This window comes from Cyprinodon tularosa, unplaced genomic scaffold (genome assembly GCF_016077235.1).
Source record: "Cyprinodon tularosa strain WSP-4 unplaced genomic scaffold, ASM1607723v1 ctg84, whole genome shotgun sequence".
Lineage (NCBI taxonomy): Eukaryota > Metazoa > Chordata > Actinopteri > Cyprinodontiformes > Cyprinodontidae > Cyprinodon > Cyprinodon tularosa.
The window spans coordinates 4318590-4390678 of NW_024039607.1; the positions used below are offsets into that span (position 1 = coordinate 4318590).

At 37.7% G+C, this 72089-nt stretch overlaps 3 protein-coding genes across 3 annotated transcripts; 2 read left to right on the forward strand and 1 right to left on the reverse strand.

The window, feature by feature from the left end:
- Positions 1 to 802: 802 nt before the first annotated feature.
- On the forward strand, positions 803 to 4008 carry LOC119774906 (phenylethanolamine N-methyltransferase). Its single transcript, XM_038272635.1, has 3 exons — positions 803 to 1040; positions 1271 to 1481; positions 2954 to 4008. The coding sequence occupies exons 1-3, from the start codon at positions 866 to 868 to the stop codon at positions 3390 to 3392; spliced, it is 825 nt and encodes a 274-aa protein (XP_038128563.1). The 5' UTR covers positions 803 to 865; the 3' UTR covers positions 3393 to 4008.
- Positions 4009 to 7528: 3520 nt separating this feature from the next.
- Positions 7529 to 30763, reverse strand: LOC119774967 (protein phosphatase 1 regulatory subunit 1B-like). The gene is made up of 5 exons (XM_038272801.1): positions 30386 to 30763; positions 11416 to 11499; positions 9210 to 9285; positions 8255 to 8365; positions 7529 to 8171 (listed from the first exon to the last, which is right to left on the reverse strand). The coding sequence occupies exons 1-5, from the start codon at positions 30554 to 30556 to the stop codon at positions 8029 to 8031; spliced, it is 585 nt and encodes a 194-aa protein (XP_038128729.1). The 5' UTR covers positions 30557 to 30763; the 3' UTR covers positions 7529 to 8028.
- A 12703-nt stretch (positions 30764 to 43466) lies between these two features.
- On the forward strand, positions 43467 to 48330 carry LOC119774877 (neurogenic differentiation factor 2-like). The gene is made up of 2 exons (XM_038272594.1): positions 43467 to 43693; positions 46980 to 48330. Exon 2 carries the CDS (start codon positions 46993 to 46995, stop codon positions 48070 to 48072), a length of 1080 nt encoding a protein of 359 aa, XP_038128522.1. The 5' UTR covers positions 43467 to 43693; positions 46980 to 46992; the 3' UTR covers positions 48073 to 48330.
- The last annotated feature ends 23759 nt before the right edge of the window (positions 48331 to 72089 follow it).

The following is a 72089-nucleotide window of genomic DNA, read 5'->3' on the forward strand; positions in this document are numbered from 1 at the left end:
TTGTTAAAGTAACACTTAAGTCAGGGGCGGGCAATTCCAGTTCCTGGGGGCCGGCATCCTTTTAGATCCATACTTGATCCAATACAGATCAAACGGCTAAGTTAGCTGCTCAGTATGCAGTCACTTCCTTCAGAGTCTTTTCAGCCATCTAATGAACCAAAGGCACATATTAAAGTTGCAGGATACCAGCCCTCAGGAATTGGAATTGCCCACCCCTGACTAAATTAGATTTAGTCAGTTGAATTTTAAGTTTAAATTTAACAGCAATCAGAGTGCATTTGGTCCTAGTCTTAATTAGAGTTAAATTAACTCTTTCCATAGTGTATATGTTGCTCCAGCTGGTGCTTTGATAACTCCGAAAGAGTCAATAAACTTTGATGCATTTCTAACTCTGCAGAATTTACTGTGTATCCTCTCTTTTTTTTTTTTGCTTTAAAGGATACACACTGTTTGGTGGTGACAAATGTACTATGGAGAACATATACTTCCCTTTACACACATTACTATGATATAGAATGTCTCACTAAGAAAGAGAAGAAGCATATGTCTCAAAAATGTATCTTTTAGACTTCAATGAAGGACCTGAAAGGCTATGAGAGTAATGCATTAATGGGTACAGTGTTGGAGGAAAGCCCTTGATGGTATCAGTTCTGCAGGACAGAAAACAGAGCAAGTGAGCAAATGCTATCAGACAACATGAGCCAAAAGAAAAACAGGATCGCTATCTCTGAAAGAGTTGCCCAAAGCACATATGGACACATAATAGCATAGATGCACTGACTCACACAGGTATATAAGTCAACTTTCGAGCGGCAGCAGCACACCTGAACACCGACTAACTGCAGCTAAGGAGCTAAGACAGAAGATGATGGAGGAAAAGGGAAAAGAGAATGGCATTGCAGCCATGGCAGCCTGTTACCAGAAATTCGATCCTGCTGCATATCTGCAATACAACTACACTCCACCACGGGCAGATTTTTCTAGAAAAGACAGCATTGTGCCTTGGAAACTGGCCTGTCTACACAGAGCTTTTACTGAAGGTAATATGTGTATCATAAGGTAATTTCCATTATAAAGATGGGTTACCAGCATACCCATAGCATTTTATAGTGTATTATAGCAGAATTATAAAAACATTTTGTCTTACTTTTTCTTGGCATTAGAAGTTGGGTAAATTTGACCTAAAATTATGTCACTTTTTTACAGCAGAAGCAGAAGATTTCTCTCCTGTTAGTTCTCTGATTTTTTTCCTCCCCCATATTTCTACCAGGGGATGTGAGTGGTGAGCTCCTCGTGGACATCGGCTCAGGCCCCACCCTCTACCAGGTGATGAGTGGCTGTGAAGTTTTTAACAAACTGATCCTGACAGATTTCTTGGAGATCAACCGACAGGAGCTGAGGCGCTGGCTCCGCGACGAGGGAGGATGCACCCTAGACTGGACCCCTTACTTAGAGCACGCATGCAAGCTGGAGGGCCGACGGTATGAAAAACACTACTACAAACAACTGGGACTTGATTAAAGAAATTATACCTGTTCAGCCTTTATGCATTTCAGATATTTTACAATACTGTGTATATTTGCCAGGAGCCGGATTTGACCTGCCATGGCAAATTCTCCAGCCCTCAAGACCCCAAAGGCATATGTTTGATTAAAATGTACAAGGTGGTTTAAACTGCTTAACATATGGGTTTAAAGTTATAATACTAGAACACAGTGAAAAAATAATGCATTAATTTCTTACACCTACTTAAGCATATTTAGTTACATTAACACCATTATTTGATGTTAGTACGTCATAAGACATGAAACAAACTAAATATGCTTAAGAAGATGGAAAAAAGGATGCAATGCCCTCTTTGTTAATTAAATTATGAAGTTCCATCTATACAACTGCAATTGGCCCTTTTAAAAAACTTCTAAACACTAAGTGACCCAATATAAATATTAGTTTGACACTCCTGCCTTAAAGCCTATATGTGACAAACTGAAACAAAATAGGGCATAATAGTGAACTGAAGGGATAGATAGATAAATAAAACTAAGAAAGTGTGCCATGCACATCTGTTCTATCAGTGCAACCACTCTCTGTCGAAGTCTCCTTCTTGGTTTATTAAGCTGAATTAATTGTGTAATTAAAACTCAACTATAAATCTAAAGTGTGGTGGAAGGCTAACACTCCTTGGTGATGCATAGTGTTGGCTGCATCATGGCACTAAGCTTTCTTAAGCAGAGCAAATGAAAGGTAAGCTAGTAAGAGAAGATGGGTTAAAGTTATCGAGGAAACCTAGAAGAAAACCTGCAAGAGGCAATAAAAGACTTAAGCCTGGGGTGGATGTTCATGTTTCAGCAGAAATAATACCATAAGAGGAATAGTGGAGTCCCAAGATGTCCAAATCTGGTAGAAACAAACTGTAACTACAGTACATCCTATTGCCTTAGTCTCTGTGCAAATCCAGTGTTTTTTAATCCATGTAATTTTTTTTTTTTTTTGCCATTTTAGAAACGTTAATTTCTTTGAGTCAAACTAATAAAACAAATCAAATTAGAAAACTTAGGGAGGAAGTTTCAACTTGACAAAATATGGCAAAAGAAAATCATCCTCACAGTGGGCTGCTTCCACCTCTAAGTATGAGGAGGACCAAGTTTAGATGCAGTGATGTGATACTTTTTGATGTTTAACACAGGTCTCAAATAACAGTGCTAAAGAGCCACTTTCCTAGAACTTCCATATCGAGCCACAGACCTATGCACCTGAATAAATGGCTAAATAACTTTCTAGTACGGAGTCAACTTGCAGAGAATCCTTCTAATAATTCCTCAAACTTAATTTCCAAAATCACATTGGGAGATATTATCCATATATAACATATACATTCATTATATATAAAAATACTTAAGCAGGATACTGGATGTTTTGCATGACTCTTTATTCCCCTGTGCTGTTTTTCCAGGCCCTCAGCTTGGCCAGAAAAAGCAAGCCGGATGCGTCGTGTCATCACAGATATCCTCCCTGTTGATGTGCACTGCTCTCAGCCCATCGCCGCTGAAAGCCTTCCTGTAGCTGGGGCCGACTGTCTGGTGTCCTGCTTCTGTCTAGAAAGCGTTAGCCCCGACCTCCCTACCTTCACCAGGGCATTGGGTCATATTGGGAAGCTGCTACGTCCTGGTGGCCACCTTATGCTAATTGGTGCCCTTGGAGAGAGTTATTATTTTGGTGGTCCTGGGGTAAGAATCCCTGTGGTACCCCTAAATGAAGCCCAGGTCTTAGATAGCTTAAAGGAAAGTGGTTATACCCTGATCAGGCTTGAAGTGTACACTCTGCCTCAAGATATGCAGGTTGGAGTTGATGATGTGACGGGGGTGTTTTTTGCAAAGGCAAAGAAGGATTAATTAAGGTAATTGCATGAATGCAGCTACACTGTCATGATATTAGTTATCGGGCAAGTATAGATGATTTGGAAGATATTTTATATTTACTTTTGCTGGCATGAAAGTCTAAATTTAATCTTAAATCATTGTCACAATTTTACCATTATATCAGAAGGAAGAAAATCCTCAACAGTCAAAGAAAAGAAATGTTTTTGTTGTATTTTTCTAAACCAGAAGATAATGAGAATCAATTTAGCTATTAAAGAAGGAATAAAAGAATTAAATAAGCTAAATATTTTTTATGCCTCTCACTGAGGATCAATGGTTAAAGACTGACCCCTGCTGGTGAAATATTACTACTTCATTTTTAAAATTGTAAACCTTGACAGGAAGCTCACCCCACAAAGATTTGAATGAAGCCATTTAGACGTGCTGTGTCATTTATTAACAATGCTCTATAGGCTAAAGTTTCTTCTATCTGTCTGTACCAATGTTACCCTTGTTAAAATGAAAAAGTCAGTTCTGTTTTTCACATAAATATGTTGCCTGTGTATTTAGATATAGAGAAAGCTTACATTTACATTAAAAGCCTTTAAAATATATATTAAAATCAATGCAAAAATAAAGGTGATATGTAATACTTCTCTTTGTGAGGAAATTCATTTGCATCTCTAACATGTACTGATGTTTAATTAAATATATTGACTATCAGCTGTTGCTTTATGGTCACTTTAATCATAATCAAGTAGATTACTAAGTGTGTTCGTCTGAGTCTTTCTGAAGGATAGTGTGTTTATATATCATCAGTCACTATATAACAATCCTAAAGTTCTGGAAACATATAAAAGGCAGCTGGACTTCAAATCACTTCTCTGTGATATGTTTTAGGCCCCATTGGTAACTCTTTCAGAAATGTTCATTTCCAGAAAACACTTGGGATAGACATAAAATCTTTGGCCTATGTTTTAAAAAACTAAACCTTTATATACCATGAAACTTTAAAAAGCCATAAATTGTCAAATATAATCGGACACAGATTTAATATCAGAAATGGAGTCATATACATTAATCTGGGTTTAATGAACAGATCTGTCAGGATAATTATTTAATAAATTACTTTATTTCTGACCATAATTCTCACTCTTGTACTGTGCCTGTCCCTATTAGGGGTTCAATTCACTTCAGTTTTACATATATATATATATATATATATATATATATATATATATATATATATATATATATATATATATATATATATATATATATATATATATATATATATATATATGTCGTGAATTCGCATAAATGCAGAATGGGGCAGAACTACAGTGCTTCGATTATTGGACCTTAGCGCAGCATCTGACACTCTTGTTCACTCAATTCAATTAGAGTGCCTCTGAAACTGGGTTGGACTTTCTTTTGGAGCACTGACCTGGTTTTAATTCCACTTTTTTGCCTCAGTAGGTAACTTCAAATCAGAGGCTATAAAAATAACCTGTGGTGATCTCCCAAGGGTCCATCTTAGAGCCCCTTCTATTCAACATCTACAAGCCCCCTCTAAGTCAGAAGTTAATAAATAGAAGTTATAATAACTATGACTTTGAATCCATTCAAGTGCTCATGACTCATAGAAGAGATCATTGCATGGATGTCCCAAAATTTTCTTTTCTTCAGTTGAATCGAAACAAAACTAATGGTTTTTGGACCAAAAGAAAAGCTTTCAAAAGTAAGCACGAACAAAAAAAATAAAATAAAGACCAAAATCTGGGTGGTCTCAGACCTGAACCTTCAAAGAAACATAACAACAGAAAAAAGTCAGTCTTCTGTCACCTATGTTAGTTATTGCATCCATCTTTCGTATAAGTGTTTACTGCTGTCTGCACTGGTTTGCATAAAAGTCCATTTGAGTGCTAAAGTTGATCCAGAATGCTTTAACAGTTGTTTAGTTCTAGCAGGGTTTACTTCTTATGTTTCTCTAATTAGGAATTTACACCCAGAAAACTGTAAAAGCGCTGAAAACCCTCAGCTGCTTTAAATCATGATTAAAAATGTCTTTTGACTGTTCTATTTGAACATTATTTTATTACGTTTTTAGTCAAACTTTCCTTTTTAATAAATAATTTTGTCTTTTTTATATAACCCTTAAATATTCACTTTTATTCTCTATTTATACTGCCTCTATGCCACATCAATGTACTTTTTTTTATGCACGGCACTGTGTATTGTCTTTCCACTGAAAAGTGCTATACAAAATTATTCTTGCTTTTCCTTACATTGGACTTGCCTTGCTTATTATAGTTTATTTATCGTTACTTATTTGCCTCATGGGTTTCAATTTTCAGTCATACACTGGAATATATTTCGGGATCATTAGGCAAGGTATTCACAGGGCTGTACTTTTTCCCTGTTTATTTGATACTTCTACTCCAACATGCCTTTGCATATCCTCAGTCATCCAGGTCATGGCAACCATAAAACAGGCAAGTTTTTCTGTAAATATTTCCACACCTATTAAGGAGTCTTACTCAGTTAGTTGTGGTAGGCCATTTGAATCATGATAAGTTTACTTGCATAACCTCTTAGAAATGATTTGCTCGACTGAGTTACAGATTCTTAGAAGTTAAAAATGCGATCCTCGCCCTCTATTCAGTGATTGGCGTTTTTTTCTTTTAACAACAAAGAAAATCTTTAGGATTAAGAAATATCTATTTTTTCTTCTAATTTTGTCACATTTAATGCCCCACAAATTCATATTATTAGCTATTTTTTCAAGCAATTTTATATTATTAAGTCCTTCATTTATTTCTGTATGTATTTTTAATTATGACAGTTATGTGGTTCCTGTTACAGATGGCAATGAATTAATCTCTTTCCTATAAATTCTGCATACTGTACAATACCTCATATGACAATTTGAAAACATTTTTTGAAAATTTCTGCAAATGTATTAATCATATAAAACACAAAGTTCCATACAAATTCCCATTTTCATATCATATAATTTTCATTCGTATTCACAGCTTTTACCCAATACTGTGTAGATCCAGTTTTGGCAGCAAATACAGCCTCAAGTCTTTGATCCCACAAGCTCAGCTCACCTACAATACCTTAAGACAGTTTGCTCTGTTCTTCTTTGCAGTACATCTCAATCCCCATTAGGTAGGATTAGAAACAATTAGGCAAAGCCATTCATATCTTTCCTGATTACACAATTGGATGAAATCATTACTCAGTCTTGACCACTCCTGGACATTCCTGGTTATAACCTAAATAAACTGAACAGAATTATTGTCTGCAATTAAATTTAATACAAGAAATATTTCTTACCTAGCATTTTTGGATTTCTTTATTCAAGAAATAAAAGATTTTATCAGAGAGTTTCACAGAAACAGTTTACTGTTGTTTTTTTAAACAAAGAATAAATGCATCAGATTATTTACATACAAACTAATAAGTGACTACCAACTCTTTACAGGTTATTAGTTTAATCATGTAGGATTTCCATCACATACCAGCTGTAAAAATATGCTTTCCAGACCAAATCACATTTATTCTAATCACCGTGTTAAAACAACTAAAAAAAGAAATGTTGTAGTACTGTAGATAAACGTTGCAGCATTAGCATGACTAGTTGAATAAGTCTTCATAATGATTATTCTAGCATCTGTTTTCTACCTCTTTCTTTCATCAACTTTGTGTACAAACATACATCAAGGCTTTTCAGCTCCTGAGTAAAATTTTGGATAACTGATATCTGTGACCATAACTAGAGTATGTCTATCAATTATTATTTTTATTTGATATAAATGTTTATATCTTAACGGCACTTCAGGGTTGTTTTGGAACAATATGTTTGATTTCTTTTACATAAGTAGACATTTGCTTTTCACAATCCTCAGACTGTCTTGAACTTTCATTTATCTTTTTATGTGTATACATTGGATAGGGCTGGTTCCAATACAATTTCATCTAGCCTTCTTTATGGGATAATATAACCCAAAAAAAGCATTTACTCTGTCTTGTACAGCGGATGTTCAAGTTTTAGTTTGTTCCTTTGTATCTAATATAAGTTCTAGGGAGTCAATAATGTTTTAACAGACAGCTTTTTCTTTGTCAGGGTTAGAACAGATACAGATTTCTTAAAGTTAAAGTCTTTCACTTTAACTGTTCTCAATTTTGCAAGAAATAAAACTACAGTATGAATGTTGCCTGAGCGATGATCACCAACATCTAAAATAAAACTGTTTCTTTTTTTTTTTATCACAAGTAAATATGTTGTTTCTATCTACAATCTTTAGCACGGAAAGTAAAAAAGAAAACACAGATTGTCGTGTATTAAAAATATAATATGGCCACCCTGTTCTGATGTTTTAATTTTTTTTCTTATGTAATTCATTAATAACTGATCCATGCTAATGCTTTCTTGGCTGGCTAGGACATGTTTTCCTTTGCACGTATTAGGTTAAATTTTACCTTACATCTGCTCATTTATATTCTTCCTTAATGACTGTGTTTTTCCTCACCTTCTTTTTCCACATTCAGCTTTATAGCTGCACGCATGAGCACAGACATGAATACCTAAAAAATAAACCTATCCATATGGAAAAAAGGTCTGTGCAGGTGGTGAACATTTAGAGTTCTCTGTACACTCTCTTCAACAGTTCTGTCTTCCTTTGTCGTTCTCGCTTTTTTCCTCCTCCAGTTCTTTGGTGGCATCTTTGGAGAGATCAGCTCTTGTGGCTAAACATCCCAGCAGGTCACAATGATCTGAGAGTGGTTTGCTTTCCTCTCCTGAATCTGGTGTAAAAGAAGTTTCCACAGTAAATCAAATTCTTTTCAGTCAAAGTTTCAATGTTAGAGGAAAATTCTGCAACACTCACTTATGACTGAAGGTATCTGCTGCTTCTCATCATCCCTGTGTTGCTCGTCTTCAGAAGAGGGCTCTTCCCTATCAAGAGATTTCAGGTGTGCCTCTGCCATCATCTGGACAGCTAGAAATGCAAATCAATAAAAGCTATTTTACAGCTAAACATGAACTTACTTCTTTAACACACAATAGAAGAATGGGAGCATAGGTGGTCTATAGTAAAATGTTGACTTAAACTAATTGCACAGAGATAAAACAAATATGGAATAAAAATTAGGACCTTGATGATCTTATCTTATTTGAATGTTTCAATAACAGACAGATCAGATCATTAAGGGATTGAATCTAGTTCAGCCTTGAAGGAAAAAGGCTTGACCAATGACACAGTCTGGATAACTGTCCAACTTGGGGATTAGTACATACAGTAATCACTGTAATAAAAAAGAAAACACAAAATTATGTTGGAGGCACATCAATGTTTTGTTTTTTTCCCTATTATCTCTGGCCAAATTATTAACCAGAGGAGCAAAGAACCACTTCCAGCACTGCAGGTTACAGGCATCAATGTGTATCTTTCAGATGATTTAAAACTAGCGGGCTCTCCTGTGTCAGTGAAGAAGTTCCTAATAACAGACATGTTTTTTTCTTGCATCAATATCAGTGTTATGCATCTTTGTGTTTGCACAAGAGAGCATGCTGCAGCTGCAGGCCCTAATCCAGGATGATCCAGAATGGGCTCACAGCTGTTTCCACTCCTAATCTGACATAGCACACTGCTTCACACTCTTATAAATGACACAGAAACTATCATATCAGGCTGTTTTTGGAAACAAATGTCTGAACTCTGGCAGCTGGGAGCCATGTTGCATTAGACTTCAATTAAACATCACAATCTTTTTTAGTTGTTGCATTATATGTTATAAAAATGAGAACTTCTTTGCACTGTGATTTAAAAAAGATGCATTTACCTTTGAGTGAGGGTGGCTGGTAGGTTGCCATTTGAACCAGTTTGGCTTTCATGGCTCCATTTTCACCCAGAACCCACTGCAGAAATAAAGCATGTGTATGACTGTTTGAAAAAGACCATATGTTTTATGATTACATCAGTGGAGCATGCCAAAGAGAGAGCCAAGATATTAGTATTGTTTCCCGAAAAAATATATATAATGCAGAATTGACTTTAAGATTTGTAACATTTGTAATGTATTTTAGAAAATAACGGATAGCAATTAGTTTTTTATTTCAAAGTTAAAAAAAAGAACCTTTTCTAGTTTTATGAAGATCAGTCAACACACTGTGGTTTTCCAAAATATCAGTTGAGCTTTTATTGTTAATCATTTCATTTTCTTTTTTTGTCTATTTATCTTTTGAAATATTTGGTTAATAGAAATTAAAATTGAAAAAAAAAATTGCTTATTTATTTAACAGAAGAGCTGAACTGCTTTTTTATGCATTATAAAAGCCTGCCATCAAAACCATTAGTCTGCTCTCCTTTCACGTTTCAATAAACAGTGTTTTGCAGTTGGACAGCCATTTCTTGGTAGTTTTGAAGTTCTACCATTTCACTTTATATTTTCAGATGATCAACTGCACAACGCTGGTTTCTGAATTATATCTGTGACCCTTCTGCTTTCCTCATTGGCTTCCATGGTGCCGTTTTCTCATCAATGTTCTCTAAGAAAGCAATTTCCGTAAAAGTTTAAAAAACAATCCACTGGACTTGGTTTCCAAGATTTGAAGACATTTCGCTTCCCCTCCAGGAAGCTTTCTCAATTCAAATGTCTGGATCCGCAGTGAGTTTGTGTCTTTATATAGACAAGGCCTTGTATTGCTTGGAAACATGCCAATTGAAAGCAACGAGCGGGTCGTTTGGTTCCATTGTTGGCCTGTAATATCTAAAACCTGTCTATGATTCTTAAGGTCAGTCGTTAAGGAGGTATTGTTCACCGGCTGAAGAGAGCGGCTGAGAAATCAGAATCAGAATCAGAAATTTTGATTCTGAATCAAAGCTTGTTGGAGGGGAAGCGAAACGTTTTCAGATCTTTGGGACCAAGTCTAGTGGATAGATTTTTAAACTTTTACGGAATGACTATGACCTGGATGACTGAGAATCTTCATCAACTAAGAAAACAACGAGCCAATTAACCTAGCAGTCATGTGTTTGGGATGTGGGAAGAAGTGGGAGTGCCTGGAGAGAACCCATGCATGCTCATGAACATGCAAACTCCATGCAGAAAGACCCCAGGCTGGGAATCGAACCCGGAACCTTCTTGCGGCAAGGCAGTAGTGCTACCCACTGCATTACACTACTGAGCAGACCATGTTAATTTCACTGTTTTTTATATTGGACATAGGCATTAATTGTTCTTTACTGAATACCATTTCAGCCTGCATAAAGAAGAAATGTCCTAAATAGAATCTATGTCAGAAAGGGTCTATTTTAGGCCTTTATTTTCAGATGATGAACTGAACAATGCTGGTTTCTGAACTATATCTGTGACCCTTCTGCTTTCCTCATTGGCTTCCATGGTCCGTTTTCTCATCAATGTTCTCTAAGAAAACAATGAGGAGTTAACAAACTCCTGATTGATGCAAACAATTTCACCCTGAAGTGAAAATGTTTGTACCTAATTCCCTTAAAGGCGTTCAGAGTACAGGAGCTGAATACAAATAAAATCCCCCTTTTATCTTTTACCTTGCAATTATGAGCAATTTTTTTTTTTGGTCTTACATATGAAATTCCAATAAAACTATTTAATCGTTTCTTTAGTTTTAGTGGGACAAAATGCAAAAATGAAATGCTTTGTAACTAATTTCCCTTATGTTAGATTCTAAGCAAAATTTAGAAAAAACAATTTATGTGTTAATTAAGTTATGGCTAACATTTTAGAATTAATTTGCATAAAAATTGCAAATATTCAAAGGCCAACCTTTAACACTGATTCCTATTAAAAGTCTTGCTATTTTTTTACACCATGACAACAGAAGACTAAAGTTTAAGACAAATATCCCCAATTTACACACCTTCTCCAGAATAACTAATTATTTGCAATGTGTTGTGGTGAAATATTAAAGACTAACAACAATAAAAAACCTACAACTCCTCATCATCAAAGAAGATGAAAGTTTTATAGGAAACTTTTCTGGTTTGATTGGTAGCGTTCTCTTTTATACCTGATGTGAGCTGCTGTCTTCCTCTGGTGATGGGGGGTCTGACAGTTTGAAGAGAGTGGCAGGTGTTGGCCTCCGGCGTCGAATCTTTGCAGAAACAAAAAGAGAATTCTCTTTTTTTTATTTGGTTCTATCTAACTATGGTGTGTAAAGCTGTGTGCATTTGCATTTTTCATGAGTTTGCACTGAGCAAATCTCCAAACACCAAATACAAGTTCAAGACCTGACTGATCATCACTAACGCTAACTGTCAGAGTTGTTGAACAACAGCTTTTCCCAATGGTTTTGTTTTTCTTATGATAAAAACTACATATGACATCATTTAAGAGAAAGCAATAGACTATTATTCTGTTGTCACAAAATAAGGTTTCAATTTGTTGAGATGAGATGTTTGTGCTTTCATCTGTATAAGCTATTGTACAAGTTCTATATAGAATAACCTTCCACTCTCTGACACTAAAGCAGGGATGCACAATATACTGTATTGGCATCAATATCGGTATTGGTTGATCATTTCATTTTAAGTATAACAAGTAAAACTGTGCCTAATTTAAAGCTGACAGTGCTTTTTTTGCTTCAGAAGGTGGATGGAATGGTATGGATAATGTGTCATGATTTTACTGAAGTTCAGACCCAAATGCTGAAGACCAAACAGGGAGACCAGGAGAAAAGGTTTAACAGGTTTTATTGAAGAGATAATGCAGAGAGAAGTGTTGCTCTGAACACTGCTCAACCGGAACTGAAAAGTGAGGGGAAGACACAGCGATTAGTTCAGGCTCAGTGGGAAATTTGATTCGTGAACTTGGAGAAGAGGATCTGGTTGCTGACTCACATTTCCAGAGAAGTTGTTGAATCTTTGACTCCAGTCTGTATGCTGTTGTTCCAGTGTTTGTCTGATTCGGTGGAGGGCGGAACAGGGTTTACCCAGAATGCGGTTGTTTGTAGGTGAACGGAGAAGCTGACTGCCACTCAGATTTCCTGCGGTACTTGAACGGGTCGTAGTGGAGATGAATCCCTTTCTCAGTGTGAAGCTCAAACGATCTCTTGGGGAAAGTGGGTCCAAACCTCCTGTTTGTAACCCCAGCTCAGCTTGAAGCTCTGTTGATCCTTCCAGGGAGAGAAGGTCCGAAAAATCCAGTTTGCAGGATGACTTCCTGCCGAGAGGCAAAGACAAAAACAATGTTAAAACTCAGGTTGACAAGAACTCAGTTTGACTCAGCAAAACTCAGCTTGGCTAGAGTACCCAAAACTGGCAAACACTCTGGCGTCGAGGTAGTGGCAGTCAGCAGCTTAAGAACACTCCGTTAACGAGGAAACCATCAGCAGGTGTGTAAGGAGGCGGACCAGAACCAGGCGCCTCCTGGTGGAGGAAGGGAGACAAACACAGAAACACAAACACACAGACAGGAGTCCTGACATAATGTAATATTTGTTTGTTCATGTGGCAGTGATTGTGATGCAGCTCAGGATTATGGGTGTCATCTAAAAATGTATAAATATTGCTACCACCAACGCGGTTCATAGCCCGTTCTGGTTCCCAAGCGTGTTTTCGTGTTTTCCATAGCACAAACCCTTTTTCAACTCTATTCTACCGTATTCTTCAGCATGAAATGATGCATTACTTGGAGGTGGCTGCAGAGGTATTATAAAGCTGGTTTCCATAATGTTTTCAACCAACTGAATAATTACAGCTCTTATAGTGCTGTTTAAATGCCCCAGACATTCTTTTAACATTTTGAATTTTTCTCCATTTTATCTATCTTTTCAAGAGATGCACACAACTACTTCCTATGTCAAAAACAGTGTGACTTATAATACTAAGAGTTTTGTGAGGAATAAAGTATAAAATAGATATCCTGCATGTAACTCCAGGAGTGGTGTTCTTTTCTCTTTCTTTGAAATTTGTTTGAAAAAAAACTTTTATGCAGGAAATCTATTTTAGTTGGAGTGGTTCTGAAGCAACAGTTCAGTTAGTTAAAATCAATTTTTAAGTCATTTAAGTTAAGTAAGTAGGCCTTTAGTATGACCACTCCTAAATTCCACAAGAAGGTCAAATCTCTCCACCAAACTTCTCTGTCCAAGTCCCTGTTACATGTTAATGCATTACATTCAGTTTTAAACATTTTTACAGTTCAAATATATTTTCCTATTATTTTTTCCCTATCCAATGAAATATTACAAATTATTTAATAAATACTTATTTTTAACTTAACTTATCTCAAGTATGTTATATTGTCAGTGCAGTTGAAAAATAAGGATAGAATACAGTGGTGGGCTGTGAGGACCTTCAAAGCCTTCTCTGCTGGCCTAAAATCGATCAGAAACACTAACATACATTCTCAACCTAAATTTTAATTTTCTTCTTTCCAGCTCTATTATTTTATTCAAAACAATTAATTCTCTTAATGTTGTAACGTTTCTCTTGATTACTGAGCTGCTTTCATTAGATTTATTTAGTCTCTGACATCCTTTCTCTGCCATCCACTCCACATCTCCCATACCTTTTGGCTCTTTGGCCATTCTTTGCCTCCCATTCTACATTTAGAAATTCTAGGAACCACTGCAGATTCAGAGTGAAGTGAGTGTTTAGAACACCAGAAACAATCACATTTCTAATATAAGATGGAGCTTGGTTGTTTAGGGCTTTATAGGTGAGAAGGAGGATTTTGAATTCTAGTCTTGTCATGATTCCTGGCATGAGTGCTGGTTTGATTCAGGATCCAACACACCTGTCAGCTCTGCCCTGTTTCCACTCAGCCTCCACAGGTTTTCCCTCTTACCTAACTGTATAACCAGCTCTCAGACCAGTGACTAGTGTCAGATTATTGCGAGTATTCCTGTTAACCTGCCTGACCCCTATTGGACCTGTCTTAGTGTCTTTTGGATCTCTGACCTGTATTAGTGTTGCAGTTGCTGATTCTGGTGAATCTCTCCCAACCAGCGCCAGTTTCATTCCAATAAACTGTTTAAACGTCCCTTGCATCGGTCTAATCTGGGTCTTCCATTATCTGGTCATTATAATTCTGGATTTAACAGGAAGTCATTAAAATGAAGCTAAAAATGAAAGAAATATGTACTCATTTAAAAGTTTTTATCAGAACTATAGCTGCAAAAGGAAGAAATATAAAAATCTTTGAATGCAAGTGAATTTTATTAAAGACGTTAAGCTTTGGTCTCAGATAAGGAGAAGCATGAGAACCAAACAGGAAGTGAAGCCTCTGCTATGGAAGGATTTTCTTCTCTTGTGTCAATTTCCAGATGATGTTGCACAGTTTTCAATGGCCTGAAGCTTTTTCTACAACTCCTGCACATGTAGGGACTCTGGCGTGGATATGTAGATGGGTTCTCAGAGAAGATCTACAAAGCTTTTCCCACACTGATGGCAAACGAAAGGCTTTTCGTCGGTGTGAATGTATAGATGGTGATTCAAAGTTCCTTTCGTACAGAATTGCTTCCCACAGTGAAGGCAGAGGAAAGTCTTTTCGCCGTTGTGGGTGGACAGATGCTGATCCAAATGTCCACTCCGCCTGAATTGCTTCCCACACAGATGGCAGAGGAAAGGCTTTTCACCAGTGTGGATAAGCAGGTGTCTTTTCAGACAGTAAGATCTCTTAAAACCCTTTCCACAGTGGTCAGAGCGATGTACTGATTTCTCAGAGATATTCAGCTGATCCAGGTCTCTGTTTTCCATATGCTGCTGACCTTCACAAAACTGTTCATCCACATTACTGATATCCATCTGTAAGAGAACAAAAACCAAAAATCCATCAATTATTTGGCACCACTGAATATAGTGTAAACCCCTTTTGATGCCTAATGTGGACCAAAATTATGGTTCTTCACAAGAAAATCTTCAACTCAGAATGACTTACTGGAGCTTGAGACATTGCTTGGATGTGTATGTCAGTGTTTTCTCTTTCTTTTTTGACTATCCTGCTTAAAGAAGAAAAGTTTAGTTATTGATTAGCTTTTACATGACAAAGTCCACACATTATCTTCAAATTATAACCGTACCACTACACAAAAAGCAGTCAAATAAGTTATTACACAAATAAACATATCATGAAAACCAACAGTTAGTTGCTATGTGCTAATGTTTTTAATTGATTTAATTTCCTCTACCTTGTGGTTCCCTAATTAAATCTTTATAGCATCAGTCTCAAAAGAGAGAGTTTTCTTACCTTTAATGCTGTGAAGTTGACTGCTCGCCTGCTATCCGTCTTTCTACGAATAAGAGATCTAAACTTTTAAAAAAAGCTTCTTTTTATTTTACTGTAACCAAGGGTTAAAAACATTCTAAAAAGTCCATATTTATTCAAAAGAAAATAAAAATAGATGGCAAGGCATTACCTCATACATTCAAGCACTGGTATCGGTTATACCTGTGCTTGTTGCATTTTATATTTGAATAGTATAGGTCGTTTCTTCTGTTAAAATGTGAAAGTGGTGATATTGACACCCATCATTGCAAATTTATATCCAAATGTATCTATACATATATATATATTGTACATATATATATATATATATATATATATATATATATATATATATATATATATATATATATATATATATATACATATACATATACATGTATATATATATATATATATATATATATATATATATATATATATATATATATATATATATATATATATATATATATATATACATATATATGTATATTTATATATATATATATATATTTTTTTTTTTTAAAGAGGTGGACTCGCCATGAGACGCCACACTCAAGAAACTTCATTTTCTAATTTCTTTTACCTGGAAATGTTTCCTTAAACTCACATGGCTTTCTCTGCCTGGTCTCATTATCTTTAACTCACAAGACTACTTACAACCATCCAATCATTGTTTTATATCACTCCCTGATTTCCTTTATAGACTTAGGCTTACTAGGACTCAGGACACTTAATTTAGTTGTTCTAAACCCAAAATGCAGATTTGATTAAACAGGTTCTGCTTACGTTTTTGTTGGCTAGCCTGTGTCCTTTGTCCGTTGGTCCGAGTCCGATGTCCAATCGGTCCTGACGCCCCGAATCCCGGACGAGCCCCCAAATTGTTGAAAAACAACTTCATGGTTTTTCCCCGGGTCCGTTAATTCGAGTGCAGGTAACTTAGAGACTTAAGATAACTTGAGACTTAGAGACTTGAGGTAACTTGAGATGGAGTGTTATAAAAAATTCTGGGCAACAAAGCTTCGATTCGCCTTTGCAAAGGGAGAGGAGCATCAGCAGCACGCATCTGCAAACAGCAACTCTGACCCCCCCTGCAACACTGGCTCTTTTTATTATCTTCATAGGGGAACATCTTACAGTTTCACACAGACAATCCCACAGAATGATCATAATCTCTACATTCCTATCACCATGTATGGAGTTGCTTCCTGCCTTTCGCTCCCCGGTAATCAGTTTTTTCTGTGTGTGTTGGAGCAAGGTCATTGTCAGCCTTCCCATCTGCAGATTTCATCCTCCCCTCTGCTAGCATTGGCCTAACACCTGGGAATACTAAATTTTTTGCCCATCCTTAGATTATACATGGCATATACTTCTTCAATATGAACAATAGATTTTGCTGCAGCTTTAATTTAGCTCTTTACTTCTTTTAGCATAAACATGTATGTGTATATATATATATATATATATATATATATATTTAAGAAATGGGCATAGATAAATTTTTTTTACATCTAGATTAATCTCACTGTAATGTTGGAATTAAACGAGATTAAAATGGGTAATTTCTATTCTGCCAAAGGGATTCATTAATCATAATCAGAATTACTTTATTTACTTTAACAATCCCTTGCGGGAAATAACATAAAAAAATTAATTAAATAAGGATAAGAATAAAATAAGATTAGGGTAAGAATAAAATATGATAAGGATGATATGTGTGTGCTACCTAAATAATAAGTGAAAGTAAGTCTTTGAACAGGTTCTCTAGTCAGATGGTGCTTTAGACCAGGGGCTCATTTCCTGTTTCCAAAATGCATCACATAATACCACTGAACATTTTCATAAATCGTCCCACTTTACCCACATTCAACAAAGTAATCATCAAGAAGCAAAAATAATTTTGCTGTAATCATTCGTGGTGTCGTGGTAAAATGAAATTTAAAATTCCATAACATTGCCTACCTAAAGTGAAGGTGTGAAGTTCCCAGCTTGCATCGATGAGGTGTGCAGTAACACCGAGGTAGTTATTATTGACAGATATCCAGTGGTCAGTACTAAACACGTCGCTTCGACCAACTTCTCATCTTTCGTGGCTTTCTCTGCGGCGTGCTGGGCATGTATGAGCACCTGGGGCCACCTGGAGAACGAGCTCGAGCCCATCATCTTCAACCACGCTGACGGGCTATCTTAAAAATAAATTTAACCTTAAGCAGACATGGCGGCTTTATAGCTGCATCCATGTTATCACGTCGCGTTCAAAGTGTTAACAATAGGCCTACACACAAGACTGATTTGTTCACGCCACCAGATAGGCATCTGCGCTATGTATATATGGAGATCAAGGGATAAAAAGTAGATAAAGTTGAGGGGTGCCCACTGAAGGCCTAGTTACCATATGCACCGCCCACCACTGATAGAATATAGGTATGATACATGAGGGCAACATTCATGCTCCAGCAACTCCTACCTCTGCTGCCCTTTGTTTGAATTTATCAACACTCAGCTGATGATTTGTTTAAATCAAATAAAAGGCTTAAATTCAAAAATAGATGAGACTATAATTAAAGAGGATTAGTAAGCTAGGATTAAAAAGTTGTTCTATAAAAAAATATTCAGGAAATCACTTAAGGTCTGAAGCCTCATTTAAGCATCTTTTTAAGAACCTATTCTAAAGCTTTGCTGCAATTTTTGCCATAAGGTTAAAGTCCAGCAGCATATGAGAAACCAGTGGGTAAAATTGTTACCGAAAGCTTTTGTTTTCTTTTTCACAGGAAGTAGTGAAATTATTTGTATCATGGTTTTAGTTCTGTTTAAGGTTTCATTAGTTTTATTTCTATTTTGTGTTATTCTAGTTGGTTTTGCTTGTATTTGAGTTCTTATGTATTTCTTGTTTGTAAACTTCTTTTGGCTATGTTCAAACTACAGGCCTTAATACTCAATTCCGTTTTTTTTTTGTGAAATATGATTTTTATTTGCATTGCCGTTACATTTCCAAATATATGCGACTTGTATGTGATCTGTGTGAACTGCAGTCATACAACGCAAGTGTCCCACATGCGTAGCGGGGGACGCAATGACGTCCAAGGCCAGCGTGCTCTATGTTTTGGTAAACATGGATGGTAGTGCCGGCGTGCATGTAGCGGTCTTTTCCAACCATAAAAACTCAATCTTTTCACATGGTTAAACATAAATACTGCTCTCTGCATCATCATCTGCCATAGTTGTTGTTTTTCATTTATTGCATAGCAAGACGCAGAATAGTGACCTTTGTCGGGTATTAATGACATTCAGGTCGGATGAATACGATCTGGCTGTTCACACACAGGTCGCATTTGAAAAGATCAGATTCGAGCAGTGCTACCCACTACACTACTGAGCAGCCCATGTTAATTTCACTGTGTCTCAATTGTTATAAATATCAGACTTAGGCATTCATTGTTCTTTACTAAATACCATTTCAGCCTGCATCATGCAGAAATACCTTATATACAATCTATGTCAGAAAGGCTTAATTTAGGGTTTTCTTGAATCCTTAGGTCACCAAAACTCAGGCCTTAGGTCACCAAAACTCAGGCCCCCCGAAATAAGTAAAAAAAAAATATGATTTGTGGTCAGGAAACCTCCCAGCACTAAAGGTCCATATACCCCAGTACAAAAAAGGATGTGGAAGGAAAATCCAATATATTATGATATGAGAGTTTATGATAATCACCCATTTTAAGGCCCAGAAGTGAATAGGATTCTGGGAATCGTGGTTTTTGTTCTGTTTAAAATTTCTTTTTTAGTTTTCATTTGTTTTATTTCTATTTTGTGTCACTCTAGTTGTTTTTGGCTTGCATTTCAGTTCTTATGTATTTCTTGTTTACCCTCTGTTGCCCCCTTGTGTCAGTTTTCTTCCCCTAGCTCCCTTCTAGGTATTTCCATCCACACCTGTTCCTCGTCTGCTGATTAGCCTGGTCTTTGTTCAGTCTCCCATTTAAACTCCTCCTCTTTAGTTACTGTTTGCTGGTTCCTCTTCGCTTCTTGATCCTCTTATGCAGAGGTGGGCAATTCCAGTTTCTGGGGGCCGATATCCTGCAACTTTTACAGCCATCCTTGGTTTCAACACACCTGAATCAAATGGCTGAATTATCTTTGTATTCAGTCAGTTCCTTCAGAGTCCTCTCAATCATCTAATTATTTGATTCAGGTATGTTTAACCAAAGGCACATCTAAAGGTTGCAGGATACCGACCCTCAGGAACGGGAATTGCCCACCCCTGCTCTTATGTGTATTCCCAGATGTCTTCTAATTGTTGGTTTTCTGTATTTTTGCCTCAGTTTCCACCTTTTAAATGATTAAATCTGCAACAAACCAATTCATCTTCCATATCTGCATTTGCGTCCCTCAAACTTCCACCCAACCTGACACTATAGAAGGATTTACTTTAAAAATATCTTACCTTTACAAACATTTATCTATTTATTTAGATACTGTCCATAAAAAAAGACTGTCAGGTTGAGTTCTCTAAATCTACCTTAGGTGTATATGCAGATGGTTGTATATTTCCCTGTAATGGACTGACAATCTGAACAAAAGGCCGACGTATAGAAAATGGACAAATGTTCTTTACATCAAAGAAAAAGGTGAAATAAAAATCATTTTAATGACTTTAAAAACTTTGTGCAATGACTGATTAACTTTCTACACTATATCTGCTGCGTATCTTATGCCATTTTCAGTAGGCAGTTGTGTTCATAGAAATGAAAGCTCTATAAATCAGTGATGGTAACTCCACTGAACACCAGTTTCAGCTGATAGACTGATGTATAAAAATATTTTTGTGGTTCATGTATTTGATAAACTAAATAGACTCTCATCTACACTGAAGATCCTGTTAGTATTAGGAGGTCTGATATAATATTTGTTAAAAAGTGGTTGACTCTAACTGATCTTGCCCTTAATTCAGATCTCTGTTATCCTCATTTAATCTTTTTCATTTTAATCTGCAGCGTCATTCTTTGGCTGTTTCTTTTGTAATGTGTTTAAAGCCCTGTGCACACAACAACAACTCATTAAAAAGTTTATAGTAAGAAAGGTAGTAAATAAAGGTTTATTTATATAGCACCTTCACTATCACTGGGGTCACAAAGTACTTTACAAACATGCAGAAAACATAAAAAAAAAAAAAAAAAAAAAAAAAAAAAAAACATCATATTAATAATCGTAATAAAATAGCCAACTAACTGGAGTTGATAAAAGCTCCTCAAGAGGGATACGTTTTGAGTTTGCACTTAAAGGCATCCACTAAATCAAGGGAACATAAAAAAAATCATAGCTCTTCCACAGCTTTGGAGCAATCACCTGTAAGGAGAAATATCTAGTCTTGAAATGGCTATAAGGACCCATGAAAAAATTTATTTTCTAAATACCTTAGATTTTTAAATCAGAGAAATATGAGTCCTTTTGTTTCTGTTTGTCAGCACCAACACATCTTAGGTCATCTGCAGACCTTTTGTTTAGACAAGACAAAAATACTGTTTGAATAGTCTAAATGAGAAGACACAAAAGCAATAGTGATCTCTGTGCAAAACGTACTGGTAGAAACGCAAAAAACTGTTTCATTTTCCGCACCCGCAATGAGCTTTCAATATTTGTCCTGCACCACACTGCTTTGCGTTGGGTCCCGCAGGACTTCCACGGGAATGCAGGGCTCTAATGCATACAAACACGCTCTGCTTAAAGAGACACTAATACTACAATGTGCACATTTTTTTCAACCATTGCACGCAGCTACAGCTCACGATGTATGTTCTCACACTGTGCGGCCCGACACTCTGATGCAATATACCTGCTCACACTGTACGTCTAAAAACCATGTTGGACTCAGCTCCGCAGTGAGATGGCGCTACTCAGACTCGTCTATCCGGAAGCCAAATAAGGCTACGTTCACACTGCAGGTCTTGATGCTCAATTCCGATTTTTTTGCGAAATCCGATTTTTTTTTTTTTTTTACGTTGCAGTTCATATTTCCAAATACATGCAACTTGTTTGTGATCTGTGTGATGGTAGTGCCGGCGCACATCTAGCGGTCTTTTCCAACCATAAAAACTCAATCTTTTCAATATGGTTAAACACAAAACATAAATACTGCTCTCTGCATCATCATCTGCCATGGTTGTTGTTTTTTGCCGCTTCTGCATAGCAAGACGCATAATAGTGACCTTTGTCGGTTATTAATGACGTTCAAACACAGGTCGCATATGAAAAGATCAGATTCATATCGGATTCAGGACCACATAGCCAAATGACCTGGGTCGCATTGGAAAAAATCGGCCTAGCCTAAGTAGAATTGGAATATGAAGCTCACTTGAATGAAACGTGCTTCCTTGGCAATTTGTGCAATTTTGTGCTGAAAGCCCTAAAAAGAAAAGGCAACAACGTATTTGGACAAAGACATGGCTGATCAAATGTGGCTACTATGATCTGTTAATTTTACAGAGAGCACTCCATTTCACTCGCAGCCCCGCCATGCTTCTGTGTTTTTATCTGAGAGGTAGAAGAAGGAGAGTCCTTGTTTGCGCATGCACCCTGAGCGATTTTCCCACAACAGCCGACTAAAAATCAAACATGTTTGATTTTCTCCCGACCTCACAATTCCCTATCGGGAGGTGGTCGTGAGTGGCTGATCGCCCCTCGTTACCCCCTGTACATTACACAAGGCACGATCAGGCTGAAAGTCTGCCCAAGAAGGGCAAAAAAATCGCACAGTGTAAGCACGGCTTAAATAAACTTTCAAAATAAGAGGGACATCAAAGCTTAATTGGAAAGCTTTGAAATTATATTCAACTTTTCCCTCTGATGATTCAAAATTATAAAACCCACACTCTACTTCTTAAACCTATAGGCATCTGATATGCTCCCCCATTGGTTTCAATGAATGCAGGGATGGGTTAGACCTCCCCATATGGCGAGGGGATGTGGGGGTGAAGTGGCATCCTGGGATCAGACATTACTTGGGATGGTGTGGCTCTGGGATTTGCTCTGGTCTTGGATCAGGTGTGGCATGCCATAAGCCCTGGTGTAGGTGTGCACCTGGGCTACATTGCTACTCTACTCCATTTGGTGTCGCCCAATCCTGGCCCACCGATCCCAGCCCCAGCTCAAGCTCCCTGCCCCCTTCCCATAATGGGGGTCTGGGAATCTCCTCCTGGTTCTGTTCCCCTAGGGATATTGGCCCCTAGAACCAGGAGGATAGTGTATGTATGAGGGGTGTTAGAATATGTTAAGTGTCTACCCCCCTGTGTGCATCTCCATTGAGTACTTGTATGATTTTTAAGGGTGGGATTGTGTGAAATTGACTGGATGAATGTGAATATGTCTTTCTCTTCTTGTCAGATTGAATGTTTGCCCTCCCCCTACCAACTAGAACATTGTAGGCCCCAAGTATGAGCTGTCCCCCCCTTCTCATGCTCCCCGCCAATGAGAGGAGCCTGCTGGCTCACTGATGGTTCTTTAAGTACGGGTTGAGTGCTGGGCGGCTTTTCTGCTCTTGGGTTAGTTCGGTGCACGGTGTGTTGCGTTGCGCGCTGTTGGCATCTGTCTTGGTGGGGTGGGGCCGCGCTTTTGGCCTGGGGGCGTTTTGGGGGGGTACCGCGGCGCTCGCGGCCGGTTCGCAGCGGATGCGCGTGGGCCCCGGCTGTGGGCGCGGCCGCCTGTGTGTTTTTCGTGGGTGGTGCGGTCGCGTTGGGTGTTGCGGCTAGTCGCCGGGGCTCGGTGCCGGGGGGTGGGGCGTGTTTTGGTGCTCTGTGGGGCCGGGGCGTGTAGGTCGGTGCCGTGGAGGACCGGTTTTCGGTGCCCAGCCCTACTTCAGGCTGGCCGGCTGCGGCGGAGCCCGTGGACTCGTCTCCGCGGCTCCCCGGGGTGCCGGCATGGCGGTGGCTGGGGGGCTTTTTGGGGGCTGTCTCTCCTCCTCCCTTGGTTGGGGTCCGATTTCCGGGGCTGGCCCCTCATTTGTGCCTTCGCTCTTGGGGTCTCTTTGGGCGCCTGGGGCTTTGGGTCTCCCGGCGCTGGACTCAGTGCTCTGGGGGGTGTGCCTCTCCAGCTCTCCACAACCACTATTGAGCATTTTTTTCTATGGATAAACTTTACATGCACAAGTGCACCCTCACAAACAATTACAGGTGCTTGGCTCCAGGTACTCAGAGATTCATTTCCATACAGAAAGCCCACATCCGTATCTTCAGGTAACACAGAGTACATGTCAGACTTAATAATATTACTTTAGTGATAGTTTCAAGGTGTTGATTTATTGTATATCTCGCACCATGTCTTTCGGTTATGCTGTTCTTTTTTAATCTCGTTACAGGCAATGTAAATGTTAAAGCTCAGAACCCAGGTTGTCTGCGTGTAGGGCTGCAACTAACGATTATTTTAAAAATCGATGAATCGGCCGATTATTTTTTCGATTAATCGATGAATCGGACAAAAAAAAATTTTTATATTAACCTCTTTATTCCAAAATAAACATTTTAGACAGAACAAACAAGCCCACAAGTACAGGTTGCTCATTAACTGTACTGGTGCAATATGAAAAATAAATGTTTGTGTAAAAACTACGCAAACTTACATGAGAAATGTAGCTGTACATCCACAAAATATAGGCTACTTTGTTTCATAAAGCGCAAAAAGAGACAGGCATTTTTGTTTTTTAAAGCCCCTAAGGGGTTCAAACAATAGGTCCCCCCATTTCAACAAATGAGTTTTTTTAGACTAGAAGAGTTCTGCCTTTTAAGACAGGAAAGTATAGCAGTTAAAGTTGCTGCTTGAGAAAATACTGAACCATAGAGATAAAAATAGCCCTGTGATTCAAATTATAAATTGTATTTGGAATAAAAATGACACATCCTCCAAAGACAGATATTTACATGGGAATGTGGCAGATAATTAATTGACATATTACTGATCTTGCTGGATTTTGTTCTGCTTTACTTCCATAAATTGCAGGATCTTCTTTTCTTTATCTTTGCCAGAAGATTTAAACTTTAAAAGCCTTGCCCTCATAATTTGCAAGTTAATTTATTTATAAAGAAAATATAAACGCTGCTTAAACAAATTTAAATGAAATTAAAAGTAAAATAAGTAGCCAACCTTATCACTGTCTGTAACCTACTAACAAGGTAAGGAAAGCATCAGATGAGCTACCTGAGAAACTAACGTTACGTTTCCCCACTTTAAAATGAAACAAACATGGTTACTCATCCTGCTGATCAGCTCTCTTCACTGCCATTGAAGGCTCCAACGTGTTTTCTTTTCAGGTGCTGCGTCATAACAGTGGTGCTTCCGTGCCATGTTCATTTGTTTTTACAAAAGTTGCATGTTACGACTTTTTTCACTTTACAAAGCGCCGGCTATTTTAATTATTGTGATCAATTTGCGCCGTCAATCCCGGCGCATACGCGCTTCATTTGCAGTCTGGACGCTGAGGGTTAACTCCTCACTAAAATCCTGCGGCTCTGACTGAGAGGGATTCCTGTGGGAGAGGGAAAAAGGCGTTGGGATGGGGGAGGCGCCCCAAGGCAGGCAAAAGCCGCCAGTGACACCGTAAAAAGTCGCCAGATTTGTCGCTAGTCGCTTTTTTGAAAAATAGTCGCTGGAGGGGTCTGAAAAGTCGCTGAGTTGGCAACACTGCAACTGCGGCGCTGACTCGCTCCGCCATATTTTTTTTTCTTCCCCCGGTTGACGGCGGCGGCGGATGACGCATTAATCACGCGACACAACTAATCGATGATTAAATTCGTTGCCAACGCTTTTAAAAGTCGATTTTTATCGATTTTATCGATTCGTTGTTGCAGCCCTATCTGCGTGTGTGTCGCAGTTAAATCAGACATGCCACTCCCTCCCTTCCGCAGACACTCTGGTGCACCTAAACAAAATTGTAGGTAACCGCAGACTGTGCCGTCGATAGTGTCACAGGAAGGAGAGAAAAGAGGCCTCTGATTGGTCAATTCTACATCCACTCTATTTGGTAGTTAATGGCAGAAACTCTGGCTGTAGTGCCATCCATAACACCTGGCCCACCTTTGACACTATCCCAGACACCGTACAGTATGCTAGTTTGTAGTTCTCTGTGAAGGTCTGTTGATTTGCCCCCAAAGCCAAACCATGCAGCACCATGGCCAGTCTTTTGATATCACTCACAAGTGAACTGTGTGTCGTCTGCCGTTGGATGAGGGGTTGCAAACGGTGAACAACCTCATCAAGCTGACACACGGACACCAACAATCCTAGCTAGTCCATGATCTTGCTTTGTGGCGTGGAATAACATAGCGCAGACCATGCTTCAAATTTGAGCATAAATAAAAAAATCTCGGTCATACCTGCGACAAGCTAACTGTGACACACTGCTGCAAGAGTATACACAGCCCTTCAGGGGTTTGGCTCTGTGTGCTCTTCTCTGCTAACCTGACTCCACCAGATGGATTTGCTCTGCATATCCATCTGGAAACTTTTGGTTGAAGTAATTTTGGGAAGGGGCGAAAATACTGGTTAGCTAATTGGCCTATGTTGGTGATAGACGGGCCAAATAAACCAATCAGATCGACGAAGCATATGACGTACTAACAGCCAGGCTACTCCTGCCGAAACCAGTCGGGAGAAGAGCAAAAACATATTTTCCTCTGAGAAAAGCCTCCAGAGCAGTGTTTTGCTCTTCTTTCAGTGAAGAAATACTCTGTAATTCCGATAAAACTTGCTCGATAGCCACGCTAACGCTAGTTTCATCGGCTGAAGCCGCCATGTTCTTTAGACTGAACTGTCGCGCTTCTTGCGTCACACCTCAACCCGCCCCAAAGCCAACGCTGATTGGACGTTCGTTTGGTGAACGGCTCCAAATTTTCTTCTACGGAGAGTCTCCAGACTGATTAGCGATTGAAATCTTGAAAGCTCGCGAGATCAGGATGGTCTCACGAGGCTACTTATCTGCCGTTATCTGGTGAGTGTGGCCACCTCTATGTCTACCCTCATTGTGTGCCAGTGATCTGGGGTGCCTCTCGATATCTGGGGCAGGATCGCCTCTTTATTGATCCTGGGCCCTTCAGCGTGAGTCTGGGACTGCCTACACCTGGTAATAAACATATTTTCCTTCTGAGAAGCTTTGTAAATCCTTTATACACGAGCATGCCCATGCATACCTACCACAGGAGTTTGGTTCCAGGTGCTCATGGATACCAACTAATACTATATACTAAGAGGCAGCTAGAGATATATACCACCCTGAATAATACTGTGTAATCACAATAGGTTTTGCCTTCGACACACATGGATATCTAAGGGATACCTGCTGCTCTTGAAGCCTTTTCTTGATGTTTACTTTTTTTGTCTGTTGTTTATCTCTTTTCTTTCCCTCTTGTCGCATACAGGTGTGGAAGCAGACTTCTAAGAATTACTGTATCTTCTGTGTTGTCTATTTTTACTGTTTTGTTATATTTATTTTTTGTCTCTATGTCTTTCTTTCTCCCCTTAGTTCTTACAGCCTTTTTCTTCCTCACCTCCCTTTCCATCTCTATGTCTATTGCTTTTAAAGGAAAATTCAGGTCACTAAGGAATAATAACTAGGTCATTATCTATACCTAAAACAAATACGTTTGCGGTTATTTAATTAAGTGAGTAAAAGAATTGTTATTTCACCTTTCCGATGCATGATCCTCCACAGACGGGTTACTGCGGTCCTGGTTGTTGGATTGCCAACTTAAAGAGGGAGGATTTGCCATCCAACTTCTGGCCAGAAAAAAAAGCATGTACTATATAGCCAACATTTCAAAAGAGAATGTTTTCAAGATGAATTGGATAGTAGGGCATTGTGAAAACACCAGATAAAGCACTGGGACTTGCTCAACTGCAGACACCACATCGTGACGTCACAAACCGGTAAATGGCAGTAGTGTTCTTTAACAAACATGGATGTCTCCAGTAAAGCACATTTATATGAAATTACTCTTAATTAAAAACACTTCTATTGAACAGTTTGTAATAATTTTATATTTAAAGTACTTTCAGAGGTTTGAATTCTGAATATGACCAGACCTTTCCTTTAAATTTTACTCCAGGAATAATTTTCAATAAAGTTTCATATACAAGTACTAAGTAGAACTTTATAGCAACAGTCATAATGGTCTGCTTGTGAAAGCAAATCTGTTGGGCTAACCTCTGGCTCAGGGACATATATTCCCAGAGCTTTATTAGCAAAACAAGACTCTCATACACACATACAATAAGACTGATCAACAACTTCTTCAGAGTTACCATTGGCCTCTTGACAGCTCCTCTTTCTAAAGGTATAATTACCCACGTTACTAGATTCAAATACGTTTTTTTATTTCAAGGACAACCCCTTGAGATGTATCATCTCATTTTAAGAGGGCTGTTGTGTCTCGATATTTTCATTTTCAGATGACTGATTAAAAATTACTCTCTGAAGTGTTTAAACCTTGGGATATATTTTTTCCCCCCAGCATTTTATTGTCATTACACTGTCATGAGTAAAGAGCAACGAAATTAACTCTCTGCATTTAACCCATCCCCTTGGGGATGGGATGGGCTACCATTGTGCTTTGATGAGGAGCAGTATGGCGGTTAAGGGTCTTTCTCAGAGTGGCAGTCTGTGGGGCTCGAACTCAGAACCTCAGGATTCAAAGCACAATGCCCCAGCCACTAGGCCACCAGTCCCCCTTTATTTAATTACAAAACCCTATTAAAATTCTCCATAACTTTTTACCTGGTCTTCATGTTTTTGCTGGTTCATCGATATCCTCTAACAAACCTCAGATGGAACAATAACACATACTGACATTAAATTAAAGTTAAGTCAACCTGTCTTTACTAGGTAGGGGACTTCTGGTGGTCATTTGTTGAACTAGACTTTATTATTTATTTAGGCATCATCTTTTTACTTCAGAAGTAAGAAATACTCTTTGATGGTCTAACAGACAGTATGTTTTTAATATGCATTCATGGTTCTGTTCTTAAGGTCAAAACATGTGACAAAGTTCCAGGCCTAAAAATACTTAAAGTCACTTTAATTGGAGACTGATAGAGCAAATGAGGACATGCCTCTTTGACTAGAAGGAGCAAATAATATAGCTCGACACTTGGGACTAATAAGCTGAAAACAGCAGGTGTTCAAGAAGTATTTGACTGACTAGTGATAATTTATCCGTTTATGTATACATTCCAAGAAAGAATACGCTTACAAACGGATTTTTTTTTTTTTTGTAAACATTTGTTTGATCCACTTGGGAAAATTCAGATCTTTGACATGACACCGTTGCTACAAGCAGAATAGAAGATAAGGTAGAATCTGTAGTAAAGAGGAAATAAAAAAATATTGCAGGAAACAGTTTGCAACCATTAGTAAAATAATTAACAACAATCTGCACACAAAAATACAGTTTCTCACATGGGCTTGTATGTTTTACCTGGATTTAATAAAAAATGATTCAGCCTTAGGCTAAAGCTTCATTTTACATAACAAGCACACCACCACCTCCTCCCTTTACATGAGTTACATGAGTATTGTGAGTAATGTGACCTTCTTTCATTTCACATATGTGGTTATACGGCTTCTGTTATGCTTAGACAAATCTCATTCCCAGCATTACAGATGGCAGCTTTATCCCCCACTTCCTCCTCATCCTCCACCCCTTTGAAGGGCAGACAACCCACATTACTTTTAAAGGCTCCAAAAAACTGTAAGGCTGCAAGGCTCACCTTAATCCCGGAGCTGCTGCCCACAGAGTAATGTGGAGTGAAAGACAGAGTTTGGTAAAGTCTTGCTACGAAGTTACGTAAATGCATTTTAACCTTGGCGGCAAGAAGGGGAGGACTGTCTTATTCAGTGAGAGGATGGATGGATGGATGGATGGATGGATGGATGGATGGATGGATGGATGGATGGATGGATGGATGGATGGATGGATGGATGGATGGATGGATGGATGGATGGATGGATGGATGGATGGATGGATGGATGGATGGATGGATGGATGGATACTGTGATTGTCTTTATCAGCTACAAGAAATGATAAAAACTTGCATAGATAACTGCTTAGTATCTCTGTTCTCAAAACTATTAAAATGGCAGGCTTTGTGATGTAATAAATCAGACAATAAGAAACAATATAACAACTCTTTTTCAATACAATGTGGCTTTTATCCTGCATTTCTTGGCTAAAAAGGCTCATCTTAGTCTAAAGTTTGTTAAATTATAGTCTGTATAGAGTCTGTATAACATCTTGAGGTCACCATATTTGGCCACTGACTGCAAAGCTTCTCCATTCTCTAGTCCATTTTCCTCTAGAAGTGTTTTTTTTTTTTTATCAGGTTTTGTCCTTGCCTTTGACTCTAAACAAAACCACCTCCTTCCTGATCAGTCTGGTTTCTCCCCTCAGACCAACCTGAAACTTCAGCTAACTTCTTGCAGTTCATTTCTTCCAGATTCTGGGTGCCTTTTGTAAATAAAACGTGAAAACTAACCGGTTCTCTGTGTGATTCTGCATATGTGTAAAAAAAAAAACAACAACTAACAACTTACAAATCAACTTGACAGACTGTAGCTCAAACAAAAATGAATTAATTATGTCATGCCCAGCCCACATGGGTTAAGACACAAGAAGATCCTAAGGAGCAAATCGCTGGAGTGTTGAAAAATAAGCTTCAATAACAAGTCAACCTTTATAGCCATTTAAATGCCTCTACGGGAATGCATTTCTCTGCAAACAGAGCGCTGTGGGGCTCACCATCTCCACCTGCAGCGGATCCAGTTGCAGAGGCAAAGAGGAGGGTACTGAAAAGTGAATCTTCTTCTGCGCGCCCCTGTCCTGCGCTCTCTCCATCATCTCTGGCTCTGTGGGTAGCAGAGGCTCCATCACTTCTAGGCTGTCTCTTCCCGCAGCCCTAAGCAATGACATCCGGTTTGATCCAGGTGATCGCGGCAATGTCGGTTCAGTTAGATGTTAATTATCCGATAGTCAGTTTGAAGCAGGTGTGAATAAATGGAAACATCTAACTGAGTCTCTGTTTCTCTCTTCGGAGGTTTTACAGCTTCCTCTCACTCTCTCATGCGTTTACCGCCCTCCCCTCAGTGAGTATCTGACCGTATGCCAGCCCCTATGTGATTACTGACCTGTTCCACTTAACGAGCAGAAACCGAGCTTTATGATGCTTTCAGTTGCAGTAGGAAATTTGTCATTTCAAAGTGGCCGAGCTAGAAATTGTGTTGCATGTGAGTTCAAAGTGGCCTCAATATTCTTATTTAGAGCCCCCCAATTTCTGCCAATAAAAAGTAAAAAGTATTTTTTTTATATCATTCACACATCTACTTTAAACGTGTTGCAGATTTTGCGGTGCAGCTTGTTGTCATGTTCTTAAATGCATTTTCTAGTGTTACTTAAAGTGACAAAATAAAGGAGCTTGCAGTTTATTCACAGTATAAGTTTCATTTGGTTAATAATTTTTGGTTACAAGAACAAAATGGCGAAAAAATAGTATATATAGAATATAGAAAATGACAGACATGAAAACTCAACTCAGTTCCACTTATTTATGTATAAAAATACCATGATTATCAAAATCCAGTCCGCGTTTTTAAACCAACACAAATATTTTAATTATTTCAGGTTTGCTTCCCAAACCCATAGGTCCACAAAAAAAAAAAAAAAAAAAAAAAAACATTGCATTTTATTTTTCAAAAGATTAGCCACCCAAGAAAAGACCAACCACATTTAGAGAGGATGCAGAACAGCTCATCTATGGTGGATTCATAGAGGAAAAACCTCAGGGATGTTCTTCTTTAATTATTACTTATCATATCCATTTATCTTTATTTTGGTCAATTGAATATGTTTATAAACTTAATTCCCATCACATATTCCAAAGGAAACATTCAGAGAAGTGCCATCTTCTGTCATGGTGAATATTTATAATATCTAAAGCCTCCTAGAAAAACCTGAATTGTTTAGCAGTTTTGTCAATTTTAAGAAAAACTAATAAAATAATGAATGAAGCATGTTAATCCTTAGCCTATTACCAAATATTCATACATAGTGTAGTTTGCATCGGTTTCAATTGCACTGGTTCCTGTATCAGTGCCAGTAATCCAGTAATAGTTTATTAGTTCCCCATTGTTTAATTTACTTGAACTGTAGAGAATAATTAATGAGCAAAGTTGTGAAATTCTTAGTTTAAAGTATATTTAAGATGCAAGTATTTTAGTAGGGCCCATTCTGCTTTACTTAAATTCTCTAAAAATTACCAGAATGTAGAAAATAATATATTGTGAGAAAAATGTTCCACATAACTACAGACCACTGATTGTTACCCAGTAACATTTACTGTACTATAAAAATCCCACATTTTGCCACTTTGTTTCAGTTAAATCTCCTGAAAACCTCCAACCTATAGCCGCACCTGTCCTCATCTAACCCTGACAGGGTTGCATGTCCAAACTTTTTCAAAATCTCACCCCAAGGTTTGGTGAAAAGTGGGCAGCCCTGTAACTATACAGTGGGGCAAAAAAGTATTTAGTCAGCCACCAATAGTGCAAGTTCTCCCACTTAAAAAGATGAGAGAGGCCAGTAAATTTCATCATAGATATACCTCAACTATGAGAGAAAAAATGAGAAAAAAAAATCCAGAAAATCACATTGTCTGATTTTTAAAGAATTTATTTGCAAAATATGGTGGAAAATAAGTATTTGGTCAATAACAAAAGTTCATCTCAATACTTTGTTATATACCCTTTGTTGGCAATGACAGAGATCAAACGTTTTCTGTAAGTATTCACAAGGTTTTCACACACTGTTGCTGGCATTTTGGCCCATTCCTCCATGCAGATCTCCTCTAGAGCAGTGATGTTCTGGAGCTGTCGCTGGGCAACACGGACTTTCAACTCTCTCCAAAGATTTTCTATGGGGTTGAGATCTGGAGACTGGCTAGGCCACTCCAGGACCTTGAAATGCTTCTTACGAAGCCACTCCTTCATTACCCGGGCGGTGTGTTTGGGATCATTGTCATGCTGAAAGACCGAGCCACGTTTCATCTTTAATGCCCTTGCTGATGGAAGGAGGTTTTCACTCAAAATTTGACGATACATGGCCCCATTCATTCTTTCCTTCACACGGATCAGTCGTCCTGGTCCCTTAGCAGAAAAACAGCCCCAAAGCATGATGTTTCCACCCCCATGCTTCACTGTAGGTATGGTGTTCTTTGGATGCAACTCAGCATTCTCTCTCCTCCAAATAGGACGAGTAGAGTTTTTACCAAAAAGTTATATTTTGGTTTCATCTGACCATATAACAGGGGCGCAGATAGGTTTTTGAAACTGTGGGGGACAGTTACTATAGGGCTTGGTCATCGTGACGTAAGCACTTCGCGTCGCCGCCATGTTGAATGCGTCTTTTACAGCAGCTCAGACTACTGCCTATGACTACCGCGTACTGTACTCCCTCTCAGCCGTGTTTTAATTTGATTAATTTCACCTTAACTTGATTTCAACCATGGTAAACCGTTGCTGTATTGTGGGCTGTAACAGCTCAACACATGATCGCCATGGAAACATAGAAAATGGGTTAACTTTCCACCGCTTTCCTGACTGGAGGCGTAACCATGGAGACCAAGCGTCAGAGATAAAGAGTCGTCGGGTAGCTTGGATCGCGGCTGTAAGACGACCGAACATAACTTTCCACAGTATTCCGATGTCAATGAGAGTGTGTTCCCTGCATTTTCATTCTGGTAAGTTAAAGATGCACGGTTTTATTTTATAGCCTACAGTGTTTCTTTCCTTCAAAGTTGGGATCTTTTACGGGAAAATAATAAAAACGGCAGCGGGAAAAGGCTCAAATACGCGAGAAACCCGGAGGGTTGGCAGTTAACGTTACTAAATACACCTTTGAAACACATAGCAGCTAGTTAAAAGTACATTACATGCGTGAGTGGTTGTTAGCCTTAGCGGTTAGCAGTTGCTAAACTAGCAGGTTCCAGAGCCCCTCTGATCACAGCTTACCTTCGTACGGATTACTGTGTTCCCACTGTTTGCTGGCTTTATGATCTGCAGCTCCTGAACCCATCCATTCATGAACTGCACATGAGACTCCAGGGACTTGTAGCTTGGGAACTGTTTTGAAGTATAGGCGCTCACTCATCGGTGCTCCACTCATTGTTTGGAACTTTATATGGATCCAAATGATTAATAATGCTGATTTTGTCAACATACCGGTCCATGGCTTCTCTATTTAATGTGTCCCGGTAAATTCCAGATCCTTTTCGGGATTTTAACATCTTTTTTCTCTCTACTTCTGTCTCTTCTTTCAACAACAACGTTGTGTCAGAGCTATGCTTACGTTTGCGTAGCAGTCAATATGGCTGCGACGTCCCACAATGCAACGTGGATCCTGAGCCCTATTACTGGCTATTACTCAGCTATGACAACCCATCAATCTTAATTGCCCATCATTGCAAGAAAATAACATGTATTGGTACCAAGTACTCACCAAACATGCCACATGACGTGTGAAAAAAAAAAGGTTTTATTTAAACATGGACTGACTTTAAGTGCAGGCTGTAAACACACAGAAACACGAACAGCAAAGCCTACATATATACAAAAACAAATTTGTAAATAAGTACTTTACATGGCTTTTCAATAAATGGCCTCAAATGAAGAAAGTTGTGTGTCTACTTTGTCAAGAACTCTGTAGAACTCCACTTTGTGGTACTCCACAGCAGATTCTGGCCTGTGTGCAGGTGCTGGCCCAGAATATCTCTTTGGGGGCCTATGTGTTCGAGACAGCTTCTCAGCCATATCCACTGCTTCCTTAAAGACTGCCTCAAAGTGGGCTGGCTTTCTTTTGTCCCGTAATCTCTCTTGGACAACTGAGACTGCAGAGACCATGCCCTCCAATGTCTGGGTGCTTTTTTGGAGCGATGTATTCAGCACTTCCAGTTCGCTCATTACATCTAAGGCCAGTGAGCCCCAGTAGCCCCAATTTCAGTAAAATCTCAGGCTTTTAAATGTTGTAAAATCACCCATAAGTTTTAGGTGTTTTAGTCCTTTATAATTAAATTTATACATTCAAAAAACATAAGGAAGTTATTATCAACGTCTCACTCTACTTTACAGCTTTGTATTAACATTGCTTTAATGTGTGTTATTGTGTACAGCTGGGGATGTTAAGGGCCATGTTAATTATAGATTAAATAATTTACTGTTCTGTAGTTTAAGCAATTGTCATATTTGTAACATCACTAGTCTTTCCTGTGACATGCACCTTTTATTTATTTATATATACACACACACACATTATATATATATATATATATATATATATATATACATTAGGGCTGCAACAACGAATCGATAAAATCGATAAAAATCGACTTTTAAAAGCGTTGGCAACGAATTTAATCATCGATTAGTTGTGTCGCGCGATTAATGCATCATCCGCCGCCGCCGTCATCCCGGGGAAGAAAAAAAAATATGGCGGAGCGAGTCAGCGCCGCAGTTGCAGTGTTGCCAACTCAGCGACTTTTCAGACCCCTCCAGCGACTATTTTTTTAAAAAGCGACTAGCGACAAATCTGGCGACTTTTTACGGTGTCACTGGCGGCTTTTGGAGACTCTTACGTGAAAGCATGTATCGTTCCTACTCTTGTCCTCCAGCGGCAGCTGCTGCCGTGGAGCGCCTCCCCCATCCCAACGCCTTTCTCCCTCTCCCACAAGAATCCCTCTCAGCGCTGCAGTCCGAGCCGCAGGATTTTAGTGAGGAGTTTACCCTCAGCGTCCAGACTGCAAATGAAGCGCGCATGCCCCGGGATTGACGGCGCAAATTGATCACAATAATTAAAATAGCCTTTGTAAAGTGAAAAAAGTCGTAACATGCAACTTTTGTAAAGACAAATAAACATGGCACGGAAGCACCACTGTTATGACGCAGCACCTGAAAAGAAAACATGTTGGAGCCTTCGATGGCAGTGAAGAGAGCTGATCAGCAGGATGAGTAACCATGTTTGTTTCATTTTAAAGTGGGGAAACGTAACGTTAGTTTCTCAGGTAGCTCATCTGATGCTTTCCTTAGCTTGTTAGTAGGTTACAGACAGTGATAAGGTTGGCTACTTATTTTACTTTTAATTTCATTTGAATTAGCTTAAGCAGCGTTTATATTTTCTTTATAAATAAATTAACTTGCAAATTATGAGGGCAAGGCTTTTAAAGTTTAAATCTTCTGGCAAAGATAAAGTAAAGAAGATCCTGCAATTTATGGAAGTAAAGCAGAATAAAATCCAGCAAGATCAGTAATATGTCAATTAATTATCTGCCACATTCCCATGTAAATATCTGTCTTTGGAGGATGTGTTTTTTTAGCACCCCTACTTCTCTCATTTTTATTCCAAATACAATTTATAATTTGAATCACAGGGCTATTTTTATCTCTATGGTTCAGTATTTTCTCAAGTAGCAACTTTAACTGCTATACTTTCCTGTCTTAAAAGGCAGAACTCTTCTAGTCTAAAAAAACCTCATTTGTTGAAATGGGGGGGGGGCCTATTGTTTGAACCCCTTAGGGGCTTTAAAAAACAAAAATGTCTCTTTTTGCGCTTTATGAAACAAAGTAGCCTATATTTTGTGGATGTACAGCTACATTTCTCATGTAAGTTTGCGTAGTTTTAAAACAAACATTTAATTTTTCATATAGCACCAGTACAGTTAATGAGCAACCTGTACTTGTGTGCTTGTTTGTTCTGTCTAAAATGTTTATTTTGGAATAAAGAGGTTAATATAAAAAAAATATTTTGTGTCCGATTCATCGATTAATCGAAAAAATAATCGGCCGATTCATCGATTTTCAAAATAATCGTTAGTTGCAGCCCTAATATACATATATATATATATATATATATATATATATATATATATATATATATATATATATATATATATATATATATATGAGAGAGAGATTCTTTCCTCCGAGTTACAGTGACATAGACAAACTTGAAGATACATGACATCCTCAAATTTCTATTCTATTAAAATTTCTGTATCTGTATAATGGGTCTGTTCTATATGTTGTCTTCTCAATTCAGAAGGCCCCATGCCTGTCTTTGCCTAGGGCCCACAATTTCCAAAATCCGCCCCTGTGTAGTGGAATTTGTCTAGCTTTGAAGTTCGTTTTTCTCATGATTCAACCTGTAACAACCTAAACCATTTGGCTTGGCATAAATACGGATTCAAGTAGCCTACTGTAGCCTACACATTTCTGAAAGACCCCCAACAACTCCAGAAAAAGTCGGAACAGTCGATTTAATTATAAATAAATAAATGCCAGTCGATTCCCCATGCCTCCCGCCTTATGACATTGGCACCTCTCTTCACGCTATTCTCACTGACCGTCTCCACTCTTTTTTCCACGGCGACATCGAACAGACAACCAAAAAAATGCAAGGTGATATGATACCGCAATGAACAGTTTACTTACAGTTGGTGCTTTTCGAAAAAAGGATGCAATTGTTTTCTGTTTTTTCGGTTTGGCTGGCCTCATGTTGATGTCCGGACTCTGGAATTGGGAACTGTCCCGCCACTACTGTCTGTCTGAGTAACCATGGAAACAAGGCTCGAGACGTAAATGCCAGAGACAGGATAACTTTTAGATTTGAATCTCTACGACGCAGGCAGCCTGCAGTTAAACAAAACGATTGCCCGTCTATGATCTGACTGTTTTATGTTGTTGTTGCAAAGCAGTAAATTAGAAAAAGCTTTTTGATTTTCTGTGAGTTTCGCCATATGTTTTTTTTTTTTTTTTTATAAAAGTGGGGGGGACGGATTGAGGGTCATTCGAATCTGTGTACGTCAGAACACCCCTGACGTACACGCTATCTGCGCCCTTGCCATATAATATTCTCCCAGTCATCGTCTGGATAATCCAAATGCTCTCTAGCAAACTTGAGACGGGCCTTGACATGTACTGGCTTAAGCAGGGGGACACGTCTGGCACTGCAGGATTTGAGTCCCTGGCGGCGTAGTGTGTTACTGATGGTAGCCTTTGTAACTTTTGCCCCAGCTCTCTGAAGGTCATTCACTAGGTCCCCCCGTGTGGTTCTGGGATTTTTACTCACCGTTCTTGTGATCATTTTGACCCCACAGGGTGAGATCTTGCATAGAGCCCCAGATCGAGGAAGATTATCAGTGGTCTTGTATGTTTTCCATTTTCTAATAATTGATCCCACAGTTGATTTCTTCACACCAAGCTGTTTACCTATTGCAGATTCAGACTTCCCAGCCTGGTGCAGGTCTATAATTTTGTTTCGGGTGTCCTTTGACAGCTCTCTAGTTTTGGCCATGGTGGAGTTTAGAGTGTGACTGTTTGAGGTTGTGGAAAGGTGTCTTTTATACTGATAACGGGTTCAAACAGGTGCCATTAATGAAGGTAACGAGTGGAGGACAGAGGAGCCTCTTACAGAAAAAGTTACAGGTCTGTGTGAGCCAGAAATCTTGCTTGTTTGTAACTGACCAAATACTTATTTTCCACCATATTTTGCAAATAAATTCTTTAAAAATCAGACAATGTGATTTTCAGGATTTTTTTTTTTTCATTTTGTCTCTCATAGTTGAGGTATATCTATGATGAAAATTACCGGCCTCTCTCATCTTTTTGAGTGGGAGAACATGCACTATTGGTGGCTGACTAAATACTTTTTTGCCCCACTGTATATGGTCTCCTCCATCCTCTTGACCTGAAAACCATCTTATCTTCTTAACTATGGTTCTTTCCCAAACAAAGCCACCAAGGAACTAGTCTACCATTATCTTAATGAATATAGAAAGTTTTTTTAGAAAAGTGTTAGATAAACAAAGCACATAATGAAGACCAAGAAGCACAGCAAAAAGGTCACAGAGAAAAGTTGTTGAGGCGCTTAAAGCAGAATTAGGGTATAGAAAAAAATCTACGCTTTGGACATCTCTCAGAGCACATTATCTGATAATAGAAGGGGTATGGCACAAATGAAGACCAATTAAAGCATGGCCGTCCACCTGAGATGACAGCCAGGGTAATAATCAGCAAAGAAGCCATAAAACCTGCCTTTTATGTATGAGTCAAATTTTTTTAAAGAAACTTATAAGTCACATTTTAATGATGGATAGATGGATTGTTAAATTTTTTTCACTAACTCCCCATTTATTGCAGGAAATGTACCTTTTTTTGTGATTCTATAAACATTTGATAATAAACAGAGCGCTGACTTGCTGGGTTCTGGGCATAAACTGGAACATCAACAGAGCGCAAGGATGGAATCCTGTAAATAACTATGTTTTTCGTGGTAATTCCTTTATGATTTTTAATATTTAAGACCAAAATATAAACATGTGTATTTTTATTCATTTGTAGTTCTGATAGACCACCACAAGAGGACGCAAGCGGATAACGCTCTTTTCGTTTTGAACACACATAGCTACTCATGGTTTATTACAGATTATCACCAAAATGTGATAAGAGTCGACAATAAAATCGCTAACTGTATTTAGAAAAGGACACATCATATAATAATAAATCCACTGGTGCTTTAGATGGTTATTATAAGCAACAAAGCACAAGGTTTTGCTTTTTTGAATGAATCTTGCAGCCAAAGTGTAGTAGCTCCTTTTAACCAGCAGATGTCACTCATATCTAAATAATAGACACCTAACTTGACACCTAAACAAGCATGTTTGAAACCTCAAAATTGACTTCAAAGTCTTAATATCCATGCTCTAATTACGTCTGATATTTACATTTTATATCGAAAAGATCTTAATGACATCTTGCTTCCTAATTCAAAGTAGGGTAAGCTAAGGTTAGAGTTGCTATAGCCTATTGCATAAACCCCAATATATCAGTTTTATACATTACATGATATTGTTATTAGTAAGAGATTTAAATGTAATTTGGGGCCGGAGAAATCATCTTCTTTACAACAGAAATAAACCATTTTTTTATTTTAATATATTTTAAAAGGGAGATAATATTTACATTTTACAGCATTATGTCATTACCGGTAGTATGACCCTGTGAGTGGAACAAACTCAGTAAAAATGCCACATTAGTTTTCAAACAAAGGACCAAGAAAAAGAACAATGCTAATTTATTTCTTGTAAATGTCTCAGCCTAATTTCTCTATAGAAAAGGGGGTTGCAGCATTCTTTTACAGTAATAGTTTTTATAATAGTAATTTTAGTTCACCTATAAATATCTGTGTGTGTATATCCTACATTACTCTTTGTTTTGCTGGAATGATTAGAAAACATTGATGGTGTCTTGCAAAAGTAGGATGTATTGTTGCGAATTTAATATTAAGGAACAACAGCATGCTGCCCATAAAGCAAATATAAATAAAATGTAACCTTTGTAAATTACTTAATCTGTAAAATAATTGGATAACAGTATAGAAACAACTGTTAAATCCCACTTTGGTTTATAAGACAACATTACAGAGCAAACAACATCAGAAAAGCCAAGTAATGGAGCAGAAAAATCAGGGAGAAAGTTGAGAAGAGGTCTAAAAAATGGAACAAAATCCTATGCACCAGAAATCTCACAAAAAGACATTAAAATCTAAATGGTAATAAAATGATAATATGTGCTGCTCAAAAAGACATTCCAATAAAATGAAAACAATGTGGAACAACTACAACCCTATGAAGATATGGTAGAGATTTTGACTTCACAGTTCAGGGGGAATCATCAAGTATTTAGTTGTGCACTTGACAGGAGAAGGATAAGAAGAGTGTTGAAAAAAAATTAAAGAAATCCTATTTTAAGTCAGGAGATGCGGGGACACAGATACATTAAGAAAATAGTGCTGTTTTTTTGAAACAGGAAAAACTGCACATCCTCTTGAACACTGGGTGGTGACCATAATGTCAATATAATAGGACACATAATCTCTGCAGGAACCAGGACGTTAGCTATAGATGATGGGAAGAAAACACCAGGCAACATGGTAGAGGCTATACAAGATCTGAGACAAGGGCAGAGATCCACTTTTCCACAACACAGCAACTATTAATATTCAATTTGGTTCTACTAAAAATACTTTGGTAATCCCAAATGGAAATAAATGTTGTTGTAAATCATATATATTTCTTCAGGGAGATGTTGTAGATGTTGAAAACTATACAGTGACTATACAAGGCTATTTCAGTGGTTTAGTTTAAAGCTTGTCCATTTAAAATCGTAATCATCTTCACTTTCTCACCTTAATTAGGTTCCCTTTTTGTTTGTTTCCTCTAATTGAACATATTTAATTTTAAAGAGGCTATGTGCTCTTTTGCATGTTTGTTCTGTATGCATTTGCAATTATCTCCCAGAATTAGTCTGTTATTAAATATTTTCATGTCTGACTGCTTTTGTTATGTTTCTCTTTATCTTTACAGTTGAATAACTCACGATTAGCTTATTTTCATTAGTTAGTAAAAGAAAAGAAAAACCGTAATGTTTCAACTATAGAAAAACTATGAATGCAGCTTGTTCCTTAAAGATAATGTTTGCATGAGCTAAAAAGATATGTAAATGAATTACATTTGTGCAAACTGTGCTGATTCTCCATGTGTGTGAAACCTGGTCCATGTTTTCTTTGGCTAAATTTTAATGAGAGGATTGGGAACAACAGCACTTTAACATTTATCTCTTTTAGTAAAAAAAGAGGTAGAACTCGCTCCCTAGTATGCAAACTCTGCATCAATAATACGATGGAGATTATAAGCCCGCTCCCCCTTGTTTTCGTGCTTATTATTCATTCCCTTTCTTATTCTTTGACTTCTGCTCCCTCTCTGCAATCTGTGCCTCTGCCACCTTTGGCACTGTCCGCCCACATGGCACCTGTGCCAAGCCTGGCAGCACAAACGGGACGCTCTGCTTAGCTCAGTTCAATTGACTCGTTTAGGCAATTGCACCCTGACTCTGATCTCAGTTGCAGCCCAGATATTTATTTATCCGTAGCCTTTGACTGGCCATTGTAGAGTTTTCTTAGCTTTGAAGATCATGATCATTTGTGCACGTAATGAACACCGTTTCTTCTCTGTATGAACGGAAGGACAGGAAAACAGAAATAGTTCATTGAATATTGAATATCCATTATCACCACAAATACTTGGTAAGATGTAAAGTTAATTTGTTAAAATGGTCATTATATTTTAAAGTCCTTTACAATTGTTTTATTCATTATTCAATGCTTCTTTTACTGTAAATTTAAAATACCATTTTGCTTATTAAATCAACTCTAATATGTGATTAGTTAAACCAATGCAGCAAATCTACTTACAAGTTACTATTTTAGCGAGGGCAAATTCAGCCCCGTCCTCTTAATTTGATGTAAAAGGGGAAAGATAGAATCAATCAAAGGTTCAGCATGCAAAATACATATATTATATATTTGTTTTATGTAACAAATAAAAAAGTGATAGTTGTATAACATAAAAAAAACGTTCTTTTTTTATTAATACTGGCATATTAAGAATATATATATCTATATATATATATATATATATATATATATATATATATATATATATATATATATATATATATATATATATATATATATATATATATATATATATATATATATCCTGATCTTGGTGCTGATGACTGGCTTGATTACTTATTTCATTCACCTGTCTATCTCCGCCCAGTTCTTTTTGCTGCTCATCTGATCCACCAGCCCCAGCCTCTATTTAACCAGCCTCCAGCCAATCATCAGTGCCAGATTATTTGAGCCTTTGGTGAGACTTCTCTCCCTGCAGAAGTTCCTGACTTAGACGCCCTCGCTGTTCATTGCAAAAATGTTTTTGAGAAACCTGTCTGTCTGCCTCCATAACTGGCTCCTCTTGTTTTGAGCCTTGACATATAGGATATAGTTAATCCTATATTAACATAACTGAATTTAAAATATATATATATAATATATACATTTCCGTCTCTTTTATCAGAAAGGGCGTTGCCCCAACTCACCTTATTGGCCAGCTGTGATTTAATTTAACTGTATCTTTACTGAGCGATTAAACTTTTTTTTCCCCTCCAATTTAGATACACATTGGCACTTAGGGAGTACTTTAATGATTTGCTGTGTTTTTCTAAATTGTGGCATCCATACTACTCCATACATTTTTTTTAAGGTAAAAGCATTTATTAATGAAGTGCTTTTTAACGTATGCATGGTTGCAATTTTCATGACATAGTGATGCAGTTTCTATTGTCTTATTATTAGATTTGGCACTCCTGGACCTCTATAGATTTTGAAATAACTATTTTGGGTTATTTTTTTAGTTTTCTTTGTAAACTAAAATTGCTCAGGCATTCTCTTTATACTGCAGTCAGTCAGAACAGTATTTTTACCTCTGCTACTGTGCATATTATTAGTCCATGGTGAGACTAACACTGTCTAATCATCATGGTCTTTGTTTCACAGTACTCAGATATGATTTTTTTTTTTTTTTTTTTTTTTTTTTTTTTTTTTTTTTTTTTAGCTTACTATAATTATTTCTATTAAGGGGATTGTTTTCCTAAATCCCTACATGAGATTAACCCATTTCCCTCCAAAAGATAGAGGCTATAAGAAGCATTTTTATTTATGCCATCTTTCTCTTATTCCATTTTTTCCCTTTTAGCTCTGTGACAGATGGCGAGTCCTTCTCCCCTGGGGGAGTGGGGGAGTGGAAAGGGAGGGGGGGGGGGGGGGGGCTCAGTGAATGCGGCCGCATGTCAATCACCGGCTCTCATGTGATGGCTCCTGCCAATGACGTGCCAGCCATATGGGCCTGGCATCAGAACTGGTATGTAACCCACCCGGTCCCGCCTCTGAGGTGGCACACGTCTCCCTCTCCTCACTGTCTGTGCAGCAGATCCAGACAGAGAAGCAGCAGCAGCAGAGGATCCACACAGAAACTGAGTGGCAGGACACATCCACGCATCATCTCCTCAATATCCACGCAGGGCTTGCGGACGTGATGCCCACCCGGAGAGAGATGGTCTAAAAAAAAAAAAACACTTTGCCCGGTCACTGAGCTCCACCACGGAGGTAAGTTAACTTCTCATGCTCTGCCTTGCCTTTGTGATTATTACTCCTGCAGCTACGGAGAATATTAATGTATAATGATCATTTAAATGCCTAAAACGCCCTTTATATTCTTTTTTACTAAGAAATCACACAAAACTCGCTTTAAACCCTCTCATTGTTCATTTTGCATGTGCCCATTCTTCCATGTTTAATTGAAAATAATAAGTTGATGGTTTAAATAAATCAACCTAATCACACACATATATATATATATATCAACTAGAATTTTATTTATTTTAGAAAAGGGGTATAATTTATTTGTGATTGCACGCGCATGTGTGTGTTTGTGTTCGTGCACAGCGCTCATCTGAGCCACTGTGGGGGTTGAAATCTCCACAGAGATACACGGGCTAATTGACAAGGTATTGGTTGGCATTAATTACATTTTGCTTACAAGATTAGAGTGGCAACAAAAATCACCCTTAGACTCCAGGCGCACAGCTGAGCTTATGGATGGAATAGTCAATCTTTAAAAAAATATAAAGATTAAAATGCATTTTCAGTTCATATCTTTCCTTCTGAACCAGACTGGTTTATTGCCATTATGTATGGCGATCCAGATCTAGTAGCCTCTGGACTGTGGATGAATTTCTCCACACATGCTGTGCGTAATGATGGAATAAATTCACTGAAATATAAGTCTTTTTAACTGATAAATGAAATGATCTTGCATAGAAAAAAATTTACGATTTTGAACAATCTGTTTAACCTGATAGAAGAAAAAATATATATTTTATATCTAATTTGAGGCCTGGTCGTGTTGGTATGTTTGGTGCATGCTTAACTACAGTTCATAGCCTCCTGGGAATAAACGCGCGCTGCCCAAAGCGCAGGTTTAGGCCGCGGAGCATCTGCCTCTGATTGTTCATGCAATAAAATTATAGCATTTTATCGAATTTGTATGGAGACTTTCAAAGGCCAGCGGGGTAGATATGAAAAAATAGCTAATAAGAGGAGAATAAAAGGCCATCTGGTCAGATTATATTTCCGATTTCTTTAACAAAATTAGGAATTGGGTTGGATTAAACATTACTATTAATATACATATCGTTATATTAAGTTGTCTTTTCCATTACACTTACATGTTTGACAAGAAAACATGTCCTGCTATTTTACCTTATCATTATAACGTTATTAGAATAGACTGAGACGAATAGACTATTCGAACACTATAAGATTATACTGGAGATATAATTCATACAAACTCAAAGCACTCAACATCCATTGATTCCTATATTTTCTAGCTTTCTTCAGAGTGTCCAATCCTTCTCATCCAAACAGTTTATCAAAATATGATCTCTGGTCGAAAATAGAAATAGAGCCATCTCTGTGGGACCATGATGATCAACTGCATGTCAAGTCGAAACCTCATTTGAGACGTTTTGCACTGAAGACTTAATATATAATCTATGATGAATCAACATCCAATAGAAAAGTTATTAGTTTTGCTGATCCAGGTAAATAATACCTGCCCAATGGAGAGTCACTAAGAGTTTATTTTGCTCTGGGGTCTTAATAGTTTGTATCTTAGAAGAATCTAGCTCTAAATAGGGATAAATAGATAACATGTGCTGCTAATTTCATCACTGCCATGAGAAGCTGGGATAGGCATGACCCCTACAGGTCTGTCTGTCTGTCTGTCTAACCTCTAAACAACCCATTTTAAACATATAGACTCATACCAGTCCCCATCAGTTTAACTTTTCTCTTTTTAACATGTATTTCCTTTCATTTATCCTTATTTGTTATGATAAATGATGAAGGAAATGATCACAGATTAAATGAAATGAAACAGATTTCACGTATGACATAGCCGATCCTAAGATCCTTAGAGACCCTGTGCCAAATTTAATCTTAGGCCCCCGTTTCTTAAACTCATACCCCACCATCTACCACAACGGCAATAACAAGTCTGTTGTGTCGTTCCAAGCTTGCATGTTTCTTTCTGATACAATAGTTCTTTACATTTTAATAGTAATGTGATACAATATAGTTATAATTTAATAATTATTGCACAGGGTATTGAATAAGCATTAAACACAGTGTGAAGACATTAGCAAAAACATAAGCAGCAGCTACTGACATTGAAGTGCAACTGATAACATAACAGTTAATTATGTATATATATATATATATATATATATATATATATATATATATATATATATATATATATATATATATATATATATATATATATTTGTTTGTTTCTTTTACAATTGGTCCATTTTTCAATTCATAGAAAGTAATGATGGAATAAAATGACTGATGAAAAATGCAATAAAATTAAAAATTGAGGGGAAAAGGCTAACTAATAAATATCCTATCAACAAAATTGAAGGTATGGGGACCCATGATGGCCTGTTGGGTTGGCTCTAAACAGTTTGCATTGCCTGGCTATGGCTGAAATCTCTGACTGAAGACCTATTTTCAATATTGTTTGCTCTGATCCTAATAAGGGCCATTTTACTCCCATGAAGAATGACATTTTAGACTCAAATAAATGAGCTAGCTACTACTGGTAGATATCTTTCAATCAATTAATATAACCAGAATTCCTCACAGTAGGCCATCAGTATAACCCTTCATCAGAGCTTCCTAGATACAGATTGGCATATTGTCAAAACACATGATCAATGGTTCCATTTCATTCCCAGAGCTGAAAATTTAGGCCTACCAGTTCTTCAAATGGCTACCTATTGAAAAAAAAAAAAAAAAAAAAAAATATATATATATATATATATATATATATATATATATATATATATATGAGTAAAGCATGCTTGTTTACAGAAAAAGGAGGGATAAAGAGACGGAATTAGCTCAAACAGGCTTAAGAATTTATTGACCTGGTGCCTACAGGGAATTATTCTTATTGGTTGCAAATGGATGTATGTAATCAAGCATTGTTGCTATGAAACGACTAGATTTGTTTACTGAAAAGTTTGCTTCCAAACGGCTATATCTACAAACATATGAAATGGGTAAGGGGTGAAACGAAAAGGAAAATACATTTATTTTATGTTGCTTCCAGAAAGAGGATAATTTAACTTTATAAAGAGGTATATTATGGATTTAATTAGACACTAGAGTTCGTGAAAAAAAATAACCTTAGCCTAAAGAAAATTCTATTTCAATGCACTAGTTGCTTTTTTCTGTTAAGATAGGACAAAGCAGAAGAGAATGGAAATGTAGACTATATTTGATCCTGATCGTCCAGCTGAAGCCTTATGTCTGCTTCTTGCAGGTTGCCTGCTACGATGTTGAGCCGTCTGTTCAGCGAGGTGCTGCCGGACGTCCAGCGGTTGGCGGCGGAGTGGGTGGAGGACACCGAGAGAGACGGATGCAAAGTGAAGGAGGAAAGAGAGCCGTGCCATCTCGGAGAGGACGACTTGGACGAGCCCCAGGAAGGCAGCAGCCGAGCAGAGTCCGAGATGGCTGGAGACGACGACGATGACGATGACGACGGTGAGGAGGAAGAAGAGTGCGGGGACGAGAACGGCGGGGATAAACCCAAGAAGCGCGGCCCAAAGAAGCGCAAAATGACCGCGGCGCGTGTGGAGCGCTCCAAGATGCGCCGCATGAAGGCCAACGCGCGGGAGCGCACGCGCATGCACGACCTTAACTCAGCGCTGGACAACCTGCGCAAGGTGGTTCCCTGCTACTCCAAAACCCAGAAACTCTCCAAAATAGAGACTCTGAGGCTGGCCAAGAATTATATTCTAGCCCTCGGTGAGATTTTACGCAACGGGAAACGTCCAGATGTGGTGACCTACGTGCAGATGTTGTGTAAAGGCTTATCCCAGCCTACCACCAATCTGGTGGCGGGATGTCTGCAGCTCAACACCAGGAACTTCCTAACCGAGCAGTGCGCAGACGGAGCTCGCTTCCACATGCCAAACTCTCCGTTCTCAGTCCACCCCTACTCCTACCGCTGCTCCCGCCTCTCTAGTCCTCACTACCAGCCCGGAGCCGGGTCCCTCAACATGCGGGCCCATTCCTACAGCGCCTCCGGGTACGAGTCTGTGTATATGCCGGGCGGGACGTCCCCAGACTACAACAGCCCGGACTATGAGGGCCAGCACAGCCCACCGGTGTGCCTGAACGGCGGCCTGTCCGGGAAGCAGCATGAGACCTCAGACACAGACAGGAGCTATCATTACTCTATGCATTACACCGGACTGACCACATCCAGGCCCAGCCATAGCCTACATTTTGGAGCATCGGGAGCGCGCAGTGGAGGCGCGCACTCAGAAAACATCCCACCTTTTCACGACGTCCACCTGCACCACGACAGGGCGCCACCTTATGAGGACCTGAACGCTTTTTTCCACAACTAAGCTTCAAAAAAAGGGATAAAACTGCAGACTTACCGACTTTACAGATACAATCCTAAAGCGTTTATTATTAAAACAACAGTCGGAGCTCCTGAATGAATATCTTCTGTATGTTACCTCTATACTGTTGTACATCCTATCAAAAAGTGTGTTCAGTAAAATTATTCCTATATGCAGAATGAGTGCAACTTAAAATGTAAAAGTCAACTAGGAACATGTTGTGACCAAACAACAGACATAATAAAAGAAAGTGTTTTATAATTGTCTGAGTTGGGCCAACTTATTTTGATGTAAACAAGGAAAAAGAATTAAGAAATAAAAAACTAAAAAGAAAAATAAATGATGGAAATGTTATTTTCCTCATAAAAAAAAGGTTGTCTTTGTTTTAATTCGCATGATTCATGAAGAGCATCTCAAAGATAAAGCTGTCCATTATATCAACAAATTACTTTTTTTTTTTACTTGAACTATATTCTTATATCAAGGCTATTTAGAAAACATTGCTGGATCCAAAGCTATGTAAAAAAAAGTATATTAATGCAATAAAGTTCACTATATATTTGATCAACCTGTTGCTACATTGGTTTCAGGTTTAAACATGTCAATCCATTGACCTAAAATAAATACGGGGAATTTAGATGACCCAGTTTTGATGATTTAAATTAAATTTGATAAATATCTTACCTGTTGCAAAACGCCATCCTGGAGCCCCAAGCGAAATTAGCCACACATTTTAGTGTGGTTCATTTTACTTTGTAAAACAGTTCATGCACAAAATCTCACGAAACAGAGAATTATTTAAGAAAATTTTAGAAAATAATTTATTAATTAAATGTATCCTACAATTTACACAGTTTCAGACTCAAATGTGCCAAATGCCCCAGATTAGTTTTTAAGAACAAAATCATTTTGTAGAAACTATATTAGAGCTTAGAAATATATAATATTTATGCACTGAAGTTATATATTTCTGGTGCATCCTTTCTTATTTTTTTACTAAGTTAAATTCAGCTCGTTCCTTTAGAGCTATCAGGCCTTGTGCAGAATATTTCTATGATCCAAGTATGCGTGATCTCTGGTCAATGTTTCTCTGGTCTGAGCCCAGCCACACACTGGTTCGATTCTCAGGTGAGTGCTATGATTAGGTTATGTCCAGATGCAAAAAATAAATTGCAAACCTTTTTAAAGATCCAAATAAAAATATCTGAGATTTTATACAAAGTCAAAACAGCAAATTGATCCGATTTCGTATTTTGTTTTTGAAAAATAAAAAGTAGGCCTTCAGCGTTTAATTAGTTAATCCATATTAAACCTACACTTCTTTCAAATCACTTTTTGGATATTCTGAGTTTATGTATATTAGAGTCGTGGGTTTTGGACCAGAGCCCCGGGCCTCATGTGTTGTCACTGACATCCAGGGGTAATCAGCGCAGTTGATGACCCATCCACCCTGAAACTGGCCAGAAAATGTTAAAACGTATCCGTGAAAACTACAGAAAACAAACGTATAAAGTATAAATCGATATAAATATGTATACACGTTGAGAGAGAGATGTTTTTTTGTTTGTTTGTTTTGTGATTTTATTTAAGCTTGAACAGAGACACTAAATAAATAAAAGGAGCCGTTCTGATGCAGAATCCGGACAGTGGGCCATCTTCAACCCCAGAAAAAGGCCCAACGCAGAGAGGACTCTTATTATAACTGATTTAATCAGACATAGATAGGAATTCAAAACATACTGCGACATTTAAGTAAAGCTAAAAAGAGTGCACGGCTATTGTTGAAATTGAAATTTTAGAAGAAAACGCGTAGAGCAACACAAAACCCCCCCAAAAATTTACTTTATGCCAATTTACAATGTGCAGTTTTGCCTATATATATATATATATATATATATATATATATATATATATATATATATATATATATATATATATATATATATATATATATATATATATATATATATATATATATATATATATATATATATATATATATATTATTAAACCAATTCAAAATATTAAGCGGCTGTTTTATTCAAATCTGCGTAAAATATTATATTATGGTTTGGTTGGTGTGTTTTCTGTTTGTTTGTTTTCAGAATTTCACAACGTAAATTATTTAACAATGGAATTAAAATATACTGCTTTTCATCAGACAACCTATATAAGATGATTTCATTTTATTTATTTATTAATTTTTTTACAGGATTGATGCGCTTTTTGAACACTAGTAGCCGAAGGAGTGAAAATAGATTTTCTTTTTAGTTGTATTTAGACTTTTATACTATTATCAGAACTATTATTAAATCTTTTAAAGATGGTCTCTTGACTCTTTGTCCATTTTTAATTAAAGTATTGTCCTGAGAGTGCATGAGGCTATCAAGTTGTCGCGTTTAATGTATTATTTTTATTACTATCTGCTCCTTCTCAATTAGATTTTTTCCTTTTCCCTGTGAAGTGCGGCGGCGGGTGGCACCAACAATTTGATGGCGGAAGGAAGTGCCAAGTCGCTAAATGTCTGCAGAGCACCAGTAAAGCCAGAGACCAATGGAAAGCCCACCATCGCGGACGACCCGGTGCCAGCTGCGCCACGTGGCAGCCAGGCGGCCCCTGCCAAAGGCCCTTGTGGGAGGGACCCGGTGTTTCTTTCCTAATTCACTCAGCATCTGTTCATTATTCTCCACTGTTATAGGTGGCACAGTGTCCACGCGTGGCCCCTATATAAAACAGTGAGACCTTTTTGCAGGTTTGCGGTCACGCACTTGCTGCTGACCGCAAAATTGGGATGGAGGACTTTCATGCACCACATTTCTAATTCTACTTAGACTACTATTACTACTAATTATAATGATAGTGGAAATAATAATACAATGTATAATAATAACAAGTAAAGTTAAATATAGTATTTTTATATTAATTTCATTATTATTATTTGAAATACTTTCCTCAGTTAAATCCAATGATAAAATTACCCGATTGTGTGACTTTGAGGTCTGGCAGCATGTGGTTGCTCTAAATATCTGTGACAAATAGGCTTAACTGACACGACTAAAAATGCATAAAATCAATTAATTTGGATCGCAGTCATTGTGAAGCTGTTTATATAAATGTTTATAATAATGCCATGCAATTACTGTAATTAAATAATCCACCCTGGGTCAGTTTCACTGTTTTAAAAGTGATCAGCCGATTCAGTGGAAACCCCATAAGCTCATCCAGGCAGACCCACTGTGCTTACACCTCCATCTGGACAGCTTTATCCCCATTTATTCAATTAGACAAACATTTATCGGATTAATTATTTGTGGATTATGAAAAAATTTCAGTGAGAAAAAGATTTTTTTTTGAAATCATTGAAAGTAGGCTAAAGCAGATAAGCCTTTTAAAAATGTTTAATTATGTGAACAGATAAAGGTGAAAATCCCTCAGAAGGAATCTCCTGGGGGGCAGTATTTGTGCATGCATGATGTATGTAAGACATGCTCTGTTTGTCACTTCTTCCTCACTGGTTGAACTGTTCACTTATCTGATTTTGTAAGGCGGCATGCAGAGCTAAATTTGAGAGTGACCTCCACTGCTGTGGGCATTCTGTGCCTCTACATCACCACTCACCCTCCCTGCCAGACTGAGCACCACGCCCCAGATCTATGGAATGGGATGTAGTTGAAGCTGGCAAGGAGTGAAATTCCACTGCATCTTCAGGAACAATGAAAGCATACAATACAGAGACATTTGCGACACAACCTTTAACACACCATCACTGAGTTTATGTGTGCATTATCAATGTTTTGTATTTTCCTTTCTGCTTTTCCTTTTTCCCCTTTTTTTTTGCAAAGATTTTAATGATTTGCTTACATTTTTACTTTTATTTGGGTAGTTTTTGTTTTTTTTGTCACTTATCTTTTTTTGTATGTTGCATTTAACAATAGGGACCAAATGTGGTGCAAGGAAAAGAACATTGAGACTGAATGATAATGATTTTTTTATTTTATTTTTTTTTCTGTAGGATTTAAGCGATATACCAACTTTGTTCAACAATGATTGCCTTTATAAGAACGAGTGAATGTGGGAGCATCATAACTCACAGCATGAGGTTATGTGGTCAAAATCACATTTTAACATTTGCACACTTGGGTTGTGTAATTGAAAAAGCAAAAAGAAAATGTATTTCTGCAGCGTGGAGCTTGTGTCGCGCATTGTAGGGTATAGAGGTTGTTGTTACTCTGCACAGATGGTGGCAGAGTTTTTTTTATTTATTTATTTTAAGGAGTGGCGGAGGGGTGAGGAAACAAGGAGGGGAGTAAGCCACAAAAAAAGTGAAAGGAAAGGCACGGAGGAGGGTTGCATCTCTGATGCTGCCATGCCACGGTCACACGGGCAGCAGTAATTGGCCTCCATATTGAGGGGTTTTGTGGTGCTGCAGGGTGGGCAAACTCCCAGCTGGACCTGTCAGATGGTATTCAATCCAGCTCATTGCCCTCACTCCTCTGTTCCTCTCTCTTCTCTACCCTTCCCTGGCGTGTTCACTTCTTTTTGTTCCTCTCCTCCCTATGGCCTTTATTCACCCATCTTTACCGTCTCTGCCTCATCCCACTTGCAAACTTTACTCTCACAGTTCCTTTTTTTTAAAATCACACATTCGTCACATCCACACATATCCACTCCCAGCATATCAATTAAAAAAAAAATCATCACTTTCTCTTCTTCAGCTTTTTCTCACTAATGGCACATGGTCACTTCAGTCTAACACATTTAGTATCTTAAAGTACATCACACTATCGCAGAGCTCCTCCATCTCTGGTCACCCACGTGTAAAAACACGCACACCTACACAATCACTGAGTGTTTTTCATCACCTCAGGAGGACGTCACAGCTGACTTACTCTAACCTTGATCATACTTATACAACAATGTGACACATTCATGAGTAATACGAGTATATAAACTCAGAAATTTACAAATGCCGTTTTGAGACTTTCCACTTTTTAAGCCCAATTTCTTTCATTGGGACTGGGGATGGTGATCCTTGCAACTTAGACACAAGTTGCATCAAAAAGTCGTGCTCTAAAGGACGAAGAGGGGACATGGACTCTATATTGAGTTTTCAAGCCTCCTGGACATCCTTTAGCTCATGTAAGCTGACAAGTTAAATTCCTTTTACAATGCAAATTATTAACAATGTCCCCTCTAAACAACTGCTGTCCTTAAAAGATTAATGCTTATCATGGTGATTTTGTGCAAAGTAGCCTATATATGGGTTCTCTATATTAGTTCCTGAGTCACACTGATGATATCTTAGATTTACGTGTTAAAAATACCTTCACATTGTTTCCTGTCTTGCCACTTATTAGCCATTTTAAAAAGTACATAATTCTAAATATAAGAAAAATTAAGGACTGTTGTATAAAATCAAGTTATGTCATAAATTAAACTTATACATGTGATTTGTAGTGAGTTCAATAACATTTGGCAGAGAATGATGTGGTAAGGTTTATTAACAGTTTCAACCATCCTTTATCTTATTCTATTAAGGAAGATTACAAAGAGTGAGATTATGTCATTTCTGTGTCATAGCTGAATTGCAGCTATGACACAGAATCTGCTTGACATCTGAGAGTTGCTAACCTCACATACATTTTTAGCAAATAAAAAGAAATCTAGAGTTAGTGTGTAAAATATTTGCACTGATATGTTATTAAAAGGCTTAACAATTGAAAGTAACAATGTCATATACCTGTAGCTTCACAGCATACAATGTCTCTAAAACTCCTGAAACAGAAAAGTGTGACAGAGGATATAAAGACTTATCATACAGTATGATAACTCAGAGAGGTTATGGTATTGTTATATACATTATATTGGATTCGCTGTAATGTTTCTCCATAGCACCAAACAAACTAGCAGCAGCTTCCAGGATAATCTGTTTAAAGATATTTTTAAGTGTGTTTAATAATAGCAAAGAGTATTTGAGGACCATCACTTATTAATGGTTGATATCATGTTCTTGTTTTAGCTTTATCAATAATGACCTCAAAGAATTCTTTGAAGTTGAAAAATATTTCATAAATTGGAAGAAAATCCAACTTGATTTTAAGATGAAAGAATAAAAAATCTGCATTTGATCTCTCATTCTCTTGCTATAAAACAAAAAGATTTTTGTGTGTGTGTTTTAAAAAAAAATAAAAGTGTAAAACCCATTATAATTGGAGTTAAACAAGTTCTACTAATTTTCTATTAATGTGTGATGCTTTGTTCATTTAAATTTCAAATTTTGTACAGGGATTTTTAGGGTAATTTAATTTAATCCAAACTTTTATGTGAGGTTTTTTTTTTATCTTGTTTTAAATGCTGATGACTGTAGGTTGGACAATAGCATTTTTAAAACCTTATTAAAATTTTATTTAAATTTATTGACCTCATATATATTATAAAAAAAATTATACATGGTATTGTGAGCTGGATGTTAAAAACAATCAAGCTTATTATATGTAGCATAAATACAGCTGTTCTTTCATGACCCCAGTTTTTTTTTTTCTTTTTTAAACCAACTAAACAATCGTGACTTTTAATGAATTAATTGTTTCTCGAGTTCCTTTCCGAATGAATCTATTAGATACTGCCAAGAACTACAAATTAATTAAAATTTGGAAATCTTCTTACAAATGTTTACCATACAAGTCAAGGATAATGTTAAAGAGAAATTTAATCAGCATATGTTGTAAAAGCAATACCTCAGGCTTTGAACATCTCTTAAGGCGTTGTTTTATAAATAATCTAAAAATAGAAAATCCATAAAACAAAGCCAAACTACCAATTCATGGTCATCCAGGGTGGTTCCAGCATTAACTGTTTAATTCACTGGAAATTGTTTTTGGTTAAACCCATCTAGTGTAGCTTCGCTTCACATTAAGTTATTGTTTAGTTTGCTTAGAATTAATTATATGACAATAGTATTGAAGTTTTATGTTAATCTGAAATCTAAACAATATCATAATGTAACATTTCCTACCAAAGACAAACGTTACGGTGCTTTTACTCTGAAATCCAATTTTAAACTAACACATTTATAAAAGGAAAGCTAAGACCTGGAATTGATGCATCTTTAACTATTTTTTTTTCTTTTCTGATTAACAATTTGAAACTTGGATGCTGCTTTTCAAGCCACAGTTCCATCAAGAGTCAGGAGTGTAAAGTAATTATTCATCTGCACTAACAAACAGATCATTAACAACCTAGCAACCCCCTTGGCTTGTTTTGTCAAGCCTTTACTTTTTCAACAGGATGGTAAATAAATACAACACCAAACACACATTAACTGCTAACAGTTTGCACCCGTAGTTTGACTCAGTATTGATGAAAAAACCCTTTAATTTAGCAAATTAGACATAATATGGCACCACTCAATTTCTCCACATCAAATAAGTAGAGTTGCATTTTTCACAATAGGTATATTAGCTTTTACATTTCTCTTTGAAAACTATAAGAAGACATAAAAACAGTTTTTAAAATATATTTTCTGAGATCTCCTGCTGTCACCACTCACATGTACAATATATTAAAAAGTGATAGATCTTAGAAGCTTAGAATGATCAAATAGATCACAATTCTTTCATTCCATTTAATCTTCCTGTTATCCACTGAAATCATTGTTTTATCTCTGTATCTGCCATTGTATGTAAGTGTCAGTGCGAGCAAAAAACAGCTAACTTTTTTTTCCACCCATATATACGGTAAGATTGTTCAGTTGTAACCAAACATCGATAAATCCTAAAAGCCTCAGATCTTTTTAGTTTGTACTAGATCTATATAGCTATTTTTACAAATTACAAAAATGCTGCTTTGCTTTAAAATGACAGAAACTTCTGCATTTCTGAAAAAAAAAAAAAAAAAGAATATCTTCAGAAATATTAAAGTGCCAGCTGTGGATAGAGAGACACAATTAAGAATCTTCTACAAATTGGAAGCACAATTTTCCAGGGCAATGAACTGTATTTGAAACATGTCTTTTGTAATCTAGTACTCTAAAATATGACTTTGATGTGTGTGGGCTAATTTTTATCATTTACAGTAAATGTAACTTAGGTTCTGCAGTAACTTCAGCTTGTTACTGTCATATTGTTTCCACATCACACAAGTCAGACAGCTGTCAAATGCATAGATCCGTAGCAGGGAGCACACCACTAAAAAATAAATGTTTGCTGCCATCAGACTGTTGCACTGTTAAACTCTAAACTGGACTCTGCATCACACTTGAAATATTATTTTGCACCACCAATGTGGCAGAAACCTTTATAATACTTTAAATAAGACACAACTCAATGTTCTGCTGCATTTTGCACCATATTTAGTTTGAACTGCACTGAACCTTTCTACATTATTGCCCCTTTGCACCATTATTTTTTTATCTGGTTTTCCTTTTCTCCTATACTGTGTACATGATGATCACTGCTGCACTTTAATAGGTAATATTCATTTCACTGTTGGAAGCTGTAAGTAACGTAATGTCATTTTGTATACACTCAGTGTATACAAAATGACAATAAATTTTGTCTAAGATTAGCTTACAACTAAACAATCTAAACAATCACACAATCTACAACTTAAAATCTTGAACTAATATCTTTATTTCATTAAAATGAAAATTTCATAAACAACATTTGTTACTTATGGGTAAACAAAGTTAGATCAGCATTGTGTAAAATATTAAAAATGGTTCCTTCCATATTCCACTTAATAGTATAAAAGATTATTATTTGAAGTAATACATATGATAGTTAAAACCCCAGAAAGTTTTTTTTATTATGAAGCAGATTTTATTTAAGAAAATACACAAAATGTTGACCACAATCATTTTGCAAATTATTGGTTGACTGTTACGTTATCAAAAGTATCTAAACATGCAATTACTTAAAAATAAGTTCTATGCTTTTATGAATAATTGGAACATAAATTTATAATACAGCCATTTTAATGACTTTGTGATTCTGCTCCTTAAATCATTTAATATCCAATTAGCTGTGTATTACTTAGTTGAACTATTATCTAATTTATAGAGATCCATTTAACAAATGTTAGTATTTCCAAACAGTTAAATTGTTTAAGTAATGTATCTCACTTAAAGAAAAATATTTTAGAGATAGTGAAAGTAATGAACAATGCTGAATAAACGTATTACAATCACATAGACAGCCAGTAAAAACTCTGGGAGTATAACAGGAACCAGTAAACTTATTATTCTATATAGGGCATACAGAAGACTTCTGGTCTGGCAGCTGGTAGTGACAAAACCTCAAATCTTACCATCAGAAAGTCGGTTCAATGAACTCTTGGTGCCTCTAACATCCAGCCCATACCGTTGATGTCCAGACAAGTAAGGATGCCGCGGACTGAGCTAGAAGAAAAAATGCTGCTGCTCTTCTTGTGAGTTCAGGTCCTTAAATCATAGGGCAGAAAGCTCAGCAGTTGTTCTTGGATGATGAGCTTTAATGTCCTCCTTGGAATGCTGGTAAAGACAGGTCCATCATTGTGAGGGCCCTCTGAAGCGGTGGTATTTTCTGTAGGAATTTCACCAGCAAGTACACCATTTACTCAAAGACTTTATCAGTAAGTTTCTGATGAAATGTAAAAGAAAAATCAACCAAGCAGACTTTAAACCCTTCTAACAGTGAGGAAGTTCCTAATCCATGGCTGCATAGGCATCGAACGCCTTCATAGAAAGGAGTGGAATAACATCAGACATTCATTTATGCTCTGGCAACCTCCATGTCTTGACAATAGACTTGAACTGCAACTGGTAGTTTTCAAAGTCAAAGTCTCATATTTGCCACCCACCCTGGAGCAGGACTCCAGTAGGGTGGAATTTTGAATTTGATACAACCTGCTTCAAGGTGGGTCCCAGATGACAAGGGGGGATCAGTGTTGCAACTTATTGATTGGGGTTGTGGCTTTCATTGTCATCATCATTATTATGATTATAATCAACAACCTGCCCAGGATCACATCCTGACTGAAAGACATACTTGCTGTGGCTGCTGCAAAGACATTCTTCGGTTTTGCAATTTCTTCTGAGCACATTTTTCTCTGTTTTGTTTACCTGCCATAAAGACCTTCGTGAAACTCAGAAACTTACTTTCAGGTGAACAAAGTTTCAGTTCAGTGACAGTGGTGTCAGATAAGGCAGTTTGTCCTGCAACCCGATGGTTTTCAGTTAGAGCCCCTGATCCGGCTTTCAGTGTTGTCATGTCCTTGGGCAAGACACTTCATATGCATTGCCTACTGATGGTGGTCAGAGGGATTGGGGGCGCCAGTGTACGGCAGCCACACTTCTGTTAGTGAGCCCCAGGGCAGCTGTTGCTACAATGTACCTTGCCACCATGAATGTGTGAGTGAATGGGTGAATGACTGAATGTACTGTAAAGTGCTTTGGTCAAGTCCTCCGACTTGAAAAAGCGCCAGATGAGTATAGGCCATTAAGCATTTGATCTATCAGACATTTTTATGCTTTCCCATCCTTTTTCAGTGGCATGTTCTTCCATCTTTGATTGCGATCTGAGGCCAGATCTATGGCCGGCTTGCCACAATCCCACTGCTGACACCATGTGTGGTGAGACTCTGTTATGACTTGTGCAAAAATGATAGGCCAATGCCGTAGTTTGTTTTGTAGGTGTTTATTGTGCTCATCTTTAACTGGAACTAAAGGTGAATAAACAAAAGTTAGAGCAGCTTTGCAGCATATTTACAATACAAATCGAGGCTGGTTGAAACAGACAAAAACAGCAGTATCTTTTGTGACAGGTTCTGCATCGTAATTTGCCAAAGATTAGTACGCCATAAACTATTCATGCCATTCTTAATCGTCAATTTAAAAATGTGATCATGAAAGTGATCAAACCCTTCTTAAAGTCATGGTCCAGCATGCATGTTTTAAATGGTACTTTGACAGTTTATCTTTGGATTATAAGCTTGCTTTCACCTTCTGCCATTTCCCAAATCATAAAGAGCTAGACATGCGTGTTCTCATGTCCAGAAAAAAGAGGTCCCGTATCTCTATCCCAGTTAAATAGAAATCCATGAAATCAATCAGAAATTTCTATAAACCGATAATAAAGATAAAATACGAACTCCATTTTTTTTTGTGTAGAAACTGAGTGCCAATATTAGTACAAAACATTATTTTTTTTACATTTGTTTGCAGGCTGCATGATAGAATAGTAGTTAATTCTGTTGGCTTACCTTGAGGTTTCAGGGTGAGCATTCATGTTTGATTTGTTGACTTTTGTCACCTAATCTCAACTTTTTTTTTAAATGGGTATTTGATTAAGAAAAAAAATCTAAAATCTCAAAGCTGGCAATGGTTCAAGTCTCGGCATGCACCAATATGAAAGAAACATATTTTACAAGTACAGCTGCTCTTAATGATTGACCTGGAAAAATACATATACAATATCTTGTATCCTCACAATAGATAAATAAATAAAGGTCAAACTGAAAACCAGATCTGGGAGACAACAGGATTAACTGGCTCGTCCGAAATGAGTGCTTCCTGTGGAGTGTCCTTGTGCTGTCATGTGCTGCTTTGAGGAATCAGCAGTGTGGTTGTAATGGACTAATGAACAGCTGTCACTGAATTTAAATACTCTTTCACACATACAGAGATTGTCACAGCTAGTGTCCCTCCCCTGCACATGCAGATGCTTACAACACGCACAAACTACATGCAAACACCTCGACGCACATGCACATTCACGCACACATATACTGTTATTTTCTTGGTGTATTTTGTAGCTGGCCTGAACTAAGCAGCCTCCCACAGGTTTTAACTTTGTGTGGCTCTGACCTCTAAATGTGCATTTTTCCCACTGCACATAAAATGCTTGTTTACGAAGCCTCTGAACTAATGTAGGGGCTATAAGCAGTGACAGTTCCTTCATGGAAAAATACCCTAGACAAGAATGTGTTCTTCCACCTCTTACCCAGACTAGAGCACCAAGCCACACCTGTTAACCTTCCCAGTGAACACTAAGTAAAAAGTAAATACCTCAAATAAATGTAGCAAAGCCCAATAACATATATATCCAATGATGTGCCAAACCATCATAAGTCTCAGAATTTTCTTTTTTTTTTTTTTATAGATTAGGCAAGAAAAACTTGCTACTAAGACCAATATGCTACGAAAGAAATAATGTGATTTAAACTGTTCTTTTTCTACCAGAGGCACGATCTTGCAACCTAACAAATAAATGATTTCTTATCTTGTGAAGCTCTTGAAATAAAAATCAGGATGTCTAAGAAACAACCAGCCATTGTCTACAAAAGCTAAATGATTGGTTACTATTTTAAAAATGCTTTGGCACCAATAACTATGAAGACATGCAGAAAAAAAAGTAATTTAACATCTAATTAGCACAGTTTGTAACAGATAATTTCTATATGAGCAAGCCTCATGACATGGTTACATTATTAACATGTAAAACTAAATAATTAATGAAACTGAATAATTACAGTGTGAACACACCTTTTGCATAAGCATTTTTAGTCATCACACATGCATCTTGAGATTAAAAGAGGCTTCTTAAATGTCCATCATTGTGCTATTAATCTTTAATGCAGTAGATTATTTGGATTTATAATACAAAGCTCATTTTATTCATTCACTTTTTAAAATTGAAATACATAATTTTTTTACTTTAACAAATAAATATTTTACATTTACTTTGCATGATAAAACACAATCTATTGGCGTTATTAAAAAGATCTAAAAAAAAAACAGAAAACAGATTAAATTGTATTGAATTGAATTGTTCATAACACATTATTATAGAGCAAATGTAATAAAAGTTGAAAATATGTAAATAACATATGCATACAAGCTACTGTACGTACATCTATAGTGACATTTTTTGCTGCTTTATGAAAAAAGAAATCTTTGATATATTGGATTACTTCTACTAATTTTTTCCCTATAATGATTTTTCTGTTCAAATATCAGCATTAAATGAAGGGAGACGTTGTTTAGATATGCTATTAGTATTTACTATCTCAAAACTAGAAAATCTGTCATATCAATCAAGTCATACAACTTTACCTCAACAAATTAATTCATCTGCATTTTCAAAACAAGTTGTGAAAAAATGATGCTGAATTTGAGACAACTCAGGAAAGGGAACAAAATCCAGCCCCTATTTTTTGAAACTATGCCCACAGTTCATTTGTCAAATACTGTCATGATCTTGGTGATGATGACTAGCTTGATTACTCATTTCATTCACCTGCCTAGCTCCACCCAATTTCTCATTATGGCTCATCTTATCCTCCTGCTCTTGCCTCTTTTTAACCAGCCCTCTAACCAGTCATCAATGCCCGATTATTTGAGGCCTTGGTGAGTCTTCTAGCGAGTATTTATGTTTCTGAATTCCTGATCCTGACCCGTTCTGCCTTTGAGCCTGCCTGTGTCTTGATCTTCTCACTGATTGCTGGCCTGATTGCTCACTCCATTCACCTCTCTAACTCTACCAGGTTATTCATTACTGCTCATATAATCCATCTGCTGCTGCTTCTATTTATGCGGCTCAGCCCATGCCATCGCTGTCAGATTATCGATGCTCTGGTTCTAGTGCTCGTTCTCGGGGGCTAGTGAAGAGATGGTTTTTAGCGTTCTGTAATGTTTCTGATTTCCTGTTCCTGATCTGCCTTTTGTCCCCTGAGCATGCCCTGTTCCTGTGTTGGCTCAGTGGAGAGAGCGTTTTTTAGCATTCCGTAGTGTTCCTGATATCGAGACCTGTTCTGTATCTCAACCACTGGGCCTGCCTGTTCCCATCTGAACATTGTGCCTGAACTATCTGTGGACTCCTGGAACCCTGAGCCTTCCTGTTCTGATCTGGTTCAATGACTTGACTCGGACTCCTGCTTGTTTTCTGGAGCTGCAGCATCTGGGACATTCTGGGTGGTGGCCACCACATCTCATTGGCAGCCCACCGACTGGATCATACCTCGGTCTATGGAGATGGGCTGAATTGTTTAACCAGAGTTTCCCGTGATGGGTAACAGTCTGCTCCTGAGTTATAAATAAACACTTTGAATTATCCCACTGTCTGTCTCGCCTTGAATACTGCATCCTTCTGTCCTGCATTCTGACATCCTGTTTCCATTGTGATCTGTTTGCCTGACCTTTGCCTGTCTTCAGACTCCTGCTGGATTATTGCCTGTCTGTGTACCGAACCTGAAACTGCTTCCTGACACATTCCTGGATTTCTCTGATCTCCTGGTTCTATCCTGAGCACGTCCTCGACACTGGCTTGGCTTCGCGCTCTGGATTGTTGTGCCTTTCTTTTCTCTGCTTGGATCTGTCCTCCAGGGCTTCAACTTTTGGGACTCTCTGGGCAGCAACCGCCGCGTCTCGTTTGCAGCCAACCAGCAGGAATCAATCTAAACCTCTCTGCTCAGACTGAACTATAAAACCAGGTTAGTGACCCACATGTTCACAATTATCCTCCGCCAGATTAACGTGGTCACTAACCTGTGTTTTCCTCCTGCAGAGGTCCCTGTCTAGCAGTTCAATGCAGTTCAATTCTTTAAATAACCACTTTTTGAGATATTTGACTGTCTGTCTGCCTTGAATACAGGGCCCTCTGTTGTGAGCCCTGACAAATACAGGATGCATTCATATCTTAAGATTGCAAGGAATGGGGCAAAACCTCTGTGGTTAGCATGGCAGGATATCCATTTTCTTGAATTGAAGTCATGTGTCTCACGGTATTACAGAGAAGCATATTTGGGGTTTTACTATAAAATTGCTCTCTTGTATATTTTGCCAGATTTCAGGATGGAATAAACTAAACAAGTTTGTGGATCAAGTTTAGCTTCTAGTTTGGGAATTTTGAAAAGATGCACAGATCTCATCTCTCATTTGATTCAGTAGTTGAAAAAAGGATTAAACATAACTACTTAAAGAAACATTGAAAAATAAATAAAAATTCCTAAACTGACTGGAACTTTATTACAGTACCATGGGGTTCAAAGTTAAATAACTGGGAACTTTAAACTCAGTTTGACCCCATCAAATACCACAGGTTACTTGATCAAATGTGTGCTGTTCCATTTCTTGTATTGGAAGCACTGAAAGTTTTTACCTATCATTTTGATCTCCTCTTTCTCTCTGTGAAAGAGAATTATAATACAAAACATGATGAATGACAGTATTTTAGCTCCTGCTTCTGCATTTTACATTAGTAAGTGAGACATCTGCTGTCTTTTCCATCAAAATATGTTACTCAGAAGAAAAAAGATGTAATCAACCATAACTATAGACTTCAGTGTCTGACAGAACATCAAATGATGGCTTCAAATTATAGAACATGAATATAATGAATCTCACTACACTCCAAAACCTCTTGGATTAGAAACAACTTAATTTGGCTAATTTCTCTCTCCCAGTGCATGTTTGAATATGGACCAATCCAGCAACAAAGCGCTGAATGTTGGAATCTGTAAATAATATACCAGTCTTATGCTTACATTTGATCATCATGTTTACATTTCACCACTTTAGAAATGCAAAATTTCTTGAGAGCTATACTGAATGAAATTTATTTTTGTATTTACTCTGTGTGTACCAAATGACAAAGTCAGTGGGTTGATTTTTATGGAAGCTGAGAGCCGTCGTGTCCCTCCCATACCTTTTTTTGCAATGGTTTTCTCGAGATAACAGTCATTTTGTAAATATTTAAAGATAACCAAAGCCATTTTCTTGAGATAATGCAATCAGATATATCAAGAAAATAAACTTTGATTTCTTGAGAACATGAGATGATTGATGTGGGAGTTAAACTTTCTTTCATCCTTCAATAACACAACAGCGGGAGAGTATTTATAAGAGTAAGTCATGTGTAATTCATGAATAATCCAATGAATAGCTCAACTTTTATGTAACGAGATGAGGTTGTTGGTTAGGTGATAACCATGATAATCATCTCATTATGAGGAGTAAACAATAGTTGTTTTCTCACACTGAGATAAATATCTTGTTATCTCGAAATAAAATTTATAGTTTAACCATGATGATAAGATAGTTATGTCTTTATGTTGTAAAAACAATAAAAGAAAACATTGGAGTACGACTTTTGGCTTCCATAGATTTGGACTTACTAAAGAAAAAATAGTTGGTTTGATTGGTTTTACTTTTACTACTTGCATTGTACCTACCTCCTGCTATAAATGGACAAGAGGTTGATCTACAAATTATTTAGAAAAGGAAAACAGAAAAAAACAAGAACTAATTCTCTCTCCCAGAGATACAAGAACAACATCCCTGCAGTCCCAGCTTGTGAGTTCTTGCAACTTGTTCTTTAAAAGGTTTGTGTGCAGAACCAGGTGGTGCAGTATGAGGGACCTCTAAAGACAAATTTGCACCTTGGTTCTTGCGAGGAATGAGCTGTTCTGATCAGAAATAATCTTGTTCCTTCTCTCAACACCTTTTATAGGTAGAAAAACATAAGTGGAGTATGCTAAGGACCAGAGATGGGAAGTAACGAAGTACAAATACTTCGTTACTGTACTCAAGTACATTTTTCTGATATTTTTACTTTACTTTACTACTTACTTTTATGGCGACTTTTTATTTCTACTCCTTACATTTTTACACAAATATCTGTACTTTCTACTGCTTACATTTTAAAAACTTGGCTCGTTACTTTAGTTTTGAATCATTTCAATGGAGTTACCGTTATTCTTTTTCACGTCATCAATACCAAATTCAATCTAATTGGATGGGAATCTACGTTGCATTTGACGCACCACTACAAGATGAATCCACAGATTTGGCGGTATTCATTGGCGGCAAATCATTGCAGCTTGGTGGCGGTAGCGTTAGCATAGTAGTATGGACGACAAGAATGATTGAAAATGAACACAACGGAGATCTAGTCCTATTGGCAGACATCCATTTAAAATTTTGGCAACGGCATGAAAAAAGTGGTTTCTACTTTTACTTTTATACTTTAAGTAAATTTACAAGCCTGTACTTTGTTACTTTTACTTGAGTAAAGAAGTTTAATCAGTACTTTCACTTTTACCAGAGTATTTTTTAATACAAGTATCTGTACTTTTACTCAAGTACGGAAAGTGAGTACTTTTGCCATCTCTGCTAAGGACTGAAAGCCCCTGTCACACTGACGATTTAGCTATGCCTGTCATGTTGGGATCTGGAGATCTGCCACCTTTCTCAAGCAGAGGGCGTCCCTGGGTCTCCTGAGCTGAAGCCACCAGCACACCTGCGGCTGATCATCTCATCAGGAGACCAGCTTTATAAGCAGCGGCTGAACTTCCCTTCAGTGCCAGAGTGTTAAACAGTTATGGTTAGCAAGCCTGAGCCAAACCTGTTGCCTGAATCTCTGACTGCTTAGAAAGCCAACCTGATTCTAACCTGCCTTTGTCCTCTCTGCCTTCCTAGGAAGACCTTATTGATTCAGGAGCTCTGGAGGAGCTCACATTCAAAGACCTGCCTGCCCGCTCTGTGAAGCCAAACCTGAAGATCAACAGTATGAATCTGCAAGCTAGTTCTCAGGAGAGAACTAGGAGATTAACTCAAGGTCTGAACCTCTCAAGTCGGAAGTCAAGCCCTGCCACTGCTAAACCCTCTGCTGAACCCTCAGTCTCTGGACCCTTCTGGTTCCCTCTCTCCAACGCTCAGTCTGAACTACCATCAGGTACAGATCTATTACAAGCTCTGTCAAGACTCCCCTGCTACTTGGATAATCAAACTGTCCCTCTCTGCAGAGAGCCCTGTGATTCCAGTCCCGGACCCGTTCCACTATCAGTGCAAATAACTTTATTGTGTCTACTCTCAATAAACAGTTGTTAACTTTTATTCTGTCTCCGTGGTGTTCTGCATTTGGGTTGAGCTCCTTAGACCCAACATGACATGTCATACAAAAAATCTCGCAAAAACGCTCAGTAGTTATAAGTTTTGGGTCAGTTTTGTAAAGGTTATGAGCACGCTGAAGCATGTCAACATACAACAAGTACGTTGAGGTATGCCAGCGTATGCTCATATGTGGGCCATAGGTTAAAGGTGAGTTAATAATACTAATAATAATGAATTTTATTTGTAATGCAAGTTATCTGATTGCTGACATACATAAGTGTAAGTTACTCATAAGAGGCTGGTTATACTCCTGCAGCAGTGTGTCACACTGAGCATGACACAGACATTTTTGATTTATGCCCAGTATTGAAGCGTGGTCTGCACTATACGCTTTGGGTCTAGATTCGGCCGAGGCGGTGAGGAAGTGGGGGCGAGTTTGTCCGACAACGGAGGGACATGGCGGTGAAAAAGAGGGGGGATCCAGCTGGAAAAAGCATCCCAGTGTTCTCGCGCACCTCGCTCTTCTAGCTGGTCTAACTTCATGAGTTGTTTTCCACAATTTAAAAACAAAACAAGCCAGCCTCCTGTCTGCGGAAGTGTCTGCGGAAGGGGCAGGGACGTCTTTTTGTTCACTGCGACACCTACGCAGATGACCTAGTTTCGAAGTATAAATCAGTCTTAAGTCGTTCTGTCTAGCTTATCCAAACTCTATGAGTAACTTGTGCATAACTTATGTGTAACTTATCAAGAACTTATCTCCAATGCATGTCAATGTATTTGACGTGTTCTAGATGACTGCTGAACGTGTCTCTAACATGCAGTTACTGTATGATGGCATATTGGCAAAGTTTTGATATAAAACGGGGTTCACATGAGGAAACCTGGTCAGTTCCCTTCCAGGCTTCATGGTGAGCAGACATTCCACGAGAGATGGAGGATCCATCAAGGCTGAAATGGGAATACGTACTAGCTGTCCTCCAACATCAACATGATCTCATCAATTTGACTCTGTTCAGTTGTAGGGTGAGCATAAAGGTGAGTGTGATGGATCCTCCCTGTGTTCACGCCCACGGCCACAACCAACAAACTTTCATGGATATTACGCTGGCGTGCGTTATGCATTAGTTAGGCTGTCATTGGACATAAGTTCAGGACTGAATACTCTATGTATATGCCCAAAATTGAAAAAAAATATATGGAAAGTTCAGCGTATGCCAGAATTTTTTAAGATTCTGGAACGTCAGGCTAAATCATCAAGGTGAGACAGCAGCTTAACATTGACAGTTTTATGGCAGCTGGCAGAAATGTAAATATCTGAAGAAATATTGCTTTGGGAGATTGTGCAAATCCAGAGAGGCCTCAATATTATGTGAGATTATTATTTAAAAGGATTAACACAAACTTACTGTCTCATAAGACTTTTATTGAAAATCTACTCAGTAAATAACACCGTATAACAGATTGCTAGTCTGTTTTGACTTTTTAAGTAATTCATTAGTTGGTATGGATACATACTGAGTAGATAGCTTTGTGCATCATCAGCCACTACTAATTGGTACTGGCTCATGTAAACTACCCAACAAAGATTAATACCCAACGTGTCTTTAACAAACACGACTCATAATAATATTATTATAGAGAAAGGGTTCTTTTTTTTCCAGTCCTTGAGGTCTCTGTCCTACAACTTTTAGAGGTTTTTCTGATTTCAGGCCCCTGAATTTAATGACCAAAACCCCCTTCAGTAACGAGTCAGTTCTCCACAATTCTGCTAAACCCTAACCTAGATGTGTTAAAAACAGAGAAACATCTAATAGGTGCAGGACATTTGACTAAAGTGATATAAACTGAAGATATTGCTTTGATATTTTTATTGTTCCCTGTGGAAGCAGTTGAAGTTATTAACATAGTTAAACATGGTGTTCTATGAGGCTCCTTTCTGCTTCTTCTCTAACCCACCTAACACAGTTTTAATATAAATTTCACTTAAACTTACGGCACCTCTGTCACATAGTGTAAACCAAACCTTTCTGTTACATTTAAGTCTTAAGTGTTTGGTTGGAAATATTTCTATTTTCTACATTCTACTGTGTTCTCAGCCTAACTTTTTATTTTTTTTAACCACCAAAGCCTACTCAGCCTTTGCTTGGATGTGAAGAGGAAGTAAACAAAATAGAGTGTGTCCCAGTGGCACAGGATGTTGACATAGCTGTCCACTGCTGCTGCGCTCTAAGATTTAAAGAGATTATCATAGGAGGGATGAAGAAGAGCTCTCACTGCACATCACACAAGGGGTTTAGGAGGATCTGGTATTTCTGTGAAAAAAAAAAAAAAGAGCATGAAGGGTTGTAGAGAGACTGGTCCATACATATAAACATGTGGATGCATTAATTCTTTTCAATTAAAAGTTCTTGAACAGGCTCATAAGCTTATTCGGATAAGTTACGAATCAACTTATTCTTATTCTTTTTGTATTCATGCAACTTAAAAAAAAATGTATGAACAATATTGCATTCATTTAGAATTAACATTTTCCCCTCAGCTGATGGACAAAGTCAAAGGGTAAATGCAAATGTGTATCTTTAGAGTCACAGTAATGGTCTAAGCAAATAAAGACCATTTCAAATAGCAACTCTGTAAGAGGTTAGCAGTCCAGTTAGCATTGCAAAGACAAAGCAAAGACTCACCAGTTATTATGAGAAGTTCTAAATGCTGTAGTGATAACTTCTTTTTTTTACTGGCACCAGCTAAGGAAGAAGTTTGGTGAGACTGTTTTGAAAAACAAAAAATATGAAAGAGGAGCTTAAACATCGTACTTGCATTTTCATCCATTTTGATCACAGAGTGTCACAGCAAAGGGCCAAAGCAAAGTGCAAGCTTTTGTTTATAGAGTCATGTGTCTTCTTTAAACACAAGGATTTTTAGCTGCATAAATAAAAAAAGCATTTTGACTTTTAGTTGTCTGATGTGTTTGTTTGTTTTTTTACCAAATCCGTTCAAACCTGGAAAGTTAAACAGTTAAAATGTTGTGATATCTAAAATTGTGTAAAGAACTAATGAAAACCTGAAAAAAATGTTTTGTTTGCCTAAAAAGCAAAAATGTTCATCTTTGCTAACAATTTTATCTTGATATCCAATCTTTCCAAAAATATCATCAGGAGTTTACAATCATGGTTGCTTTGTGATTGTAGGAACTTTGGAATCATATGATTAGGTTGAGCGAAATCATCATTATTACCTTTCTAATCAAAATCAAATTTTTTTATTTGGGTTAAAATTGAAAAATAAAATAGTGATTAACTGCATTAAAAGGATACTCAATCTTTGATTGGCACATTTAATTATACCTAACATTCATTAAAATATCAAAACTTCATCAATTTAACTTGAATATTTTTACTAATAGCATTCATAACTTTTATCAGAAGAATCAAAAATAATTGAAAAGTAATCTAACTTAAAAACAATATAAAGTTGCAGTTAACTGTAAAAAAAAAAAAAAAAAAAGGAAATCAATACTTGCTTTGTCATTAACAAATTCAAATGCAAAATAAGTGGCATTTGAATTTGTTTCCACCCCCACCCCTCCCGTTTAACGCCTTTGAAAGAAAAAGAAATATGAAGACAAAGGAAAACTGGAGGAAAATAAATGAAAAGAGTTTATGAAAGGCAAGGATTTAAAACAATATTTAAAGCTTTGAACGTCAGAGAGGACATGCTACATTGATCTTCCAAAGTAGAGACAATAGCCAAACTGCAAACCTACATTAGAGAAGCAGCTAAGAAGCCCATTATAACTCTGGAGGAGGTTCGGACATCCACAGCTTCTATTTGGGAATCTGTCCGTAGGAAATATTTGGTTTTGGACTCCACAAAACAGTGGCAAGAGCTTAAAGAAGGTATTTTAGATGTGGCAGCTAATTATCTCTCCCACTTTAATTCATGGTGGTGGCAGAGTTATCCTGTGGGGCTTTCTGTGGATTGCATGTTCTTTATCCAGTCAAATGTTTTGCAAAAAATAAAATAAGACATTTTCTCTACATCAGTGAAAATAGCTTTTACTTTACAATTATGCAGTACTTCCTTTGTTGGCCTGTTAAATACCAATAAACCTATTTGTAAAATATGTGGTTGCCATTTTAAAAAATATAAAAATGTTCAAATGATGAAAATGTGTTATGAAAGTGTTGAGCATAAAAGAAAAAAAAATATCGGTGATGGAGCCTCTGAAAATATCCTTCAAGTGTTGGAGGGTGATTTGAATTTTTGGGTTGCCCAGAAGAAGAAAAAATGTTTTGCCCACATTGTTGTCTTAAAGTAAAAGCATATCAGCTGCCACATTAATTAGAAAAATCAATACCAGCGAGAGAGAGAAAGAGCAGCCATCACAGCTGCACATCAGAGCGAATGGATGAGTGTATCAGTATCCATCGAGATTAATTAATCAACTCTTTCCTTTAAATTAATCTCTCTCAAGTTGAATTTTTATTTCAGATGAGCTTGGTTATCTCCATGGCAACACGAATACCGCCACAATTCCCAAGAGGATTTAACAAGTAGCATGTTCGGACTGACGGTGTGACACGCTGCGCACAATGCATCCACTCTACACCTGAGCACAGAGAAAGACAAAAGGATCTTCCTTTAGGAAACTGAACAGGAGTTCTGATTCTTTGTTCATGTGAGTGAATAAATTGTCTGAATCCACATTAAGCTGACAGCTCATGATTGCTGGTTATTCCTTATCTGCTTGTATGTTACACACAAACAAAAACCCACACACACACTCTGAGACATACAATGAAGCAGTGCACTTTGAGTCTCTGCTGTTTTCTTGGTCTCTCCAGTTGGCGGTGGCCAGACGCGGCAGAGCTGGCACAGCCAGAGTCAGAGTGCCAGGGGGAATGGAGCGCCACATGGCATGTTCATGGCAGGGCCAGCTGGGGGGGAGGAGGGGGGGACATGATGGTTGAATGTGTATGTGTCTGTGTCAGATAGGGTGGAGGTGGAGGGGTGGGTTTTTGCATCTTAAATTCCACAACATCTGTTCAATAGGCAGCACCCATATACACTGCCGAAGCTGGTGTGTTTACAGGCAGCTGTAGTAATGGGGGTTGGTGTGCATGTGTGCAAGCATGTACGTGCATAGGTGTTGTGGGAGAGGGGAGCTAATGGTTTGCAGGATATTGAAGGCGAGTTTCAAATTTGCTGCTCTTGGCTCAGCAAGTTTTGGAGCGTGAAATACTGCGTAGTTCAAAAACAACAAGGAAAAAAACAGCATAAAAATCAAACAAGAGCTATTAAATTCCCCTCACATATGGCCGTTTTGCTCTAGGCTGATTTATGGTGTCTGACGTGCGGATCATAATTTTTTGTTCATCACAACAACTGGGTTACGAGTAATTGAAGCATCATCTTCACTCGGTCTCCATGCCAGTGAACTAGCTGTGTTTTGGCTTGTAGGGGAGAATCATCATTCTGTTCTGCAATGCTTGCTCTCCACACACAGATAGTGGGCAAAAAAAAAAAAAAAATGAGGCAAAGGCTTCTAACCTCATTTGATGAGAGTCAGAATTCTGACTGACCCTTCTCTTGCATCGATGCATGCACAGAAAAACAAAATAACACACATGCACGCATCTCGATCCCTTCCCCGTCATCCCTGCTGGCACTTTGGGGAAAAAGTGCCTCCTCCCACTCCCATTTATCTGCCCCCCTCTCCACCTCACACCCCCACCCGTGGCAGCCGACGTCCCTCGCAGCGGGGCGTACCATCTGTTGCCCCCCTCCGCTCCATCCCACCCTCCCTCAACACAATTCCACCCTTCTACATCTTCCAGTGCCATCCTATCAGTGCGTCAACTCCGAACACTATCGAACTTTAAAATCTACCAGTTTGAGGAACTTACATAGACTTTAATTTCATTTTAGATTATCTAACACTCTCTCTAAAAAATTAGGCTTTTCACATGAAATTACGTCCCAACCTAAAGCTGCACAATTGTGACAGTATACACCAGCAAATTATAAAGTAAGTTGTATGGCAGGAGAGGACACATAAGGACTGCTGATTGCTCTCATGAATGTTTAATCTGTGAGGCTTTAATAGGGATGAAGTCTGTAAAATCTCCTCCAACACCTCCAGGCTAAAAGTGAA

Coding starts and splice junctions, on each gene's coding strand:
- LOC119774906 (XM_038272635.1), top strand. CDS start 866: ATGATGGAGGAAAAGGGAAAAGAGAATGGCATTGCAGCCATGGCAGCC. Junction 1,041..1,270: donor ACACAGAGCTTTTACTGAAG/GTAATATGTGTA, acceptor TATTTCTACCAG/GGGATGTGAGTGGTGAGCTC. Junction 1,482..2,953: donor TGCAAGCTGGAGGGCCGACG/GTATGAAAAACA, acceptor CTGTTTTTCCAG/GCCCTCAGCTTGGCCAGAAA.
- LOC119774967 (XM_038272801.1), bottom strand. CDS start 30,556: ATGTCATTGCTTAGGGCTGCGGGAAGAGACAGCCTAGAAGTGATGGAG. Junction 11,500..30,385: donor ATCCGCTGCAGGTGGAGATG/GTGAGCCCCACA, acceptor GTTTCTGCAAAG/ATTCGACGCCGGAGGCCAAC. Junction 8,366..9,209: donor CCAGCCACCCTCACTCAAAG/GTAAATGCATCT, acceptor TTGCATTTCTAG/CTGTCCAGATGATGGCAGAG.
- LOC119774877 (XM_038272594.1), top strand. CDS start 46,993: ATGTTGAGCCGTCTGTTCAGCGAGGTGCTGCCGGACGTCCAGCGGTTG.